The sequence below is a fragment of the Canis lupus genome, chromosome 21, assembly GCF_048164855.1.
Source record: "Canis lupus baileyi chromosome 21, mCanLup2.hap1, whole genome shotgun sequence".
Classification (NCBI taxonomy): domain Eukaryota; kingdom Metazoa; phylum Chordata; class Mammalia; order Carnivora; family Canidae; genus Canis; species Canis lupus.
Genome location: NC_132858.1, coordinates 46,477,611 through 46,549,699, shown reverse-complemented (window position 1 = coordinate 46,549,699; position 72,089 = coordinate 46,477,611). Strand labels below are relative to the sequence as shown.

The following is a 72,089-nucleotide window of genomic DNA, read 5'->3' as shown; positions in this document are numbered from 1 at the left end:
TGGTATTCAAAACATCAAAGATGATCATCTCAAGTGTTTGAATTCAGGAGGACTCTCACACTCCATAATTGAAAACTTCTCACCATGAGCCTCTAGTATCTTTGTAAACAGGTGAAAAATAATGAAGAGCAATTATTAGAAAAAGAAATGACTCCAAGAAAGGAGAAATAATTTAATGTTAAATTAAGTTTGGAGAGTCAAGTATCTCAGTGAAAGTGCCCCCTATGCAAGTGAAAATGCAGAAACAGAAAAATGGGGAGGCATGCAGCCCATTAACTAGTTTCAGTTTTCAGTTTCTCTCACTACCCTTTTCGTTTCCATCTTATAAATTCCAGTTTTTAGACAAGCAAAGGGGGAAAAAAAAAGAGAGTGAGAGAGAGAGAGAGACGGGATTGGGGGGGCAAGCCAAGAAACAGACTCTTTACTATGGAGAACAAACATGGTTACCAGAGGAGATGGGGGGGGGGGTTAAATAGGTGATGAGGAATAAGGAGTGCACTTGTTATGAAGAGTACCCCGTGTTGTAGGGAAGTGTTGACTCACTCTATTGTACACCTGAAACTAATATTACACTGCATGTTAACTGGAATTTAAATAAAAAATAAATAATTTCCAGTTTTTAACCTAGATTTTATCCTTTATTCTACATTCATTTTGTTTTCCAAATATATTAAGAAAACTAAATTATCTCCTAATTTAGATGTGTGGAAATTCAAGGAACAAAAATCACTGCAAACAAGTAATACTTCTGATTCTAGCTTGATCTTTTTGCTTCTAACATCCACTTTAAAGATTATAAAGATCTACCTATGAAACAAAGCCAACCAAAACCAAAAATAACAATAAAAATTTAATAAAAATAAATAAAAAATAAAAAAATAAAAAACAATAAAAATAAAAATTATTCATAGAAAAAGTACAGAATAAGAGATTTAAATGATCTAAAATATGAGTATCAAGCAATATTAATTTTCAACAGATTTTTTAGAAAGCTACAATTTTTCAAAGTTAGGAAATAAAGCTTAGCATACAGAAAATTGTTCAGAAAATTTTCACCAAGAAAAACAGATCATTTATCTTGATTAGTACAACAGAGTGCAAATCTAAATATTAGGTCTGAATTTATTCACGCAAAAAGTGACACCCAAAATCCTCAACTCATTCCAGTAAAAGCAGCAGCTAGAAAAAGGTTCTTAAATTCTCTCCTTAAAAAAGAATTATCTCACCATCCTAGAGTATATGTGAACCAAAATACGAAATAAGTTTAGAGATACAACTGTAATCTGTGCAAAAACTGGTATGCATTAATCTGTGGAGAAATATGCTATTTAAATTATTTCGACTACTGGGGCGCCTGGGTGGCTCAGCCCATTAAGCATCTGCCTTTGGCTCAGGTCACCATCCTGGGATCAAGCCTCACATCAGGCTCCCTCTCAGCAGGGAGTCTGCTTCAACCTCCCCCTCTGCCACTCCCCCTGCTTGTGCACTCTCTCAAATAAAGAAATAAAATCCTTAAAAAAAAAAATAATTTGACTATTAATAAATGTTTCATAATTTGTCCTCCAGGATCTTACAATGTAGTAGAGAAAACACAAACATAGCCAGCCAAATAATCAGAATATTAAATAAAAAATTTTAAAGTTGTATATCAAAGACAAAGCAAAGAGCCATAGGAATATAAGAATTAACTTTTTCTACATGAATGGGGCAAGATCTCTCAAGATGGCTGAATTGGAGCTGGGTTTTGAATGCAAAGCCGGAAGCAGAGAAGAGGAAAATAAAAGGGCATTTCAAAGTAAAAGAACAGGAAGAGTAAAAATATAGAGAAATAAAAGTGCCTCTGAAAATAGAATTGATAGAATGGGGCCAGATCATAAAAGGCATTACCTGACCATGCACTGAAAAGTCTGGACTTCCATTCTATACAACGGAAGTGACAAAATCTGACCAACACTTTAAGAAAACTCTCCTGATAAAAAATAAGTTGGGAAGAAAGGAATGGAAGAACAAGGGAAGAAGAGAATGGCAACAAGAAGTCTGATTAAAAACAAAGACCTGAACTGAAGTGCTGAAAACGCAAACGGGATAAATACCAGTGAGACTTATGACTTCACCTGGAGCACCTGGGTGGCTCAGCAGTTGAGCATCTGCCCTCAGCTCAGGTCGCAATCCCAGGGTCCTGGGATCGAATCCCATATCAGGCTCCCTGAAGGGAGCCTGCTTCTCCCTCTGCCTGTCTCTGCCTCTCTGTGTCTCTCATGAATAAATAAAATATTAAAAAAAAAAAAAAAGACTTCACCTAAATCTACATTCCTTTTGAGTGTTTTCTACATTTATTCTAGTATCCTATATATCTGACACTTTTTTTTTGTCTCTAACACTTTTTAAAAGCATTTTAAGCATTACACTCACCTATGGATACTCATGCTTTATTTCTCTTAAGTACAAATCAAATCAGTAGCGTTTTATGAATTAATAGGAGCTTTATTATTCTGAAATGTCTTCATTTTATACATTTCTGAACACAGGTTCTAGGACAATACACTAAATAAATCATGACAGAAGTAACCTATATCATATACAAGTGAATACTAATAACATTTCACTTATTTACACCTACTGGTCCAACTGTCTTTAGACCCCCCAGGATCTCCATACGATTCCATAATATAGGCTTCTGCTGCTTGTCAGTGGAACAGAATTTCCACAAGTTCAGAGACAAAACCAATTAATGGGATATGTAATAATTTACTGTACTGGTTGTAACTGATCTGACTTGAGTAACTTCAGATGAAGATACTGCACTGCAAAAAAACTGTCAATAACTAAGTGTAAATAAAGTCTTCAAGGAATGTTTTTAGGCTCATATTCATAAAAGCTACAAGTTAATAAAGACAAAATGAGCCAAAAGAATCTTTAGAAGGACTAGTTTTTTACAACCCTCAAAATGCTGCAAAGATGGCCAGGAAAGGGGAACCTAGGTGGATCAGTTGGTTGAGTGTCCTCAGGTCACGATCCTGGGATCCTGAGATCAAGTCCCACATCAGGCTCCCTACAGGGAGCCTACCTACTTCTCCCTCTGCTGATGTCTCTGCCCTCCTCCCTCTCTCATGAATAAATAAAATCTTTAAAAAAAAAAAAAAAAAAAAGCCAGAAAAAAAAAAAATCAGTATATAAATACCCAAATAGGAGATGAATTTTAGCAAAACAGATCACTCCATGAGGGTGTTAGCTCCCTTGAATGCCAGCCAGGACAGTATCAATACCTAATACGAACAGCATGTTACTTCAGTCAGCCCAAGGTTTGAATCCAAGCTGACCTTGGAACAAATCACTTAACTTTTTAGAGCTTCAGTTTCCCAATCTTTTCCCAACAGAAACGTAGGGGGTGAATGTATGCTAAGTATTTACCAACGCATGGCGCATAGTAAAACCCATATGTCAGTACCATTGCCTCCCTTGAGAAACAGCTCTCTCTTCAGTATACTCTCACATTACAGGGTCAGTAAGCAAAATTCTGTGACTTCCCACACCTGAGTAGACAAATAGTAAAAAAAATAAATAAATAAATAAGGTAAGCTGGTTATACAAGAAGAAATGTACAGCTAAGGAAGGACTGATGAAAAGAAAAGCATCAACAGAGGACTGAAGATTCAGATGAAGGCCTAGAGGACACTGTGAATTAAAAGCCAACAGAATGGGGATCCCTGGGTAGCGCAGCGGTTTGGCGCCTGCCTTTGGCCCAGGGCGCGATCCCGGAGACCCGGGATCGAATCCCACATCGGGCTCCCGGTGCATGGAGCCTGCTTCTCCCTCTGCCTGTGTCTCTGCCCCTCTCTCTCTCTCTCTCTCTCTCTCTCTCTGTGACTATCATAAATAAATAAAAATTTAAAAAAATATTAAAAAAAAAAAAAAGCCAACAGAATGGAGAGGATTTATTCTAGGAACTAACACCAAGAAAAATCTTCATACCATGGCTTGAATACTACTTTCAATGTGCATGTATTCCCTTAAAATATCTACACTGACAATTCATTAATACATAAGGTCCATCTGGCCTGGTAAAAGATCTTACTACTATTTCTTATAGCCTAACACATGGTCTCTATTAAATACTTATGTAATCCACAATATTTCATATACTCAGTAAACTCCATCATCATCATCCCTGCATTTACCCATTCAACAATTACTAAGCGACGACTTGTGCCAGACACTACGCTGAACACTAAGAATACAACGGTAGGTAAAACAGGATAGCTGCCTTCACAGAGCTCACAATCTAGCAGTCTATTCATTAAGTAACACAAGCCACTTAAGACATTACTAAATTCAAAAAATAAATAAAACTTTGTGTTAAACTGGACAAGTGAGTTCAATTAATTATTCCTAAACAGTAATAACACATTTGTTATATATTCAAAAATCTTAAAAGTTTCCAACCATTTCAGCTGTAAATTCTGGACCCAGTATTTTAAGCAGGACAGTTAACAAACCAGATATAATGTGAAAAATCTCAAAGCCACACCTCATTACAAATGAGGTTTTTTGTTTTTGTTTTTGTTTTTTTTGGCCCAGAGAAGAAAAGACTCAGAAGACGTGGCAAGTGTCTTTACATTTTAAAGAGGTAGCATACCAGTTTGCTCTGTATCATTCCAAAGGGTTAAACTTGAAGCAATGGGTAGAAAGTTACACGGAAGGTAGATTTCTGTTTCAATGTGAAGAGTTCTAATAATTCAAGCTATTCAATAATAATTCAGCCACATTACATTTCCATAATAATCTATAGTATTTCTATACTTTACAAAACATAAATTTTCGCTTAATCCTTGAAATAATGCAAAAAAAAACAAGTATATCCCTGTTACGGTTTAGGAAACTGAGTCTCCAAGGGAGGGTCTTGCTAAGATACCAGGCAAAGCTGGTCTAGAACTCAAGTTCCAAATTTAACGGAACAGGCTGTCTCAAAGTAATGTCTTCCCATGTCTAGACGTATTCTGGCACAGACCAAACAGACAGCTGTCAGGAATGCTGGCCAAGATATCTAAAGCCTCTTCCAAATCCAATACTTTAAAAATGCTGGTGGTCACTGTAAATGCCATGAAAAGATTCAGCAATGAATGATCCTCTAGAACGCAAGCTTCATGAGGGCAAGGTCCCCATCTTCCTTCACCAATCTATTCCAGTCCCTAGAACAGTAACTGGCACTGATCTGCTGAATAAATATTTGCAAAATACGAATAACACTAATCATGCATACCACTACTACACGATGTATTTAAAATACACAGCACTATTAAGGCCAGGACCTTGTAAAGTATCCATAAACCAAAAACCCAGATAAACACAAACTCTATTCTTAAAATTGCATCATACCCTTAAAATTGTTATCTCAAGTCCTGAAATGTAACCTAATAATTTTCAAAAAACAGTGTTGATCACAGAAAACATAAAAACAAAAACAACCCCAAAACAACAAAAATGCAAACCTTCTGGCACACCTAAAACGTTTTTTAACTAAAAGTAAAATGCAAGGTCTTACAGGACACGAAGGCTAAGTTTGGTGAAATGAGTTTTCAGTTGACAGTCTTTGCTTAAGACATCAACTAGAATTTTAAGTGTGCTTGAACACTGTAAGGATGAAGTGATTTATACAGCTGTTTTCATTTAAGGACAAACACACCCAGATCTCCACTGGAATCACATCTTGACAAATATTTACTAGGCTGACACTTCAAAGAAATGTGCTAATTTTACAGGTATATGTATCAAGATTCAACATAACTTCTACTGAGAGGTATTCGCATCCGCTTGGCATTGCTGAAAACTAAGGCCAGTAAGAAAAACACGACCAACGAAAATGACATTTTGTAGTACCCTAAAACTAGAAGGCCTGGAGTTTCCAGACAGCTGAAGGGATAGAAGAACCTGCAAAATATTCCAAAAGTTATTCTTAATTCACTTTGCTTAACAGGTACCCGCGTATCAATGCTCACACTTTTCCTAGAGAATAGAAATGTATAACAAACAAGGTGTGACAACCACATCAAAGATTTACTCCAATTTCACTGGATTAAATTACAGCTTTTAAAGATTTCTGAACAAAGATCGTGATATTTAAAGGTACAGCTAACTTTTAAAATAAAAGTAAATAGTAATTTAATACGATAGTAAACAGCGTAATACTGTAAGGATGTGCTAGACCCTTCACTTGGGTGCACCAATCAATTACACGTTATTAGCAACTGGGTGTCATCATACATAGAAACCACAGTCTCGTCATTTTTTTTCTCTTTACCACTTAAACGACCATCCCACCCAAGAATACCACAAAATGGGCATCCTCCTTATCTCGAGAATTTAGAATCCTTTAAGTTCCCACGTAAGTTCCACATCCTCGTGGAAGAGTAAACTTTACGGAAAAGCTGCCTTTTCCGTCGCTGTATTATTAATCACCTGCAGCATGTGCAATCCACTTCTAACTCTGACATCAGCGAGCGACTCTGAGTGTCCCTTACAGGACGTAGGTAGGTCCTAGCTAGGAAGTTCGCTCCTAACCCTCCAAAGATGCAACCTCTTCAGAAAGCTTTCAAGATTCTGGCAAATTCAACCACCTCTCGGTCTACCCGAAGAAACTGCTGGGAGAGCAAAGGGCGGCTGAAGAGACACCTGCTAGTGTGTTCACCAGCAAGTCTAACCCCCCTGAGCTCTCCCCCGGCGGTCGTGCGAGAACAAGTCTGCCGGACCTGTTGCTCTGCCCCCCGCCCCACGACACGGTGTCACGGGCGCGCGAAGCCGGGGGTCCGGCCGGGTCTCCTCGCGCCGGCTGCGGGCTCGGGCGGCCCCGCAGGGCCCGGTCACCGCTCCCCCTGCCCCCGCCGCCGCCGCCGCCGCCGCCGCCGCCGCCGCCGGGGGGTGGGGGGGAGGGGAGGGGAGGGGGGCTCGGGCCGGCGCGGCCGCAGGCGGGCCCACCCGGGGGCCGACTCACCTGATCACCGGGCTGTAGGGGCTCCGGGAGCGGCGCCAGCTGCTGCTGCTGTAGGGGCTGGGGGACACGTCGCCGCCCCGCTCGTACGAGCTGTGGCGGCTGTAGCTGGGGGAGCGGCGGCGGCTGTAGGGGCTCGGGGAGCGCGCCAGCCGCCGGGAGTACGGGCTGCTGCCACCTCCTGCCGGGCTGGGGGACTTGCGGCTCCTCAGGCTCTGCGACGCCCTGTGGGACACCGGGCTGTCGTCCCGACCTCCCAGCGGGCTCAGGGACCGCTGCCGCCGCCTGTAGGCCTTGGGCTCGCTCTTGTCCTCCCGGTAGGCCTTGGGCGGCTCCTTGTAGGCCGACGGCGGCTCCTTGGACGACTTAGTCCGGCTCCGGTGCGCCTTCGGGTCTCGGTCCTTGCGGCTGCTGCTGCTGCTCGACGTGGCCGAGGCGCTTTTCCGGCGGCCGCCGCTGCTGCTGCTGCTGCCGCTCTTGGCGGCCTCGGCCCGCTCCTCGCCGCTGTGGCTGTGGCGGCTGCGGGACTTGGAGGCCTCGCCGGCGCCGCGCTGCCCGTCCCGCCGCCGGTGCTCGCGGTGGCGCTCCTTGCTGCGGCCGCTGCTGCTGCGGCGGTCCCGGCGGGGCCTGCGCTCCGAGCCCTCCCCGCGCCGCTGGGTGCCAGAGGAGGAGGCCGGACTCCCGCCGCTGCCCCCCGTTCCCCCGGCAGCCGTCGCCGCCGTTGCCGCGCTGGCCCCCCCCAGCAGCAGCCCCTGCTCGGACTGGGAGCTCACATCCTCGTACTCCACCAGCGGGGTCACACCCCCGCCGCTACTAGCACCGCCACCGCCGTCCTGCTGCGGCTGGGGCAGCGAGAAGACCCGACGCTTCTCCGCCTCCTGCCCGGCGCGGGGCCCGCGGCGCCGCTTCTGCCGCCCTCCTGCGCGCCTCTTGCCTCTCGCCAGCCGCTTGACCTCCAGAGGGGGGCCCGGGCTGAAGCAAGAGGAGGAGGCCGCGGCGGCGGCGGCTGCGGCGGCGGCCGTGCCGGGAGCAGCCAGGAAGAGCAGAGGCGGCGGGGGCGGCGGCGGTTGCAGGAGCTGCGGCTGCAGGAGCGGCAACAGCAGCGGCGGCTGCTGAGGGGACAGGAATCGCCTCCGCTTGCGGCGTTCCTCCAACTTCTTCTCCGCCCAGCTCAGGCCCCCGCCTCCCCCCAGCGCCGTGTCCGAGCTGCTCGGCATCGCCTAGGGCCCGCCGCAGAGCGCGGCGCGGGTGCGGCCTCCTCCCGGGTCAGATCCTGGCCATCGCCGCCGCCGGAAACGGGAACTGCGGCGGAGGGACACCGAGCACCAGGGCCGGCCGCGAGCCGCGCCACGATAATCCGGGTCAGGACTCGGGTCCTCGGGGTCCGGGTCGCGGTCGGGAGTGCGGCGGCCTCGGGCCCGAGGGGAGCGGGAGCCCCGGCGGCCCAGCTCGCGGTCCTGCTCGCCGTCCCGGCCTCCGCCGCACACACCCCAGAGGCGCCGGGCGCTGACCTGCGGGGGAGTCCGGAGTCCTCCAAGTGCCCCCGGGGGCGGGGGAGCGGCGTCGGCCGCGCTCTCGGCTCGGGCAGCGCAACGCGGAAGTACCACCTTCGTCCCCGCTTCACTCCATCGCGCCCTGACGTGGGGCGCGAGTTCAGGGGAGGGGAGTGGGCGAGACAACAACACGCCTCCGCCGCCGCCTCCTCCGCGTCGACGTCGTCCTCCTGTGGTGGCGGCGACACCCGGCGGGCGCCTCGGAAGTGGCCTGGGCCTGACAACAACTCCCGGCCTCGGGCCTCGCGCACTCGGCCGCCCGCGGGGACGGGCGGCGGGGCGGGGCGGGGCGAGGCGGGGGCGACCGGGCTGCGGCTCCGGCTGGGGCACGAGTGTGCGGGGCTGGGCGGGGGGCTGTTTCCGGGGAGGTGCGGGCGGGGGGCGGTTTCTGCGCCTGGGGCGGCGGGCACGGGCCCTGACTTTCTTCTTCCTTCGCCGCCGCCGCCGCCGCCGCCGCCGCCGCCGCTGCCAGCAGAGGTGGCGGAGCTCCCCTTTCCTCCGCTCCCCCCCCTCCACGAGGAGGCTCCTGGTGTGCGCGGCCGGCCCGGCTCGCTCCTCCCCTTCCCTCTCCGAGCCTCGTCAGGAGGAGGGAGGGCGACGGCACTCGCTGGTTGGGCCCTAACCTCCACAACCCCTCCTTCTCGCCTCGCTCTCTCGGCCTTTCCCCTCGGCCCCGACGCACGGCCGGGGGCGCGCACGCACGTCACGCTCCGCGACCGCCGAAGGTGAGTGGCGCCGGGGCTCAGGAGGCGGGAACAAGGTTGCCGCGCGCCAGCGTGCTCGCTCCCGCCGGCGACGGGCGTGCGGGCCGGAAGTGGCGTGACGTAAGGCGGCTCCACTTCCGGTGAGGGTGGGACTAAGCGTGGAGAAGGGTTAAAGAAAGGAGAGGCGGCGTGCGCCGCCCACTGCTGTCGCCGGAGCGTCTCGCCCCGATGGCACGCCGGTCGTGCCTGTTGCGTCCGACGCGCAGTTGCGCCGCCCGCCAGTTGGAAGGTCACGGCCACAGCAGGGATCTGGGGGACCGTTAATAGCACCGTTCGGGGCCTTCTGGGCCGAGGGGTCGGCGCGTCGGGCCCCCCTCAGCCGGGCCCCGGGCGTGGGAGAGCTGCGAGCGCACAGACGGCCCCCTGCCCTGGAAGGCCGAGGCGGCGTTGGCTGACCTGTCTCTCCTACACCCGAGTTCGAGGCCCTGCCTTAACCTAAAAACACGCTTGGGAATCCACAGTCTCCAGCTTTCCTTAACTCTGAAATTTACTTCAAAAAAAAAAAAAAAAGTCTTTAATCCGAGGAATAAATGAAACGTCAAAGGGGGCCGTTGGAAATCGCAGAATTCTTACTGGCAGCTTGAAGCTTCTTGCCTGACTGGGCTCCTAGGAAACTTGGATTAATTCATTATTGGTTTTTTGGCTTTTGATATATTGCTTTAAAAAAAAAAAAAAAAAGATTTTTAATCTCTTCACCCAATGCGGGGCTCAAACTGAACTACCCTCCCCTCTCCCCCCCCCCCCCCCAGGTGGAGAGTCTAAGCCTTTGCCATCTGAGCCAGCCAGGTGGCTTTTAATGTGCTTAGAAAAGCTAAGCAATCCTTTCAGTGACCACATAGAGCAAGCCTTCTGCAAGTTTATTTTTTCAGATCATCAGTTTGGTTCTTGGTTCCTAAACACTTAGTTTCCCATCCATCATTCGTGTCCCAGTGTAAATATTTTTCATTGGCTTGACATTCCCGCCCCCCCCCCCCCCCCCCCGCCGTGTATTTCAGACTGGACTAATCTAAGCTAAAAAATCAGACTTCGGTGAAAGAATGACTACAAAGGGTGTGTGTTTGCTGAAGGGTAAAGGAGGAGGCAAAGCATTGCCCAGGAAGGTAGACCTGGGTGGGCCACACAGTGGGGCCTGCTGTGCAGCCAGCAGCGGGCAGTGGTCAGGGCATTGGGAACCTGAATGGAAAAGTAAGGGGCAGGGTGCCTACAACGGATTTCTCCCTGGTACTACTGAGTGAAGGGCTTTTTCTTTTCTTTTTTAAAAGATTTTATTTATTCATCAGAGACACAGAGACACAGGCAGAGGGAGAAGCAGGCTCCATGCAGGGAGCCCGACACGGGACTCGATCCCGGGACTCCAAAATCATGCCCTGAGCCGAAGGCAGACGCTCAACCACTGAGCCACTCACATGTCCCTGAGTGAAAGTGGCTTTTTCCAAAAAATAGGATTATCCTCTACTATCAAGGTACCTTGAAAAGCCTGGATTAACAGGAGAGCAAAATAAGAGGTTTATTTAGAAATTTCTCAAATCTACCACCAATATCATTTGAGAATGTCCTGTTCTGTATTTGTAAAAAAAAAAAAAAAAAAAAAAAAAAACTCCAAAATACAAAACAAGACCCATAATAAATGGGCAGCTTTCAGGCCAGGTTGGAAAAAGAAAAGATGTCCTAGAATATTTTTAGTAGAGTTTTGCTGCCCACAGCTTTCTGCAAAGATTCTACCTTGGGAGAATGGAAAGAAGAGGAAGAAATAAAGCATTGTGAGCTCCTCAAAGATACCTGCCTGCATACATTGAAATACTAGAGTTCAAACCAAAAAAAAAAAAAAAAAAAAATGAGAAAGATCTTTGAATTAGAAACTGTTTTTAGAAGCTTGTCTACTTGTCATAATATAAAGAGATTTGAAATTGACACTTGGGACTATATTTTAGTATCTTGCTCACTGTGTGTTATAATTTATTGCCTCCTGATTTTAAAAGAAAAAAAAGCAAATGGTAAGTTTTTTGTTTTCTTATCTAACAGTCATACCATATCAGCTGTTCTTCAGGTGTGGTTTGAGACTAAAACCTATTCAGTGACTCATGTAGTGAAAACAGTCTTCATAATAAGACATGATTTGGGGACACCTGGGTGGCTCACTCAGTTAAATATCTCCCTTTGGCTCAGGTTGTGATCCGAGGGTCCTGGGATTGAGCCCTGCATCTGGCTCCTTGCTCAGCGGGGAGCCTGCGTCTCCATCTACCTCTACCTGTCCCCTTCTGCTCATTCTCTATCTCTGGCTTTCTCTCTCAACTAAATAAATAAAAATCTTAAAAAAAAAAAAAAAAGACATGATTGGTCTTTATCACTCTTCTTGTTTGAAGAAGAGTGTACATGAATGTACAGTAGAGTTTTCCAGAGACCACATGACATCATCATTCTGATGGCTAATGGAATGTATGCTTGTGTGTTCATATATTTTCTAGAATGTTCTAAGGTATTGGGTTTCTGAAATGTGTAAACATTTGAAATATCTGCATAACTCAATGAACTAATCTTCTCCAAATGACTAATGAATGATATTCCAAAATCATGACTAAAACATTCATTAAAAATGTACGACTGACCAATGGGCTTTGATATAACAGTACAAAAAGTTCATTGATATGATTTCAGATTCCGCTTTAAACTAACCTTCACAAAATTACTATGGAGGAGCACCTGGGTGGCTCAGTGGTTGAACATCTGCCTTTGGCTCAGGGCATGATTTAGGGGTCCTGGGATGGAGTCTCACATTGGGTTCCCCACAGGGCACCTGCTTCTCCCTCTGCCTATGTCTCTGCCTCTCTCTCTGTGTCTCTCATGAATAAATAAATAAAATCTTTAAAATAATAATTTTAAAACTACTATGGAGTTTTGGTGTAGTATCAAAGAATTACCACAGATATCCAGAAAGGCTATTAAAATATTTCCTCTCTTTGCCAAGGACCTATCTTATTCATATATTTTGACCAAAATAACATACTGCAATAAGTTGCATAAAAGGGCAGAAATGAGACTTAGTTTCAGTTCTAGCAAACCAATAAAGAGATTTGAAGACACACTAATCCTCTCCTTTTTGTTGTATTTGTAAAGATAATTAAATATTCGTTGTATTAATATATGATAGGGTTATTGTTATTTCAAATGAATACTTTTTTATTGTCTCCACTTTTACTTATAATATCAATAGATATAAGTAACATAAACAGAAACTCTGTGGTCCTCAAAATTTTTTAAGAGTATAGAAGGATCTTAGGACCAAAACCCTGGAGTACACAAAATCATTAAAATTCTGTTTCTCTGCTTCATTCATGCTTCTAATGATTTCTGCAGTATCTTTCAACCCTGTTCCTCTTCTGGAGAGGTTGATGGTTTGAGTTTCAATTAGGTTTTTCTCCACCTTGAAAAAAATTAAGCTCTTCTTATGTCAATCCACTACTCTTGATCATAAGGAAGATTATCAGCATATTATTGTTAGAAGGAAAAGCTGAAACAATGGAACAAAGTAGTGGCTACATTTACCTGAGCACTTGCTATGTATCAGGCCCTGTGCTAAGTGCTTTATTTTTTCATTTAATCCTCTCATCAGTATCTGTACCATAGTTCTGGGCTTATGCCACTTGTTCAAGCATGATTATTAATATTATCCCCTTTCCAGCACATTAAAGTTTTCCAGTTTGGACATAAATTATCTTATTCTACTTGTAAAAATTATTATCCACAGTTTACAAATGAGGAAACCAAGGCATCGATAGATTGAATGTCTTGCTCAAAGTACATAACTAGTAAATATAAGGGATCTGGGATCCTAACCCAAGTCTGTCTAGCTTTGTAGTCCAGTCTTTTAAGAATTACAAGATGTTGGGGATCCCTGGGTGGCTCAGGGATTTAGTGCCTGCCTTTGGCCCAGGGCGCAATCGTGGAGTCCCGGGAACGAGTCCTGCGTCGGGCTTCCTGCATGGAGCCTGCTTATCCCTCTGCTATGTCTGCCAATCTCTCTCTCACACACTCTCTCTCTATATCATAAATAAATTTTTTTTAAATCTTTTTAAAAAAAGAAGAATTACAAGATGTTTCTGGGGCACCTGAGTTGCTCTGTTGGTTAAGTGTCTGACTTGATTTTGCCTCAAGTCATGATCTCATGGGTTGTGAGATTGGACTCCTCCCTAGGCATGGAGTCTGCTTGGGATTCTCTCTTCCTATCCCTCGACCTTCTACCTCTCTAAGAAAAAAAAAAAAAAAAAAGATTTACATGATGTTTCACAGTGATCTCAGTCCTGAGATTTATGTTGAACACAACTACAGTAATAAATTCCCCAATACAAGTATAACACAAGATTCATGATAAAATTTTAAGATCAATTTCACTAGTAAAATTCAGAAATGAAAGGTATGCCTCTCCCATGCCCATCTTTCACACAGTTCAGAACCCATACTGGCTGTCAATCCGTTGCAGAAGAGCAATGCTGCCTCTGTGTGAGTGCATGTGGGGATTTGGAGAGGGGTGTAGAATTCTTGCTGGTTCAATAAAGCTGAAGGAAGGGATCCCTGGGTGGCTCAGCGGTTTGGCACCTGCCTTTGGCCCGGGGCGCGATCCTGGAGTCCCAGGATCAAGTCCCACGTTGGGCCCCAGCATGGAGCCTGCTTCTGCCTCTCTCTCTCTCTCTCTCTCTCTCACTCTCTCTCTCTGTCTATCATGAATAAATAAATAAATCTTTAAAAAAATTTAAAAAATAAAGCTGAAGTACCTACTCATAGAACAGGAATTGTGGACTAAACTGCTAGAGGCCTTCCTATATTGGCTTCTCCCTGATTGTAAGTAACAGAACACTGGTTTTGTAGGGGGTATAAATATGCCCAGCTAAAAACTACATCCCCCAGCACTCCTTGCAGATGAAGGACACACACATATTTATGCAGTTCTGGCCAATGAAATGCAAGTGGAAATTCTTGGATGAGGCTTCTGTAAATGCTTCTTAAAATGAAGAGCAAATTTAAATGACCTGTGCCTTTTGCTCTTCACCCTTATTTTTCTTTACTACTGGAATTCAAATGCAATACTGGAGTTTGAGCAGCCGTCTTGTGACTACAAGGGAACAAGTGTGTGCTAAGGATTACTAGGTGAAGCAACGCCAGAGAGGCCTGTCTTCCTGAGGACACTGTGCATGTATCAAACCAAACCTTAGACAAAAAAGGCATAAAGGTGGTGATATGATAAAGCTACTGCTTTTTCCGATTTTATTACAGCCCCACTAAATTCCTAAATATTGCGGCATGACACCATGTTCATCCCACTTCCATGATGAATATCATTAATTAATTGGCAACAGCATTCCTTCCTGCACATTCTAAATATAACCTCAGGCTCCATCTCAAAATAAGTGCCTGAAACTCACACTAGAGTAGATCAGCCACATTGCCCAGCAGTTCCGGCTTAAGAAGGACATGGTCCAAGTGTGGTTCTGCAGCCCTCATCAGAAGGGCAAACGATTTAGCAGGAGCTATTCAGGATGAGAGGATTTTGAGGCTCCAAGTCTCCTATCAGGGCACCAGTATCCTTCTCTGTGGCACCAGGGCTTTATTTTGGTAGGCTAAGTCCCTCACTCCGCTAGGCTGTACTCCTTGATTCCTTTCCCTGAGTGTAAACCCTCTCCCTGTGTGTCTAACACTCTGGGCTCCCCCATATTCAAATTGAGGTGCCTGCCCCCTCCCGAGGACTGGGAGGAAAAGAGAGGGGAGAGCTAAGGAAAGAGAAAGCCGGGGTTTATACCAGGGCTTTTGGGAGTAAGTTCTTCATTCACTAAGAAAAAAATTGGAAACACAAAGTGTATGGGGACAGAGAATTTTGGGGAATTGGTTAGAGGGAAGGTGAAGTTCAGTGATACTCCTGAATTTAACCCATACATCACTCATCACTTTGTTCTGCGAGAGAGAGAGAGAGAGAGGTAATGTATTTCAGAATAAAAGGAAGTACAATGCAAAATTTGTGACATAATTTCAAGGTGAATTTCACTAGTAAAACTCTGAAGTGATAGATGCGCTGCTCTCATGCTCATCTTTTACATGGTTCAGAGACCCATTACCAATAGGTCAGAGAGATACTAGCAATTAAATCATTTTTTATGCCTGTCCTATAGCAACTTTTGTAATTATTTGAGGAATTGGTCTGAAAACTAGGATTCATACTTTGGCATAAAACTATGAACATTACAGTTATCTTATACCAGTTATGCCTTAGTTACATAGATGTGCTGCTCCCATGCTCATCTTTTACATGGTTATCTAGTTACATAGATAAATCAAATTTATACATTGAATTATGTCAGAATTTAAAGGGGACATAACTTACTGGATTTTTTGTTAATATTTACTCTCGTAAGAATGTAGTCTTAGGAGATATTCAGGAATATTTGGAAGTTCAAGTACAGAACAAGAATACTTTTAAGTTTCTAATTACATCAACTAAGTTAATGGAGAAAGTATAAACAAACATGAACAATTCATCTATGTTGTGTTAAAAGTTCTCGTTAATGAGGTCATTATAATCTTAAAATACACCATTGGTGATAGAGGTCAAATGAAATTATTTCTCTTTTTTTTTAAGATTTTATTTATTTGTGCATTAGAAACACAGAGAGAGAGGGGCAGAGACACAGGCAGAGGGAGAAGCAGGCTCCATCCAGGAAGCCCAATGTGGGACTCGATCCCGGGACTCTGGGATCATGCCCTGAGCCAAAGGCAGATGCTCAACCGTTGAGCCACCCAGGTGTCCCAAAATGAAATGATTTCTACCAGAACTTTTTAACTGACAACATAAATCTCATTTTGTTCTCAGAGCATTACGATAAAAGTATTAGACTCAGAATTTAAGAATTGATTTACTTTTATATTTACGGTCAGATAGTTTTCAACAGGGGTGCCAAAACAATTCAGCCTTGGGGTGGGTAAGAATAGTCTTTTCAACAAAGGGTGATAGGATAACCAAATAGCCATATACGAAGGAATATAGATATACCCCAACCTCATCCCATATAAAAAATTAACACAAAATGGATCAGAGACCTAACATAAAAGATAAAACTATAAAACTCTGAGAGGTAAGCATAGGAATAAATATTTGCAATGTGGGTTACACAAAATGTCAGATGACATACCCAAGAGCACAAATAACAACAGGAAAATAATAAAGTTGTTCTTATCAGAATTAGAAAGCTTTGTGTTTCAAATGACAACATCAACAAAGTGAAACAGCCTATAAATATTTGTAAATACATATATGTTAAGGGACTTGTATCTAGAATATATAAGGAACTCCTACAATTCAATAGTGGAATGAAAATACCCAGTTTTAAGATGGTTAAAGATCTGAATAGACTTATCTCCAAAGAGCTAAAAAGGACATGAAACATCATTACTGATTAGGGAAATTCAGATAAAATGCACAATGAGATACCACTTCAAACACCAGGATAGCTATAATCAATAGACAAGTTTTGTTGAAAAATGTGAGGAAAATAGACCTCTCCTACATTGCTGATAAGAATGTGAAAATGGTATAGCTGCTTTGGAAAACAGTTTGGCAGTTCCTCAAAACGTTAAACGTAAAATTTCAATGTAACCTAGCAATTCTACCCCTAAGTATATATGCTTGAATTGTGAGAACATATTTCCATGGAAAAACTTGTACATGAATGTTTGTAGCAGCATAATTCATAATAGCCAAAGAATAGAAAGAGCCCAAATGTCCATCAATAGATGAACAGATAAACAACATGTTACATATCCATACAAAATAGTATTTGTCAGCAATAAAAGGGAATGCATTTCTCCCACAGCGAATATCATTTTCAATGGGGAAAAACTGAAAGCTTTTCCCCTAAAGTCAGGAACATGGCAGGGATGTCCATTCTCACCACTGTTGTTCAACATGGAACTAGAAGTCCTAGTCTCAGCAATCAGACAACAAAAAGAAATAAAAGGCACCCAAATCAGCAAAGAAGAACTCAAACTCTCACTCTTTGCAGACGACATGATATTCTACATGAAAAACCTGTAAAATACCTAGGAATAAACCTAACCAAAGAAGCAAAAAATCTGTACGCAGAAAACTGCAAAACACTCATGAAAGAAATTGAGGAAGATACAAAGAAATGGAAAAATATTCCATGCTCATGGATTGGAAGAACAAATAGTATTAAAATGTCTATGCAACCTAGATCAATCTATACATTTAGTGCAATCCTATCCAATTTGTTCCCATAATTTGTATAGAACCAGAAAAAGATCCTGAATAGTCAAAGGAATGTTGAAAAAGAATACCAAAAGTGGTGGCATCACAATGCTGGACCTCAAGCTGTATTATAAAGCTGTAATCAGGGGATCCCTGGATGGCTCAGCGGTTTCGCGCCTGCCTTTGGCCCAGGGCGCGATCCTGGAGTCCCGGGATCGAGTCCCGCGACGGGTTCTCGGCATGGAGCCTGCTTCTCCCTCTGCCTGTGCCTGTGCCTCTCTCTCTCTCTCTCTCTCTCTCTCTCTCTCTCTCTCTCTATGTCTATCATAAATAAATAAAAATAAATCTTTAAAAAAAAAAGCTGTAATCATCAAATCAGTAAGGTACTGGCAAAAAAAAAAAAAAAACCCACATAGATCAATGGAACAGAATAGAGGGTCTCAGTAGCTGTCTATCTTCGGCTCAGATCATGATCCTGAGTCCTGGGATCGAGCACCACATCGGGCTCCCTGCTCAGTGGGAAGCCTGTTTCTCCCTCTCCTCCCCTCTTGCAATATCTCTATCGCTATCTCTGTCTCTCTTTCAAATAAATAAGTAAAATCTTTTTTAAAAAAATAGAACAGAATTGAAAATCCAGAAATGGACTCACAACTATACAGTCAACTGATCTTCAACAAAGCAGGAAAAAATATCCGATAGAAAAAAGACAGCCTCTTCAACAAATGATGTTGGAAAATTCGGACAGCCACATGCAGAAGAATGAAACCAGACCATTTCCTCACACCACACACAAAAATAGACTCAAACTGGAGGAAAGATCCAAATGTGAGACAGGAACCCATCAAAATCCCAGAGAAGAACACAGGCAGCAACCTCTTTGACCTCAGCCACAGTAACTTCTTCCTAGACACCCCTCCAAAGGCAAGGGAAACAAAGGCAAAAATGAATTATTGGGACTTCATCCAGATAAAAAGCTTTTGCACAGCAAAGGAAACAGTTGACAAAACCAAAAGACAATTGACAGAATGGGAGAAGATATTTGCAAATGACCTATCAGATAGAGCTAGTATCCAAAATCTATAAAGAACTTATCAAACTCAACACCCAAAGAACAAATAATCCAAGAAATGGGCAAATGAACAGACATTTCTCCAAAGACATGCAAATGCCCAACAGACATATGAAAAAGATGCAACATCATTCAGCATCAGTGAAACAGAGATACCACCTCACACCAGTCAGAATGGCTAAGATGAACAAGTCAGGAAACCACAGATGTTGGCAAGGGTGCAGAAAAAGGGGAACCCTCATACACCGTTTGTGAGAATGCAAGCTGGTGCAGCCACTCTGGAAAACAGTATGGAGGTTCCTCAAAAAGTTGAAAATAGAGCTACCCTACAGCCCAGCAATTGCACTACTGGGTATTTACCCCAAAGATACAAATGTAGTGATCTGAAGGGGCACCTGCACCTGAATGTTTCTAGCAGCAATGTCCACAATAGCCAAACTGTGGAAAGAACCCAGATGTCCATTGACAGATGAATGGGTAAAGAAGATATGTGTATGTAGAATGGACTACTACTCAGCCATCAAAAAAATGAAGTCTTGCCATTTACAAGAACATCGATGGAACTAAAGGATATTATGAGAAGCAAGGTAAGTCAATCAGTGAAAGATAATTATCATATGATCTCACTCAGACGTGGAATTTAAGAAACAAAACACAAGATCATAGGGGAAAAGAGGAAAAATAAAACAAGATAAAAATCAGAGAAGGAAACAAACCATAAGAGACTCTTAATCATAGGAAACAAACTGAGGATCGTTAGAGGGGAGGGGAGTGGGGGAACAAGGTAACTGGTGATGGACATTAAGAAGGGCATGTGATATAATGAGCACTGGGTAGTGTATAAGTCTGATGAATCACTGACCTCTACCTCTGAGCTCAATTATATAGCATATGTTAATTACTTGAATTTAAGTAATTTTTTTAAAAAAGGAATGGATTTCTGATACATGCTACAACTGCAGGAATTTCATAAACATTAAGCCCAAATAAGCCTTAGTTTCTGTCTTTTAGTTGTCACTCAAATTACAAAGTAGATATATAGATATATATATATATATTATATATATATTTTTGTATTTAAGTAATCTCTACACCCAATGTGGAGCTTGAATTTACAACCCTGAGATCAAGAGTTGCATGCTCTATGGGCTCAGCCAGTCAGGGGCCCCAAGGTAGACAGTATTATTCTCATTTAACAGTTAAGGGAAGTACAGCCAAAAAGATTAAGTTGTCTATAGCCACATAAACAATAATGGGAAACTGGAATGTTTATGGAAAATGTAGTCTTTTTTTTTTTTTAGATGTATTTACTTATTTGAGAGAGAGAGAGATGGAGCACGTGCATGGGGCGGGCAGGGGCAGAGGGAGAGGGAGCATCTCAAGCAGACTCCTCACTGTCAGGGGAGACAGAAGTGGGGCTCGATCTCACAGACCCATGAGATGCCAACCTAAGCCAAAATTAAGAGACCAAAGGTCAATCGACTGAGCCCTACAGCGAAATGTATTCTAAACACAAATAAAAACGCTCCTTAGGAAGTGTTTCTTGATGTATAGCCACATAATTCTTTCCTTTTCCTTTACCATGTACTCAGTGACCACAAATGTCATCCACCTCTTCTTCCTCCCCCCTGTTGGTGCCTGGCCTTCTTCTCAGTGACCTGATCATAGCTAAAAACTTCTAATGGAAATCAGGAGATTGAGGAGCTGGAAAGAATCTTTAAAGTTGAACTCAATCCCACGCCTTCCCCTCACTCTATTGAGAGAAACAGATTTACACAGGGACACTCTGGGTGGCTGGGTAGTTGAGGGCCTGCCTTTGGTTCAGGTCGTGATCCCAGGGTCCTGGGATCGAGTCCCACATCGGGCTCCCCATAGGGAGCCTGTCCCTCTGCCTGTGCCTCTGCCTCTCTCTGTGTGTCTCATGAAAAATAAATAAAATCTAAAAAAGAAAAAGAAACAGATTTACACAAATGAAATGTCTTGTTTAAGATCCTACTACTACTTTGTGTAAGAAATCAGTTTGTTTGTTTGTTTGTTTGTTTTGTCTCCCATCCAGTGCTCTTTTTACATTAGACTCACAGTTTTCAAACTCACTAGTGGAACTCAGAGACATTCCAAGGGGCACATAATGCTGGGAAAGGTTTGAGAAATTAGCGTTCAGATCCTTAACTTCCATACTTCTAAAATTGATCTGCTGGAGAATGTTCTTGTGGTCAAAGGTATCTTGCAGGTTCTCTTCCTCCCACTTTCCAGAAAAAAGATAACAACACTCACTCGTTCTCTAATCTTAATGACACATTTTCCAAAAGTGTGAGAATAAAGACAAACTAAGCCACAAATCAAAGCACTAGTGTGAGGAAGGCTTTTTAAATCCAGACAATAAATAAATAAATAAATAAATAAATAAATAAATAAATAAAATTCAGACAAGCTGGGATGCCTGGGTGGCTCAGTGGTTGAGTGTCTGCTCAGGGTGTGATCCTGGGGTCCCCAGATAGATTCCCACATTGGGCTCCCCTCCAGGAGCCTGCCTTTCCCTCTACCTATGTCTCTGCCTCTCTGTGTGTGCCTCTCATGAATAAATAAATAAAATCTTTAAAAATAAATAAATAAATTCAGACAACCCGTCTCATGATAGTACATATTTCTGTGGACACAGAATTAATAGGGGGCATATGAACTAATGTCTAAAAATGATTAATCCAAACATGAAATATTTTTGCTGTTTTGATCAATTATATGTTAATGATAGTTGAAATTTAGCCTCACACTAGGAAAGAAATTTTAACATTCATAAATTTCCACTTATATACATATTTTTAGAGCAGCATGTGAGATAAGGTGACCAACTAAAGACTTTAAAGCAAAAATGTATGTTAGCATATTACACAAGGATAAAATTATGTGAGAAAAGTTGAATGCAAATAGAAATTCATAGAGAAAGGACCACTGTAAAATTCTGCCTATTGAAGGTTGATGTCATTTTTCTAAAAGAACAGGCGTGGGGGTGGCAACTGGCTGGCCTGCAACTCTTGATCTCAGGGTTGTAAATTCCAGCCCCACATTGGGTGTAAAGATTACTTGAAAATCTTACAAAACAAAGAAAGAAAAGAATGATAGTGGGTATCATATAGCTCCCGTTTGAGAGTCTTTTGGACACACACAAAGTGATCTAACAGTTTTATTTTTAAATATTAATATTTATAGGGGTGCCTGGGTGGCTTAGTCAGTTGAGCCTGACTCCTGGTTTCGGCTCAGGTCATGATCTCAGGGTCGTGAGATCAAGCAGCAGTTTGGACTCATGCTAGCGGGGAATCTGCTTGGGATTCTCTCTCTCCCTCTCCCTTTGCCTCTCTCCCCCCATCTCTCTCTCTTTCTTTCTTTCTCAAATAAATAAATCTTAAAAAATAAATAATTTTTATAATACAACAGAAAATTGCCTCCTTTGCAAGTATTTTAATTTATAATGAAGAGAATCTTAAATGTTAATATTAAAATGTGCAAAGGTGGGACTCCTAGGTGACTCATTGATTGAGCATCTGCCTTCAGCTCAGGGCATGATCCCGGGATCCTGAGATAGAGTCCTACACCAGGCTCCCCACAGGGAGCCTACTTCTCCCTCTGCCTATGACTCTGCTTCTCTCTCTGTGTCTCATGAAAAAATAAAATATTTAAAAATAAATAAAATGTGCAAAAGTATTTATAGGCTTTCAAAATTATTTTAGGAAGTAGCAGAAAACCTGAAGGCTACTGTTTTAGACAATCTTCTATAGAATGTTGATGACATGTAAAAATCTATTACTATTATGGAGAAATTTCTCAATAAATCTGTCTGCTAGTTTCTAACTCCGTTTTATTATTTCCACACATAAAAGAAAGCACAGTAGCATTGGTCTTAAAAGAAAAAAAAGTTTTTGAAGTCTTGAAATAACAGAGATTTTTTTTGCTCCCACCCCTAAATTTTGCAACCTTTTCTTACACAATATTCCCAGGCAACGAGGCAGCAGGTAGCTATTGTATAATGAGATTTCTGCTTAAAACTCTTCTCCTTAAGACATACCGCTTATATGAGAAGGTGCTAACACTTTCATGGGATTCATATTACTTTTCATGATCTGAGTGCCATTTACTCCATATTTATCTTTTTATTTCTGTGCAGACTCTCCGCTTCAGTCACATATGCTTCTTCTCAGCTCTCTGAAGGTCCTGTAACTCTCTCAACTCTGGGCCTTCTCATGGGCTCTCCCCTCTATTTGGCATACTCACCCCACCTCCTATCTTTTAAGTGTCTCATGTTTACATATTCAAATTTCAATTTAAATATCCCTTGAAGCTTTCTCTGACAACCCCCTGCCACTACAATAACTAAGGTTGGATTCAGTGCTCCACGTTTGGGGTACCTGAATGGCTCAGTTGGTTAAGAAATCTGCCTTTGGCTCAGGGCATGATCTCAGAGTCCTGGGACTGAGTCCCACGTCAGGCACCCACCAGGAAGCCTGCTTCTCTTTCTGATATGTCTCTGCCCCTCTCATAAAAAAATAATAAATCTTTAAATAAAAATAACTCCACTGAAAATTAACAGTTACTCTACAAATCTTAAGTAAAAAAGGAACTTATTGGAGTTATGTAAAGGGCTCATGAATTGGCAGGAAGCTGTAATACCAGGGCTTGAAAAATAGGTAAAAGACCCAGGTAAGTCCAGATAGCAAGAAAACTGGAAAATGTTAGCAGGTATAGCTGAGGCAGGACACAACTACCTTTGTTGTAGGGCACTGCTGTTTGGCGATAATCTCCCCGCTGCTATGAATTAAGTCTCATCCCTTCTTTATCTTTGCAGTCAGTTGGTCAAGATTCAAATTTCTGAAAACAAATGGTCATTGGCTAAGCATCATGTGCCCATGCAGGCTGCTAGGGGCTATGGCCCCTTCCACGACCAGAGTGGGAAGGACAGCATGCCTCCCAACAAGACAGTAGGGGACTTCCCTCAAACAGGAAGAAGGGATGGTTACGGGGCAGCCAAGAAAGTCCAGCTGTCCATTACAGCTGTCTAGAACTAAAGCAAAGTATGTGTTCCCTCCCATACAGAGCAGTTTGTTTTGGTGCCATGTGTGAATTGAGGGCCTCTAGAATAGCTTAAAAAGTGATAAAACACATGAATCAAGCATAATGTTTTCAGAGAAAAAAATCTTTATTCTGTTGTCAAATGGAAAATTCAGTAATTCAGATGTGTTTATGCTAGAAGTTTTATTGAATGAAGAGCTCATTTAAGGATAAAAAGAGAAATTACAAAATAGACATTTAAAACATCAACTGCAAAGAACTTAAAATACTTTGGGTGGCATTATACATAAGTTATTTACAGCTACCTTCTCAGTTGTAGCACACAGTTCTACCTTTCTGGGGAAATAGGCATGAGCCCAGAAATCCAAAGGATTTTGGAAAATTGCTCAGCAAAATTAAAGATGTCTGTCTGAATTTTGAGGAAAACTTGCAGTAATTAATATTTACTGAGAACCAACCAGAATTCAGGCTCATTTAAACAAGATGAATGGCTTTTCTCAGATACAATGGAAACGAACCACTGAAGGAAAAAAAAAAAAAAACTTAGCATAAACCTGAAGAACCAGGGATGAAAAAGAAATATAAGTCCACACAAAACCCTGCACATCAGTATTTATAAGCAGCTTTATTCATAATTTCCAAAATTTGGAAGCAACTGAGACGTCCTTCAAAATGTGAATGGACAAACCAACTGTGGTACATCCATAAATAGAACATTACTCAGCAATGAAAAGAATTGAGTTATCAAGCTACAAAAGACATGAAGGAAACACAGGTGCATATAATTAAGTGAAAAAAGCCAATTTGAAAAAAGCTACCTAGGGGCACCTGAGTGGCTCAGTCAGTTAAGTGTCTACTTTCAGCTCAGGTCATGATCTCGAGGTCCTTGCATTGAGCCCCACATCAGGCTCTCTGCTCAGTGGGGAGTCTGCTTCTCCCTCTGCCTCTATATTCTCTTGCTTGTTCATAAATAAATAAATAAATAAATAAATAAATAAATAAATAAATATTTAAAAAAGAAAGAAGGAAAAGGCTACCTATTGTAGGATTCTAACTATATGGCATTCTGGGAAAGACAAAACTAGAGATAGTAAAAAGATCAGAGGTTCTTGGGGGTGGGTGGCATGTAGATGGAGCAAGGAATATTTTTAAGAAAGTGAATATTGTGTCAAACTGAAAAGGTGTCATTATACATTTGTCAAAATCTGTAGATTGCAAACTATGAACTTCAGTTAATAATGAATCCATACTGCCTCACTAATTGTAATGAACATACCACAGAAATGCAAGATGTTAATAGAAGACGGTAGGAAGTGAAGAGTATATAGGAACTCTCTGTCTTGCTCAATTTTTCTGCTCAAAAAAAAAAAAACTCTAAAAGAGTCGCATACAATTGTAACTTTGAAATACTATAAATGTCTTATTATGTTTATTACAGTATCTATCATACTAATAAAAATTAACAGGTATTTTCCTCACAAGTGGCAGGTGAAACAAGCTAAGGAATATAGATGAACATAAACATACAAGAAAGTATTTACTGGGGCACCTGGGTGGCTCAGCTGTTAAGCGTCTGCCTTCGGCTCAGGTTGTGATCCTGGAGTCCTGGGATCAAGCCCCGAGTTGGGGTCCCTGTTCAGCGTAGTGTCTGCTTCTCCCTCTCCCTTCGCCCCTCCACCCTAGTCATGCTCTCTATTGATATCTCTCAAATAAATAAATAAAATCTAAAAAAAAAAAAGGAAAGAAAGTATTTACTTATGGAGTTAGCCAGCCCCCAAGATGAACCCCAATGATCCTTGGGTCCTTTTTGTTGTGGTTTCAAGCCCCCGAATTTTGCAACATTTGTTATGCTACAAGAGATAACAAATACAATGCATTTCAAGTAGGATTAAATCAAAGGTACACATCACAGAGTAAAAATCCTAAGAACACATGAACAACTCTGGAATTGTAGGGTTTTGGAGAGGTTTCAGACTTGGGTATAGAAGTATTATAGAAGGAAAGAAAGAAGTGAGGCAGAATCAGAATGATCTCAAGGTGTATAAGGAACAGACTAGCTGTGAAAGAGAGTAGTTGCCAGCCAAGTGATTATACCTGGAGGTTGGGGAGGACAAGAGAATTCCTTTCTAGAGAATTGCCTAGAGAGAATTGGGGTTGCTAGGAAGGAGTCAGTACAGTAGAGAAAAGCTCTTCCTTCCGGCATGGGAAAAGTTTCCATCATAAAAACCAGCCTGTACTATCTGTACTCTCGAGGGAGCCCTATTAATTGAGAATCTCCTTCTTTGTGTCAAATCATCCCATCAGTCTTACTGTTGCCTCTTTAAAAAAAAAATTAAAAAACTTTATTATCAAATCAATTTAGACATGATATAGCGGCAAATGTATAAGGCATGTAACCACCACACAAAGAATATTTCATTCACAAAAACCAGAAAGTCCCTCCTGTCTCTTTGCAGTCAATCCCCATTACCACTACCACCACCCTGCTCCAGACAATGAATTTTCATTTCTAGAATTTCTGATGAATTGAATCATAAAGTATGCAGTATTGGCTTCTCTTGGAGATGTAATGTTTTAAGATTTGTCATGTTGTAGCTTCTATCAGTAACTTGTTTCCTCACATATCTACTCCTAGGCCTCATATAGAATGGCTTCACGGCCCTAAAAAATCTCCCATGATTCATCTATTTGAATCATTCCCTCTCAAGCCTCTGGCCACTCATGGATCTTTTTAACATTAATTTACCTTTTCCATAACATAATTATAAGTGTAATTATGCAGTAGTCTTTTCAGACAGGCATCTTGCACTCAATAGTATGTATTTAAGATTCATGTCTTAAATGTCTCTTTGTGCCTTGATAGCTCATTTCTTTTTATCACTGAAAAATATTCCAGTGTATGGATGTGCCACAATTTGCTTGTCTATTCACCTGTGAAAAGATATCTTTGTTGCTTCTGATTTTTAGTGATTATGAATAAAGCTGATGTTTGTGTGCAGGTTTCTATATAGACATAATTTTTCAAATCAATTGATTAAAAACTTAAGAGTACAATTGCTGGGCCATATAACAATAATATGTCTAGATTATTTTTAGCTTTAAGAAACTGTGAAAGCATTTGTACCATTTTCCATTTCCACTGGCAATGAATGAGTGTTCCTGTTCTGCACGTGCTCACCAGCAACAGGTATTATTAGTTTTTGGATTTTAGCAATTCTTTTTATTTATTTTTTAAAGATTTTTATTTATTTATTCATGAGAGACATAGAGAGGCAGAGACACAGGCCGAGAGAGAAGCAGGCTCCATGCAGGGAGCCCGATGTGGGACTTGATGCTGGGACTTGAGGATCACGCCCTGGGCCGAAGGCAGCCACCCAGGTGTCCCAGGATTTTAGCAATCTATTAACAAGCATATAGTAGTATCTCGTTTTAATTTGAAGATCCCTTATGTCAAATGCTACTGAGCATTTTTGGTATGCTTATTTGCCATCTTCTTTGATGTGTGTGGGGTTTTGTTTTGTTTTGCTTTTTAGATCAGGAGCACATTTTTATAGTTTGAGTTGTTATTGTTGATCTTTAAGCATTCTTTGTATATTTTTCATACAAGTCTTTTTATCAGATATATGTTTTCCAAATAATTTCTGCCCGTCTGAGGCTTGTCTTTTGATTATCTTCCCAGGACAGATGTTCTTAATTTTTGTAAAGTACAACTTATCAAATTCTCCTCTTATGGGTCATGCTTTTGATGTATCAAAAAATTCATCACCAAACCCAAGGTCAAATATATTTTCTCCTATGTTCCAACAGGAAATTTTATAGCTTTGCATTTTAATACTTGGTTTGTAATCCATTTTTAATTCTCATGAGAGATCTATAAAATGTTTTTAATATTGCATTTTCTTCAATTTATTACTAGTATTTAGAATTACAGCTGGTTTTGGCATATTGGCCTGCTATACTTTCAGCTTGCTCAATTCACATATTCTATTCAGTTTGTAGGTTCTTTAGGATTTTCCACAGATATGATTATGCTATCACTAATTAAGTGTTTTACTTCTTCCTTTTCCATCTACATTGGTTTTTATTGCCTTTTCTTATGTTTTTTAATAGGCTTGGACCTCTAGTTTTGAACAGAAGTGGTAAGAGCCAACTCATTACCTTGTTTCCCATCTTAGGTAAAAAAAAAAAATTCAGTCTTTCACTTAATTAATTCATTAATTTGTGATGTTAGATGTATATTTTTCACAGATATTCTTTATATTTTGTGTGAGGCTCAATTTTAATCCTGAGTTGATACATGTTTTTTGTGATTAATGAGTGCAAAGTTTCTCAATACTTTTTCTGCATTTATTGACAGAATGATGTGCTTTTTATCATTAATTTCATTAACATGGTGAAATACAGTGAGATAATCATACAGTTTTTCTTTTTTAGTCTGTTAATATGGTGAATTGTATTAGTTGCTCTTCAAATGGTAAACCAACCTTGCATTCCTTGAATAAACCCTGTTTGATCAGCATACATTATCATTTTTATGTATTATTATTTGACTTGCTAGTATTTATTTTATTTTTTATTAAAAAACATTTTTTTTTTTGCTTGCTAGTATTTTCTTAAGGATTTTTGCACCTAGGATTGCCTGGGTCATGCTCAGAGCGTGACCCTGGGGTCCTGGAGACTGAGGATTGAGTCCCCACACTGAGCTTCCCATAGGGAGCCTGCCTCTCTCTCTGCCTATGTCTCCACATCTCTCTGGGTCTCTCATGAATAAATAACTAAAATCATTAAAGAATAAAAGGATTTTTTGCACCTAAGTAAATGAGGGATATTGGTCTATAAATTTATTTTTTTAATGTCTTTTTAGGTTTTGGTATATATGCCCTACCTTCTAAAGTGAGAGGAATTAACCCTCATTCTCCATTTTGGGAACTTGTATTATTTTTTTCCTTAAATGTTTGCAAAGGATTGCAATTGCTAATTGACTAGTGAAGTCATCTGGAACTAGAGCTTTTTTATGGGAATTTTTTAAATTACAAATTCAATTTCTTTATTTGTATTTATTTATTTATTCATAAGAGACATAGAGAGGCAGAGAGACATAGGAGAGAGTCACAGGCTCCCTGTGGGGAGCATGATTCAGGACTTGATCCTAGGACTCCAGGATCATGATCTGAGCCAAAGGCAGGTGCTCAACCACTGAGCCACCCAGGCTCCCCAAAATTCTATTTCTTTAATAGTTATTCTTATGCCAATTTTGGTTATTTTGTCCTTCAAGGAATTTGGCCATTTCATCTGAGTTGTAGGATTTATTGGCATAAAGTTTTTTATAGTATCATATTATTATCTTTCAGCATGTATGGTGATCTCCCCTATTTTCATCTTGTTATTTTTAATTTATGTCTTTTTTTAAAAAAAATCTGTTTAGCTGGTAAGCTTATTATTTTTATTGATATTTTACAAAGAGCCAGCTTTGGGTTATTCATATTTGTTTATCCATTTTCTATTTCATTGACTTCTACTCTTTACTATTTCTTTCCTTCTCCTTAACTTGGATTTAATTTACTCCTTTTTTACTAACTTCTTTTTTTTTATTTTTATTTATTTGTGATAGTCACAGAGAGAGAGAGAGAGAGGCAGAGACATAGGCAGAGGAAGAAGCAGGCTCCATGCACCGGGAGCCCAACGTGGAATTCGATCCAGGGTCTCCAGGATCGCGCCCGGGGCCAAAGGCAGGCGCTAAACCGCTGCACCACCCAGGGATCCCTTTTTTTACTAACTTCTTGAGATGAAGCATAGATTCTTGATTTTAGACTTCGTTTTTAAAAATATAAGCACTTAGGGGCATCTCGGCGGCTCAGTGATTGAGCGTCTGCCTTTGGCTCAGGTTGTGATCATGAGTCCTGTATCAGGCTCCCACAAGGAGCCTACTTCTCCCTCTGCCGATGTCTCTAACTCTCTCTATGTCTCTCATGAGTAAATAAATAAAATCTTAAAATATATATATATATTATATATATATATATGCTTATATATATGTAAGCATTTAAGACTACACATTTTCTCCTAAGCTCTGCATTAGCTGCATCCCACAAATTTCATTATGTTGCAGTTTTATCAGTTCATTCAAAACATTTTAAAATTCCTTCTGTGATTTATTTTTTAATCCAGAAGTTAATGACAAAAGTGTTGATAATTCAGATAATTAGACTCTTATATATCCTTTGACTACTGGTTTCTAATTTAGTTCCATTATGGTCAGAGAACCTACTCACTATGATTTCAATATACCTGAAATGATCAAAACTTGTTTTGTGATCCTTTATATGGCCTATTTTACTGATTATTTTTAGTCTGTTGAAAAGAATGTGTATTCTGTTGTTGGGTAGAGTGTTCTATGATAAGGAAAAAGCTTTCTAAAACTGTCAATGGGTCAATGTGGCTTAGCGGTTTTGTATATACTTACTAGTTAATCTATTAATTACTGAGCTGAGTGAAACCTTTCAACTGCAATTATGGATTGTTATATTTCTCCTTTAATTCTATCAATTTGTGCTTTGTGTATTTTGAAATGCTGTTATTAGCTGCATATACATTTAGAAATTATATCATCCTGATGAATTTAACCCCCCTACCCTTTTTCATATTTTTATATGAAAATTTTTATATCATATTTATATCTGGCATATTTGTTGTTCTGATGTTTACCTTTTTCTTACTAGAGCCATTCTAGCTTTCTCATGATTATTTTTTGTATGTTTTATCTTTTTCTATCCTTTTGACCTATATGTGTCTTTATATTTAAAGCAAGTTTCTTCTATATAGCGTCTACTTTAGACTTGCTTTTTAAAAAATCCAGTTCAACAATCCTTCCTTTTTAGAGTGTTCAGTCTATTTCTATTCCATTTCTATTTCTATTTCATCACTATTCCATTTTATCTTCATTATTTACATGTTAACTATACCTCTTTTGTGTATGTGTGTGTTCTTCCTCTAGGGCTTACAATCTGCGCCTTTAACTTAGCAGAAGCTACCTTCAAATAATATTATACTACTTCAAGTTTATTGTAAGAACCACAAGGGGCAGCTGGGTGGCTCAATTGGTTAAATGTCTGCCTTCAGCTCATGTCATGATCCCTGGGTCCTGGAATCAAGTCCCATGTCTAGCTCCCTGCTCAGTGGGGAGTCTGCTTCTCCCTCTGCCCCTCCCCCTGCTTGTGCTCTCACTCTCTCTCTCTCTCTCTCAAATAAATAAATAAAATGTTTAAAAAGAAAAGTGTTCTCTTGTCACTGGTATCAGCAATTTAATTATCATGTGATTTGCGATTATTTTCTTTGTGTTTTCTGGCTCGACTCTCATTTATTTTTTTGGATCCCTGGAATTTTAATAATTTTAATCATATTTGGAAATGTTTTGACTATTACTTCAGATATTTTCTCCACATCTTTATTCTCCTCTGGGACCTCAATTGCATGTGTTTGGCTTCTTAAAATTGTCTCAAAGGTCATTGAGGCTCCATAAATTATTTTTCAGTTTTTTCCTACATATTTTTCCATACAGATGATTTCTATTGCTGTGTCTTCAAGGTCACTGATCTTTCCATCTGCAGTATTTAAACTGCTATTAAGTTCATCTAGTGAAATTTCCAATTCACATATTGTATTTTGTCTGTGGAAGTTTCCATTTAGTTCTTTTTATAGATTCCATTTTTCTTTATTTTTCTTCTCCTTTAAACATTTGAACATTTTTATAACAGCTGTTTTTAATTCCTTGCCTATTAATTCCATCACACCTGTCATTTCTGAGTCTGGAAATAGACAGCAGATCTTAGAAACTGGCTTAGGGGTACCTGGGTGGTTCAGTCAGTTAAGTGTTTTGACTCATGATTTTGGCTCAGTCATGATCTCATGAGTTGTGGGATCAAGCCTCACATCATGCTCCACATTCAGCCCAGAGTCTGCTTGTCCCTCTCCCTCTGCTCCTCCCCCTGCTCTCTCTCTCTCTTTCTGTCTCAAATAAATAATAGATGAAATCTTAAATTTTTTTTTCTTCTGGTTAAAGGTCATATTTTTACCTTCTTCACCTGTCTAGTGATTTTTGACTAGAAGCTGAACATCATGAGTATTATGATATTGAATATTAGTGTTCTGTTGTTTTCTTTTAATGAATGTTAAATTTCCTTGGAAGGCAATTTAGTTACTTGAGGATCAGCTTAATTATTTCAAGACCTCATTTAAAGCTTTGTTAAGGCAGATATAAAGTAATTTTTATTCTGGAGTGCCTGTGTGACTTGGTTGAGTGTCTGACTCTTGGTTTCAGCTAAGGTCATGCTATCGGGATTGTGGGATCAAGGATCATCTGCTTGGGGACTGTCTCCCTCTGTCCTTCCCCTCACTAGTGTTCTTTCCCAAATAAACAAGTCTTTAAAAAAACTGGCTTTTATCCTAATGCTTATTTAGTCCCTGTACAAAATATAACACTTCTTGGTTCTCTATCGAATGCATCAGGTTTTTCAGGTGTTTTCTTCACATAGTTAGGAGGCAATAAAGTGTCTCTTTGCCCCATTTGAGCTTCAAGACTTGCTTAGCTCCCAGCTCCCAGGTGGTGTTCTTTGCTTAGCACAAATGTAGTTTCACTTTACATAGGTTCAGATTACTATTCTAGCAAATAATAAGGGAATCTCCATGCAGGTTTTGGATCTCTTTCTCTGTATATTTCCTCCTTTGATATTCTGCCCCACAGAATGCAGCCATCCCACCCTCCCCAGGTCCTTATGTCTGGATCAGCAACTCAGGGGGATCATCTAGTGATGTGTGGGTTTTGCCTCCCAGGGCCAATTGTCCAAAAACTGCCTCCAGGGAGAAAGCTGTAACAATCAAAAGACACACCTTGTTGGTTTCCTTTCTTTCCATGACTGAAAATAAGTGGCTTCAAACATTTATGTCAGACATTTTGCTCAGTTTTCTGAGCAACAGAAATGTTTACAACAGGATGGCAAGCCCCATACTTGTGACCCCATCAAGAACAGAAGCTGAAGTCTGTTGCCCATTCTTAAATATGAATAGATAACTCTATTCATAGATCAACAAACGTTTGAGAAACATAGAACATAAGATAACTTTATGAGTAAAATATGAATGCTACAACATTGAATATGTATGTATATATATATAAATTATATATATGGTAATAATTTGTTAGGGCTGCTGTAACAAAGTACCACAAATTGGGGATCTAAATTTAGACAACAAATTTATTGTCTTACAGTTCTGAAGACTAGAAATTGGAGATCAAGATGTCAGCAGTGTTGGTTCCTTCTGAGGGCTGTGAAGGAGAATCTTTTCCATGCCTCTCCCCTAGATTCTGATGGTGTGCTGGCTGGCTTTGGCATTCCTTAGCTCCTGCTGTATCACCCCAATCTCTGCCTTCATCTTGACCTGGCATTCTCCCTGTGGATATGTCTGCCTCCAAATTTCCCCTTTTTAAGGACATCAGTCATATTGGATTAGGTACCCACCCTATTCAGTATGATCTCATCTTACCTAATTCTATTTCCAATCACCCTATCTCCAAATAAGGTCACATTCTTATTTACTGGGGATTAGAACCCCAGCATATGAATTGGCAGGGGGGCAAGCACAATTCAACTCATAACAGTAATTAAGGTGCTTCTGACAAATTCTGTGAAATGGAAAGGGAATAGAAGAGAAAGAGGAAAGTGGGAGAAACCTAGTATGTTGGTCTTACAAAACAAGAAGGGAGCTGTGAGATAGTGACAAAAACTTATGAACCATGAAATAGGAGTTTTGGTATATAATTTAAAAGTCATAGGCAGCCCGGGTGGCTCAGTTTAGCACCGCCTTCAGCCCAGGGCCTGATCCTGGAGACCCGGGATCGAGTCCTGCGTCGGGCTCCCTGCATGGAGCCTGCTTCTCCCTCTGCCTTTGTCTCTGCCTCTCTCTCTCTCTCTCTCTCTGTGTGTGTCTCTCATGAATAAATAAAATCTTAAAAAAATAAATAAACAAAGACATTAAAAAATAAAAGTCATAAAGGCAGGATGCCTGGGTGGCTCAGTGGTTGAGCATCTGCCTTTGGCTCAGGTTGTGATCCTGGGGTCCTGGGTCCCACATCAGGCTCCCTACAGGGAGCCTGTTTCTCCCTCTGCCTATGTCTCTGCCTCTCTGTGTGTCTCATGAATAAATAAATAAATAAAATCTTTTAAAAATAATAAAATTAAAAGTCATAAAGGGGGGTGCCTGACTGGCTCAGCTGGTTGAGCATGCAACTCTTGATCTCAGGATCACGAGTTCAAGCCCCCCGTTCGTCATGGAGCCTACCTAAAAATAGATAGATAGATAGATAGATAGATAGATAGATAGATGATAGATAGATAGATAGATAGATAGATAGATAGATAGATAGAAGCTGTAAAGATAAGCAGTTGCAGTTAGTCAGCAGATGTTTACAGGAGCAAAGCAGGTAACATAAATGAGAGCCAGGGCTCAGGTATTGGTGTAAGGATTTATGTCATAGATGTGACGAGAGTTTTGGCATACTAGTGCATGCTTGCCCCACCTGGAGAGTTCAGCCACTGGACCAGCCTTGGTCAGTTCTTAGGACAGGGGGATATATGCCATGTACTGGGCTCGTGCCCCATCCCCCAAATTTGTGTCCTCTGGAACCTGAGAATGTGATCTTACTTGGAAATAGTGTCTTTGCAGATGTGATTAGTCAAGGTGAGGATCAGAGTGGGTCCTAAATCCAATGGCTGGTATTGTCACAAGAATGGGAGATTTGGACAAAGAGACTCAGACACAGAGAGAGGACAGCCACATGAAGACAGAGGCAGAAATTTGAGTGATAGGCCTACAAACCAAGGAATCCCAAGGTTTGCTGGCATTTCCAGAAGCTCTGGAAGAGTCAAAGAAGGATTCCTTCCTAGGGCTTTCAGAGAGATTATGGCCCATGCCAACACCTTGATTCCAGACTTCTCACTTCCAGAACAGTGCGAAAATAAATTTCTGTTGTTTTAGGTCACCTAGTTTGTGATACTCTTTTGCAGCTGCCCTAGGAAACTAAAACATACCCCATCTGACTTTTTGTGAGAAGCTAAACATTTGGATTTTTTTTAATGTTAAATCTTCACAATTTTTCAATGCTGTGTTCTTTCTTTCTTCGCTTTTAGCTAATGGGAATCCAAACAAAACACATCAATGGTCAGATCAAGCCTCCAGGCCACCCATTTGTACCTCTGCAATAAAGAAACTAAACACAGTAAAGGGATATGACTAACAAGCATGAGAAGGGAGGTAAATGAACTGAGATGTAGCATAAAAGAGCTGAATCTTCATCTATCATAGCAGGAAATAATTGGAAAATGTCTAAAGTTGATAAATCAGGAAATGGTAAGAACACGATTCAAAGTAGTGGCTTCTGGAAAATGTACAGGAGTTTGGGCAGGTAACTTTTACTTTTCGTTATAAGTTCTTTTATATTCTTTGATTTTAAAAGGTTGATATTAGGAAGTTGGTCTAGAAGTGAGGGAATAAATTGTTCTGCCAGGAATAATAGAAGATGCCACTGGCTGAGAGATGTTTGGAGCTGTAACTAAATGCACCACCTCTCTCTGGAGAAAAATAGGTTCTAGTACTTTCGAAAGAATGGACAGAGTGTGTAGGTTTCCACACTTTTCTGGTTCCCAGAATATCTTTATGAAGATCACGAGCATCCTTCATCCCAAGCATGCTTTGAACTATGGAAATGAAACCACTGAGTAATGTAATCTGTTACATTTTACAATATTGGGAAACTAAATAATTAAAAATATATTCTGATTTTATTTTTAAAAACACTTATCTATTTATTTTATTTTATTTTTATCTATTTATTTTAGAGAGAGAGTGAGTGAGTTGGGTGAGCGGCAGAGGGAGAAGGAGAGAGAGAATCCACAAGCAAACTCCCCACTGAGTGCAGAGCCTGAGTAAGCTCAGATCCAGATCCACAGGGCTCCATCCCAGGACCCTGAGATCACAGACCTGAGTGGAAACCAAGAATCAGCTGCTCTACTGACTGAGCCACCCAGGCACCCCATTCTGATTTCATTTTTGAAATCACCTCTGAAAAACCTTGGAAGAACCATCTGTGTTTCATGTAAGTGTTTGTGCCCTTCAAGGAGGGAATATAGATCCCTAATTATACAACCATTCGTGACATCTGACATGACTAATGATTTTAAATGATAAGCCATAGAGATTGCACAAGGGGAAAATCATCTCCAGAACTACACCCAGCTTACCTTGAAATTCTTGTTTCTATGAAAACCTACCAACACATCAGCAGTGTATATTTATATGAAGTTTGCAAATTGAATTTATATATTCAGGTAGTTATTTGAGATCACTGGGTTGCTTCTCAGAACAACATTAAGAAATTAAAATTATATTAAACTTGAGAAACAGGTTTATTATGTCACTTTCTTCCCTCTGAAATACTGCAGGAAAAGTGGGCCAATAGCCACAATATGTCCATCTGTTCACACTAGACCCGAAGGTCCTTACTCAAAGGCAAATCTGCTTAAGGCCTTCCCCCAACCTAAATCCTTCACTGAATCTCCACCGCCTTCATGACTGTTAAGGTCTTTCATGATCTGACCTCTGCTCATCTTCCTGGCCTCATCCCTTAGCTCTCCAACCGCCCTGATGTGGAGGTTGCTAGTCCTTGGATCTGAACTCCTGGGCATACATAGTTCCTTCTTTCTCAGTCCTTTTTCCTATGGCTAACTCCTACTTATTCATGAAAGTTCAAGTTAGATCTATCCCTCCTCCAAGAAGAGGTCTTCTTCATCGCGTCACAGCTGGGTTGTATGCTATCCTGGATATTTCCACAGGATCTTATTGGATAATTCATCACAGCTTGACATGCTCACTCATTCTCTCCTGGCCCCAATTTTACTGGTGGACTTGTAACTTTATGACCATAAAAGTTGGGTTTAATGAGGAAGTTTCTTCTTTTGTTTCTAAATAACGGCTTCAGTTCTTAGTTCATGTGTAAAAAAGACAAATCTCAAGCCAGAGGAATAACCCAGTCCCTGCCTGTTCTGCCTAATCCGACCCCTAGATCCCTTCACTTCCAATTGTCCTCTTCCCACTCCCCACAGGGGGTATCCTAGTTTAATACCAGAATTATACAAATTCAAAGGGAAAAAAATAATAGACAAGAAAGAAAAAGAAAGAGCATTGTTTTTTCATAGTATAATGAATGCATTCATAATCAACTCTCCTGACTTTTCTTTTGAATGATTTGAATATAAGTTTCCTAGAGGTTTGAATCATGTCCTGTTGTATAGCATATTTGCATTAAATAGGAGAAAAATCACTAAATATTTATTGCTGATGACAATCTTGCAAATGACCTGATTTCCATCAATCTCTGGACTTATTAGCAGAAACATTGCATGAGGTTTTTTTTCTTGTACAAAATTCTAATTGAGAAAGACAGGATTCATGAAAGGTAAACAGTTTGCCCCATTTTACAAAAAAAAAAAAAAAGTATAAAACAGATGATAAGAATGTATCAACTTAGAGCCAGACGGAAGCAGAAATTCTGCAGGAATTTTTTTCCTGATGACTTTTTGATATTTGCTCCAAAAATAATCCAGATGTATGAAGGTCTTTGATTTCAACAAAATTTTCCAAAAACAAAAGAAAACTCAAACTGCCCATATTTCAGCAAAAGCAGAACTAGCCTAAATCCGAGAAAAGTTTTTGGTCCTATGTCATTGACTTTCCTCAAAAGTACTTCCCAAAATCTCCTGCTCTAGTCTCTTTTCCTGCTGATATTCACATCAGAGTCCGAAGAGAAATTTTTATATCATCGGTAAAACTTAACTGTCATTTTTGCATGTTTGTTAATCCAATAGTGCTGTGAACAGCTACAGTGCAGAAGCATCCTTCTAAGGACATTCACAGACAATAGCTCATTCATTTTTCAGAACACTTCTGGGAGGTAGGTGTTATTTTTATTATTATTGTTATTGTTATTATTATGATTATGATTAGCATCCCTGCTTCACAAATGTAGAAATGTAAGATCAGAGAAATTATGTCATTTTCTCAACATCACACATCCAGCAAAGAGCAGAGCCTTAAGTGACATTTGTAAACACTGGATAAAAGAGAGATGAAATGAGAATTCGTTGAAAGAGGACAAATAGTTTTGAAGCATTTTTTTTTCACAGCTGTTTGTGAAATGACAGTGGGTTAATGCCTCACAAGATAATGTGAAGTCAAAGTGTACATGTTTTCGTCCCCTGACCACTGAGCAGGAAAGGCCAGAACAGGTTTTTAATTACTTTGGAAAGCCCAGGACAGTTTTTTTTTTTTTTTTCCATCAGGCCTTTTTTTAATACCTGCATTGATGACAAAGATTTGTTGACTCCTCCTGTATCCCTGGAAGACCCCATTCTCGACCCAAAGCTGACTTGTTTTTTTCTCTGACAGCACACTTTCCATTTCTTCTGGTGGAAGGTTGATTTGAAATCTGTTTACAAAGCATTCTAGCACCCCCCAATACCCCCAATATAGTGGAGTTGAGACTCTTCTTCATTGTCACTAAAAAAGCCATTGCACCTTTTGCCTCTGTCACTTTCTGGCCTCAGGCTAAGGATGTAAGTGGGAGATGCAGAGTCCCTATTTGTCTCTCTCAGGATGGGGAGTCCCTAGGTGTCTAGGACACCTGACTCAGTCTCATATCTGCATGACCTTCTCATCCCTTCCAGCAATAGCTTCTCAGAGCAAGAACATGAGCTAACAGGCACCAATTTCTGTTTCCCTGGCCTTATGAACTCCATACAATGCACAGGAAAAGTCTTCCATTATGAAAGGGCCCATCTCTGCTGTGTGCTTCAGGGAACGGGCAGGGTTCTTTAAGGGCTCCGACTAGCTCCATCACATTAACGTCACTCCCGTATCACTTTTCTCAGAGAATTTGAAGGCTGGAAAGCAGTAACCCTGTTTTTAAGAGAGTCTTGACTTCCCTCTGTGTTTACATAAAGTGCAAAAAATGAAACAGTTCACAGCTCACGGTCATTGTTGGGTTTTACCCATAACAGCCTGGAGGATTTGTGCACAATTAATCTCCCCTCTGGTTTTCTTTGCCTTGGAACTAAGATCTGCAAGAGGTTTGCTGTGGTGGGAGCTGTGTGGCTGAGGCTCTAACAGTCTGAGAGGGCAGCTGGATCCAAGGGATTAGAGGTCATGATAGCTGAGCCTGTCACTTGGCAGGAGGAAACCCGAAGGTAGGTCTTGACAAGTCAGAGTGTGTGTGATCTCTCTGATAACTGTTCCCCTGCTGCGCTCGCCTGACCAATGAGACCGGTTCCCCTGAAAATTGTTTGGAACATCGAGTCTTATATTTAATGTTTCAACAGATGACTGCAATTCAATAGAAATAAATTAATTCAAAACAGACACTTTTTGGAGTACATCTAAAACTATACTTGTAAGCTGCTTTCAAGATATGTTCTACGTTATTCACATCAATTAAGAAATTTTAGGATTACATGTTGTCTGACACCCATTTTACCCTTTATAATAGCTGCACCCATGTATCACTTTGAATTCATTTTCATGCTTGAATCTTTCTCTCTCTTGGAGTTTTGAAATCCAGTCCTTTGATGAAATCTCGAGAAAGAAGCATCATACGGTGGCAAGAATGAGAGGCTGAGTCAGATCTACTCTGGTTCTGCCGCCAATAAGTATTTTCATTTAATCTCTCTTAGCCTCAATTTTCATTTCTGTGAAATGACAAGAATGATAGCTTCCTCACCTATTGTTACAAAGTTCTTATAATAATACTGAGTGATTCACATAAATAATATGAGTCAGCATGTGAGGTAGGTACTGTTGCCCATTGTGTAGAAGAGGGATCTAAGGTCTGAAATGCCAGATGACATCCCCAATGTCACTTATAATAATATACTGAATGGAGTTTATGCACCACCTCAGACCTCAGGTCAGGCTCCCTCTGAACCCACACCCCAATCTTGGTCTCTTGTTCAGTGAGCTTGCCTAATCTAATATCCCAGCTGACTCAGACTCCCCCAGGGTGAGAGCCTGGCTTTACCCTGACCTCCCTCCTACCCCCTCATGAACCAGCAGCAGCTTCAGCACCCAGGTCCAGGCTGACCCACTGACTCACTCCCCTCACTACTCCCAGATTAGATGAAGCCCTGCACCATTTTCCTGGCACAACTCATAGCAGGTGATTAATGCCATGTGAAGGGCACTGGACAGCAGAAGGGAGGAAATGGCAAGGAGTCAGGAGATGAGTGCATCTCCCTTCTTCCCCGTGATGGGCTATACCCACATTGGACAGTGCCACATGGCACCTTCAGAGACTTCCTCTGTGGCCAGGCCACCAGTGTGTTTGCTTGTGAAGCTGTGACCAGCTCAGTAATTCACCACATCTTGTTTGCTTCTCCTCCTCCCTTTTTCCTTTCCATCATTTTTGATGGAAAGCAGTCGATATGATCATACTCTAGACCCGTGCCATCTGATTCAGTAGCCACTGGCTTCGTGTGGCTATTTAAATGTGAATCAATTAAAATTGAATAAAATTTGAGATTCAGGGTCTCTATCACACTAGTCACATTTCAGGTGCTGGACAGCTCAGCCAAAGAATAATTCCAACATTGCAGAAAGTTCTGTGGAACTATAACCAATATTTCACACAGAATTTCTTTCTTTCTTTTTTGAAATTTTATTTATTTATTTGACTTCCAGAGAGAGAGAGCACAAGCAGGGGGAAGGGCAGTGGGACGGGGAGAAGCAGGCTCCAAGCTGAGCAGGGAGCCCAATGCAGGGCTTGATCCCACAACCCCGGATCATGACCTGAGCCGAAGGCAGATGTTCAACCAGCTGAGCCATCCAGGGCCCCCTCACACAGAATTTCTATTTTGAGCAGCTCCCTTCTCCAACAGGCACCTTCTATCTTCCCAACCAGCTCTAGTAACCTCACTTAATTACTCTGTAACCTCATTTGGACCATAGGTATAGGCCCTGAGTTCTCTCACTGCCTTCCTCCTCTTTGCATGTCCTCATCAACCCCCCTGCCCTGCTTAAGTGATACGTTACTTAATTCTGAATTCTCTCCTCCCTTTACTATATTCACCTGATGCAGGATATCTTTCATTTGCCCCTCTAGATGCAGATGTAGATGGTCTACAGTCTTCAATGAATTCATTGTTCTCTGGATTCCGTTGGGGCTCAGCCCATGGCAAACCCAGAAGGAAACCAAAGGGAGGAAGGGAAGCAGGTGAGGCTACTTACTCCTCTAGCTCCTCTAAGAAGTCACCATGGGCTGCATCCCTCATTGGAAAGACTCAGTTCAGGAAAGTCCGTCAACTCTTCTCTGTTTATTTATTTTTATTTATTTATTTTTATGATAGTCACAGAGAGAGAGAGAGAGAGAGAGAGAGAGGCAGAGACATAGGCAGAGGGAGAAGCAGGCCCCATGCACCGGGAGCCCGACGTGGGATTCGATCCCGGGTCTCCAGGATCACGCCCTGGGCCAAAGGCAGGCGCCAAACCGCTGCGCCACCCAGGGATCCCCAACTCTTCTCTGTTTAACAAACAAACAGAAAACTCCTGGATTACTATTGGGCCCTGGCAATCACCTATGACCTGAACTACCCACCATGAACTGGGTGTTATATATTCCATCAAGACATGCACAGCAGATTTCTTATAAAATAAAAATGGTAGGCTCAGTCTCATAAGCAGGTCTGGAAGCATAAGCAAGTGGCACAGACTCAAATGCTACTGCTCCAACTGCTCTGTTGCCTCTTTCTCAGTCTACGCCAGGGCCCTGTGAGGAGTTCCCCATAGCCAGTTAATAGAGGAAAAAACATAAGCTAGATTTATCACTGCATCTACCTGTTGCACCATCACCAGCTGGAAGTGGGTGGCTTCTACACTAACCCTCCGCCAAAGGGTGGCCCAGAAAGACAATGGTAAAGGAGAATCCCTATGCGCAGAACTCTAGATACTGCATCTCATTGTCCATTTCATGTGGGAGAAGAGATAGCCCGACGTACAGAACTGTACAGTGATACAGGGGCAGTGGCTCTATGGGTCAGAGACCTGGAAAGATTAATGTTGGAACATTGGTGGCATGATTTCAGTGCTTTTGCCAGTTCCACCAGTTTTTGGATTCTTGGAACACCTTATCCACCACCATCAAATCTCACACAGCATTGCCCAAGACTAGGCAGTGTATTTTATGGCAAAAGAAGTGGAACAATGGGCTCAGTGTCCCTGAATTTCATTGATCTTACCACATGCCCCATTACCTGAAAGTAGCTGGTTTGACACAACAGTGAGAGGGCCTGCTGAAGGCTTAGTCCTGACACCAGCTGGAGACATCACCCTTGAAGTTGCTCTGCTGACCTGTAAATTAAGGTACACTTTCAGCCAGTGACCTATGTATGGTGTCTTCTTTTTTTTTTTTTTTTTTTTTTTAATTTATGATAGTCACAGAGAGAGAGAGAGAGAGAGAGAGGCAGAGACACAGGCAGAGGGAGAAGCAGAGGGAGAAGCAGGCTCCATGCACCGGGAGCCTGATGTGGGATTCGATCCCGGGTCTCCAGGATCGCGCCCTGGGCCAAAGGCAGGCGCCAAACCGCTGTGCCACCCAGGGATCCCTGTATGGTGTCTTCTTTTTCCTAACCAGGATGCACAGGCCTCAGAACCAAAGGTTGGAGCTGGAAGTGGTCTCTTACTATTACATGATACACTTGAAGAATATTTGCTTTTTGTCCCTGTGACCTTGGCCTCTGTGGATTTGAAGATCCTAGTGCCCAAGGGAACAAAGCGAAGAATGGGGCTATTGTGCTGACTGAGGTCATTGATCCCCATTACCAGGGAGAAATTGTGTTGCTGCTACAAGAGGATGGCAGAGAGCTGTGTGAAGAGCACAGAGGATTTGCTGGATGCCTCCTACTACTACTCAATTGTCCAATCATTCTTGTCAATGGGGAGTGGTAGCCACAGAATAAAATAAGACCACTAAGGATGCAAATCCCATAAGAATAAAGGTTTGAGTCCCTCCTACCAGGAAAAGAACTCCATCCAGCTGAGATGCTCCCAGAGGATAAGAGAAACACGAAGTGAATGTGGAAGAAAACAGATATGATCACCACCTACTTAGACCTCATGTGCAGTCACAGAAGCAGAGAGGGTAATAGGTATGTTTCATATCAATTACTTACTTTTCCATTAATTACTTACTTTTCCCTTATCCTAGCCCTCTGATATGAAGAACACCAGTGTTAACTAATATTTCAGGTTTCAGGTGGAACCATGACTGACCAGACGTTTTCCTGTAATGTGGACTCTAAATGTCTCCTGTAACAGGGAGACAAGTTTTCACCTGCATTAAGAGCAAAAGATGAGGGGCGCCTGGGTGGCTCAGTTAAGCATCTGCCTTTGGCTCATGTCATGTTCCCAGGGTCCTGGGATTGAGCCCCACGTCGGGTTCCCTGCTCAGTGGGGAGCCTGCTTCTCCCTATCCCTCTGCCTGCTGTGCCCCCTGCTTGTACTCATGCTTTCTCTCTCTGTCAAAAACAAAACAAAACAAAACAAAACAAAAACAAAACAAAAAAACAAAAACAAACAAAAAAACAGCAAAAGTTGATGCTGAAGGGGAAAGGGGCTGGACCCTGCTGAGTATCTTCTGTTCACCTCTCCAGATCCAATCTCCATTCTCCTCTTCCCCACTCTGTGCTCTGAGAGGATAGCCTTCCTGGGAAATGTGGAAGTCTCCCTTGCCTTCTGCTTCTGAATAGGTTCAAATTATGGGGACACCTACAAGGAGACTAGAGGGAGGGAGAAGAGGGAGGTTGGAATGTTGATTTCCAGGCACCCTCTCTGAGGAGGTTGCTGCCTGGTGGCTGTTTTAGTTAGCTATCAAAAAACTAACTGACTGGGACACCTGCGTGGCTCAGTTGGTTGCCTTCAGTTCTGGTCATGATCCCAGGGTTGGGCTTCCTGCTCAGGGGAAGTCTGTTTCTTGCTCTCCCTCTGCCTCTCCTCTTGCTCGTGCTCTCTCTGTCAAATAAATAACTAAAATCTTTTATTAAAAAAAAGAAACCTGACTGACATAGCAGTGCGTGGGTGCCCCAGTGGATTAAGCATCTGACTCTTGGTTTCAGCTCAGGTCATGATCTCCGGGTCATAAGATCAAGCCCCAAATTGGGCTCTGCACTCAGCAGGGAGTCTGCTTGAGACTTTCTCCCTCTGCCCCTCTCCCCACTTGTGTTTTCTCTCTGTGTCAAATAAATAAATAAATCCTTTAAAAAAAAAAAAAAACCGGGATCCCTGGGTGGCGCAGCGGTTTGGCGCCTGCCTTTGGCCCGGGGCGCAATCCTGGAGACCCGGGATCGAATCCCACGTCGGGCTCCCGGTGCATGGAGCCTGCTTCTCCTTCTGCCTGTGTCTCTGCCTCTCTCTCTCTCTGTGTGTGACTATCATAAAAAATAAATAAATAAATAAATAAATAAATAAATAAATAAATAAATAAATAAAATCTTTAAAAAAAAAAAAAACCCACAAATGACTTAGAATCACCACCATTTTATTGTTTCCCATGATTCTGTGAGTTGACCAAAGTTCCACTGAATGATTTTTCCACTGGTCTCACAAGGAATCTCTCACAAAGCTGCAGTCACATGGTGTCTCACCAGACCGAGAGCAAGGATATGTCTGGTGGGGACAGCAAGAAGCCTGGGCCCAGACAGGGTTTTGGGAAGGTGAAACTTCTCTCTCTTCCCAAGTGTCAAGAGCCTCACCCTTTCCATATGGTTCACTACAAGCTCATTCCCTGTGGTATCTCCTGCAGAGGACCTGGTGACTCAAGGGCTCCCCAGATTGCAAAGGCAGAAGCTGACAGACCTTCTTAAGGTTCAAGACCTGGAATTGGCACAGGGTCATGTCCACCATCTTTTAAAAAGTCCCTTTATTAAACCAATCTAAAAAGATCCCAAATTGCATATGCCATCTCCTTCCTTTTGGGACCCAGGGTAGTTCCCACTTTATATGACTCTGCACTCTCTCCATGTCTGCACCCGGTAGAACTGAATTGCTTTGGTGAAAATCAATGGACTATACATATATGGATCAATTTCTGAAGTCTCCATCTGTTCCCATGGTCTATAAGTCCACCCCTACACCAATACTACATTGTCTTCTTTTTGAAGCTTTGTACTAAGTACTGAAGTCAGCTAATGTAAGTCCTCCAATTTTGTTCTCTTTCAAATTTGTTTTGGATATTCTATATTGTATGCATTTTTTGGGTAAATTTTAGAATCATCGTGGCACTTTCTATAGAAAAGCTTATTGGGATTTTCGTCAGGATTGCATTGAATCTATAGATCAATTTGGCAAGAATTAACATTTAACAAAATTGAGTTTTACAATTCATGAATATGGTATATAATTTTTTAATAAGTTGCATACTCCATAAGGCTTTACCCCTAAATTCTTCAATGTGTATTTCCCAAGAATATGAGTATTGTCATATATTTCCATAGTACCGCCATCAGCTTCAGCAAATTTAACATAGATACTTTTACCTTATCTGTTGTCTATATTTCAATTTTTCCAATTGACCCAATAATGTCCTTTATAGCATTATTTCCTCTAGTACTGAATCTAGACCAGGATCACATGTTGTATTAGTTGTCGTGTGTCTTTAGTTTCCTTTCACCTGGAACTGCCTTTGTCTTTCATGAAGTTGATAATTTTAAAGAATACATCCTTTTTTTTTCCCTTTCATAGTCCCTCTTTTTAAAGAATGCTATTTAAGTGTGAAACAACAGTATTGCTGAATTCCCACATTTAGTTTTTAAAAAGTGGATGTAATTAAAGGCAATTTTTGTAATAATTTTTACTTCTCAGAGCAGAGAAGCCCACTTTAACAAATAAATTACTGGGATGCCTTTTGTGTAACAGAGTTGTTTCCTTTACTTATACATGGAACAGGATAAGCATTGCTGGACTGATTACACAGACTTACACATTTTACACAGAAATATATGTATCACAGTGATAGAACTGACTGAAAGGATTTCTTACTTGGTTCTCCTCTCCTTTCCAGGCATAAGAAGAAACTGTACTTCCTAACTATGAGGCTAGAGGTGTGTTCAGTTCTTGCCAATGAAATGTGAATATAAGGTGGTTTGTGCTGCTTCTAGATGAAGGTGTTTAAGGGCTAGTATGCTGTCTCCATGTGTTCTTTTCCCCATCATGGTGACCTTAGAAGCCCCCGATTGAGAAGGGAGCATTGCTACTTAGAAGAAGCCTGGATTTTTGACTCCTAGGTGAAGGACAGCTTTGGCTCACCTACTGGTGAGAAATAAACTTTTTAATGTGTGCTAAGTGACTGAGATTTCAAGATTTGTTACTGCATGCTATTTTGACTAATACAATCATGTACCAGTTGATTTGTGTTGGGAAAGAGAACTAAAGAGTAGCTGATTTCTAAAATGTCTTTTTCAAATCACATCACCCCCGTGTCGGACAGTTGATGAAAAGTTGATCTTCAACCATCAAAAACATCCTAGGGCTATAAGGAAAGTAATAAATGGTTAAGAACAAGACATCTTCCCTGTTTTGGAGATATATCATGTGGATGTTTAAGTTGCAAGTGTCAAAGTCTAAATTGAATTGAATTAAGAATTAGAAAGTGCATTATCTTACATTAGTAAAAGTCTCTACTAAGGTAAGGAGTGCTTCAGGATTGATCAGTTCAACAGCTCAGTGTGCAGTCAAGGATCTGGATTCTTTCCATCATTCTCTTCTAAAGTCCTTGGTGTTGTCTTCATCCTCATGCTCTTAATAAAACAGGAGCAGCAAGTCCTCTGTCCACACTCTCACAAGGAATTGTCAAGCAGAATAGGGATGGCTTCTCTTCTAGCTGCCTCTCAGGATTAAGGGCAGTTTTTCCAGAAGCATCCTCATAGACCTCCCCTCATGTCTCATTGGCCAGAACTGAGTCTCAGGCTCATTCATAACTAATCATTGATAAGGCACAGCAGGATTATCTGTGGAAGAATCAGGTCTGTTCTTAGAATTGGGAGTATTGTGACCACAGGAGGGGGGTTTCCTTGTAAATAAAGTCTGGGTGCTGTTAGGAAGAAGGAAGAACGATGATTAACCCTGATTCACCTGTTCAATAATACCTTCATTCCAGGCTTTATTCCATCTTTCTGTATTGGCTTCATTTCCAGGCTTGTGGCAAGATACCTCAAGTGTTTCCATATGTCAAATTCTGAAATGACTATGTCCAGATGATAAAGGGAGGAAATGCCCGTTCTCATGGGTGGAGGAAAATTTTTCAGAGCTGTCTTCCTTCCAGCAGGATGCTCCTCACATCTCACTAGCCCAGTTTGGGTCACAAGCCATTCATGAACCAAACACTAGCAAGGAGTATAGAATTTGCACAATTCGCTGATGCTAATTACCTGGGGTCAAGCGGATATTTGAAAGCCAACCTTATAAGTGGGAAGCTAAAGCCAAAATGAGGTGTACAGTTTGTGTAGAAGATGAAGGAGGAGGAATAGAAGCAACACACGGTGAAGGCCAAGGTTCCTGAGATAGTCTGGGAATATAAGAAGAATGTCGTTAGCCTCTACACTCTCTCAAGTTTGCAGAGGACTCCAGTCATAACCCTACAGGGAATCAGGGGAAGACCATAATTTATCACAACTATGCCCCTAACAAAGTCACCTAGAGCAAGGCTGTCATACATTCATTCATTTTTTCACTCAACATTTATTGAGCACTGAGATAAATGCTAAGGATAAAAAATAATGATTTGTGGTCCCTTCCCTCAAGGATCACATATTCTGGTTGGGAAGTCTTTTTTTGTGTGTTTTTTAAAAGATTTTATTTATTTATTTATTTATTTATTTATTTATTTATTTATTTATTTATGAGAGACACAGAGATAGGCAGAGACATAGGCAGAGGGAGAAGCAGGCTCCCTGCAGGGAACCCTATGTGGAACTCGATCCCAGGACCATGGCCCGAGCACGAAGAACTGAGTAGGAGTGTGAGCTGAGTCCCATGGCAGAGATAATGAGGTAAGGGGTGGAGGAATTCAGAGTTTGCCAGACAAATGAGGATAGGGAAAAACATTCTAGGCAACAGGAGCAGCATGTATGGAGACACTGGGGCCGGGAGGATATGACAGGACAGAGGAACAGGAAACTAGGCAGTGTGCCTGGTGAGTCAGAGTCGTCAGAGTTAAGATCAGTAATGCAGGCTTTGCATTGAAAGGTCTCCTAAGCATAAGACTGGCCTTGGGCAGTAAGGAGCCATGGAAGGATTTTAAGGAGGAGCAGGACCTAGTCCAGTTTGTATCTTCCAGAGATTACGCTGGCAGTAGGGGGAAGATGTTGCAGGGTTGAGGCCCAAATCCAGCACTCTTTAAGAAGGTAAATTCAGTGGGTGGTAGACTGGCATTAAACTAGGAGAGGCATCAGAGTGCCACCTCTAGCAAGGCCGGGCAAATGCTGTGTGTCAGGGGCTGCCCTCGACGGCTAGAACACATCCTGTCTCGAAGGTGGCCACAACGACTCAGCCCAAGCTATGCGTAGCTACGGACTTCGTGGTGTCAGATTTTCCAGTTAAAAATTTTTTTAAAAGCCCCAAAGCACTTACTGTGAAATCTCCCAACATTTATATGTTGGTAACTAATTCAAAATTCAAAAACCAACCCCAGCAGCAGCAGCAGTAGCAGCAGCAGGACTCTGCAGGCTAAATACATCTCCCAGCTGAATTTGAATGTTTACCAGCCTGGGGCCCTGCCTGGAACATGCAAAGGTCAAGGGCCTCTTTCAGCTCTGACCCTATAGAGTCCCTAATATCCCAGTGCTGTTTGTGCTACCCCGTTATTGGTCATTCGTGGGAAGCCATTGACGTGGATGAAAATCTTCAGTTCTGCTTTAACAAGCCTACCCAGGGATTTCCAGGGTTAGTGTTCACCCACTGATATTTTCATTCATTCATTCATTCATTCATTCATTCATTCAACGAGCATTTGTAGAGTGCCGACTATACACAAAGCACTGTTAAATGGAGGTAATATTTAGAGAAATAAAAGAGAGAAGTGGACCTGGGGGCTCATGGAGGAGAAACTGGGATTTCCTTTCAAGAAGGAGAAATGGGTGGTTTCTAATCCATTGCCTCCACCGGCAGGTCTTAGGGGAGAGCTCTGCAGCCTGGACCAGAGTCTCAGTGGTCACCCTTTTCAGGGTGAGCAAACCTGTCCATCATGGGTCCCCCGGGGTACTCAGGATCTGACTGCTTCCTCTTTCACCCGAAGAAAAGACAAATGAAAATAAAGGAAATAAAAATAAAATGTAAAAAAAAAATCAAATAAATAAAGGAAAGGAAAGGAAAGGAAAGGAAAGGAAAGGAAAGGAAAGGAAAGGAAAGGAAATCGCTGCTTAAAATTATTCCTTTGGGGCACCTGGGTGGCTCAGGGGTTGAGCATCTGCCTTTGGCTCATGTCATAATCCTGGGGTCTCAGGATCAAGTCCCCCATCGAGCTCCCCACAGGGAGCTTGCTTCTCCCTCTGCCTGTGTTTTGCCTCTCTTTGTTCTGTCATGAATAAATAAATAACATCTTTAAAAAAAAAAAAGACTGAGGTAACAGGTGACATTTGTTAAAGAGGGGTTTAAAAAAAGAAATATAAAAATGAGGGGTGTAGAAAAATGTGTACCCTATGGTAGCTTTGTGTGGAATGTGCGTAGAACTCCTCTAGAAGAAAGCCAGTGCACAGAAACTAACATTTGATCTCATTTCTAACATCAACAGAAAGGGAGCTTGAGCAGAGATTAAGTTGGAAACAAACTAAGAAAGGTAAACTACCATACACTAGAGCAAAGGAAAACAAAATGTACCATTTTAAACTAATTTTTAAACCATTTTCATGCAATGTTTTTAACAAAAATTACATAAGAATTACAAAGATTTCAAAAATGATGATACCCGATGGCATTCGTGTAATACAGAATGGTGTCAAAAGCTTTCAAGATTGTATCAGTACAAACTGATCCAAAGGAAATCATCTAGCATGTATAGAGATCTGACCATGAGGATGATTATCAGGACACAACTTTTGGAAACCGGAAAATCACTCAATAACTAGCAATAGGGAATCGGTTAAAGAAAAGGCATAAATTGTCGGTCTCTAATCATTAGGCATGACTCACTTATTCTCCTAGAAAGCTATCCCAGGGAAACATATTTCCGCTTATCTCTGAGAGAATCTTCTGATAGCTAGACTTGTGCGCTGAGCCACCTGGAGACTTCCAGCAAGGCTCGCCACCTGTCACGTGTCACCCAGCTCTGTGCGCTTTAGTTTAGGGCCAGGCAGAAAGGCAAAAACTAGAAGGAACCAGACAGATCACGTAGCTCAGGGAAGTGGTGAAGTCCCAAAAGTTAGTGACGGTGGGGAACCATCAGGGCAATACCCCAGGTTCAGATCAGTGGGGTCTGAGCCATCGCATGTACTTTTAAACTGTCTGGTAGCCAAATTCGAAAAGGACAAAAAAGTAACTGAAATTCCTTTTATTTTATTTTTTAAAGATTTTATTTATTCATGAGAGACACGGAGAGAGAGAGGCAGAGACATAGGCAGAGGGAGAAGCAGGCTCCCTGCAGGGATCCCGATGCAGGATTCGATCCCAGGACCCCAGGATCACACCCTGGGCCGAAGGCAAGCATTAAACTGCTGAGCCACTCAGGGATCCCCTGAAATTCCTTTTAATAACCTATTTAACCCAGGATATCCAGAACAACAGCACTGCAACATGCCATCAATATTTATAATCACCAACGAGACGGTTTACACTCTGCTCAGTGCCTCCAGGATCCGGTGTGTGTTTCTAACTCAAAGCAACATTCGGCACGAGATGTATTTCAAGGGCCTGGTGGCCCCATGTGGCCTTGGCTATTGGACAGCACAGCCCCCGAGGCTGAGATGTGGGCACCAGTGCTCGTGATCCGAGGGACCAGGGTTAGGGAACAGGGAGGCGATTTTGTTCTCTGCCTCATTTGTGAGCCCTGTGGGGCCAGGAAACCCTTGGGTACACAGAGGGACCTGAAGGCCGGTCCGAGGACAGACAGCCACAGAAGTCTCCGCCAGTGTCCCACGGGTAAGTGAATGAGTAAGGGACGCCTGCCCTGACCCTATGGCCAGTCGCAGGTCCCTGACCTCACTGTAGAACAGAAACGGCAGATGTTCAATGTCAAGTGTGCAAAGTCAGTGCCATACCTACCATGGACAGAAAGACAGACACAGACACAACCAGAGCCACAAAGGGCCCCAGCTGAGCAGAGCTATCAAAATGCCAGACAGTGGTTGGGTAAGTAGGTTTATGGGCCGAAACGTGGAAAGGATCCCGAGTGTAAGTACATATCAGGTTACTATGCTTCTGTAACCTCTTAATCCTCCACATTTTATTTCCACCTGAGGCGCAGAACTTCAGGTTGCTCGGCCAAGAGTCTTGCTGCCACCTCACACTCACTGGCTTGATGGGCGAAAAATAAAGTCTGGGGAAGAGCAAGATTTCCTCCGACGGGAGCCTGCGCAGCCCGGGGGGGCCTCAGATCTAAGAAGGTGCAGACCTGTTGGCAGCGGGGTGGGCAAATGGCAGGAGAAATGCACACATTTGTTGGGTGGACCGAGCACAGCAGGACAATGAGTCACAAATCTATGAAGCAATTCCTAAACCGTGGCTTGCCTGATGATCACTTAGGGATCTGGTTTAAAAATAGATAATTCTCAGGCACCCCTGGGTGGCTCAGTAGTTAAGCACCTGCCTTCCGCCCAGGGCGTGATCCTTAGGAATCAAGTCCCGCATCGGGCTCCCTGCAGGGAGCCTGCTTCTCCTACGTCTCTGTCTCTCCCTCTGTGTCTATCATGAATAAATAAATAAAATATTTTTTTAAAAAAAGAAAAATGCATAATTCTCATCTCTACCTTCAGAGATTTTTTTTTTTAAGATTTATTTATTTTACAGGTACAGAGAAAGCATGAGCAGGAGGGGCAGAGGGAGAGAGGGTCTCCTTCAGCGCGGAGTCCCACACAGGCCTGGATCTCATGACCCTGAGATGAGGACCTGAGCTGAAACCAAGAGGCCGGCACTTAACCAACCGGGCCCCCCAGCCCCGCCCCCTACTTTCAGAGGTTTTAATGCAGCAGCAAATACAGAGCTGGCCCCGGGGAGTCTGAATGTGAGCAGCAGCCAGGAGACGCTGATGCAGGTGGTCCCAGGACGAATGTCAGTACTGCCGGCAACATCTCCAGGCACAAGGACCAGGACCTGGCCCCTCACTCACAGGACGCCCGGGAAGATGTTAGGGCCCCAAAGGAGCCAGCCTGTGAGGACCTGGGATCTGAAGCATGGAGTCAGGTGAGCCCAGAGAGGGAACGCGGAGGAGGTGGTGGGGGGGGTGCTCCAGAGAGCCGCGGGGAGCCTGCGAGGCTGCTCCCAGCCGCGCCCCCTGCCCTCTGGGACCCACCACCGGCTCCAGAAGGAGGTGGCTTTCCTACGAAATGAGCAACACCCAAGACGCGGGGTTCCTCGGAGTGATCTCAGGGCTTGTGCGCCGGGCTGGCTTGTGGCCCGTGTGGCCATCGTGGAGCCTCGTGACCGCTTCTTGGGAGGATCCTAGAGTTAGGATCCTAGGGTTAGGATCCCAGGGTTAGAACCCCAGGGTCAGGATCGTAGGGTTAGAACCCCAAGGTCAGGATCCCAGGGTAGGATCCCAAGGTCTGGATCTCAGGGTTAGGATTCCAAGGTTGGGATCCCAGGGTTAAGATCCTAGGGTTAGGATCCCAGGGTTAGAACCCCAAGGTTAGGATCCCAGGGTTAGAAACCCAGGGTTAGAACCTCAGGGTTAGGATCCTAGGGTTAGAACCCCAAGGTTAGAACCCCAGGGTTAGGATCACAGGGTTGGGATCCTAGGGTTAGGATCCCAGGGTTAGAACCCCAAAGTTAGGATCCCAGGGTTAGGATCCCAAGGTTGGGATCCCAGGGTTAAGATCCTAGGGTTAGGATCCCAGGGTTAGAACCCCAAGGTTAGGATCCCAGGGTTAGAAACCCAGGGTTAGAACCTCAGGGTTAGGATCCCAGGGTTGGGATCCTAGGGTTAGGATCCCAGGGTTAGAACCCCAAGTTTAGAACCCCAGGGTTAGGATCCCAGGGTTAGAATCCTACGGTTAGGATCCTAGGGTTAGGATCCCAGGGTTAGAATCCCAGGGTTAGGATCCCAGGGTTAGAATCCTAGGGTTAGGATCCCAGGGTTAGGATCCCAGGGTTAGCTGCACAATGAGCGACCCAGAAACCCAGTGCCAGCGCTCCGCAGGCCGAAGCCGGATTTGGGGTGCGGGAGGCTGAGACCGAGGCGCTGCCAGGCGCGATGCCCTCCCCGGGGTGCGTCACCGGAGGGCGCCAGAGCATCCTTCTCCGAAAGGAATTTCCGTCCACGGAAACCCCGTTAGGCTTCGATTCCATCAACTACCTGCCCAAAGCCACCGTCTCCCCCGAAATGAGACAGAAGAGGGCGGACAGGTGGCCGCGTAAGGAGTCTCCCGAGGGGCCGCGAAGTCGTCGACGTCATCCGCTTTGTTAGACACGCACCTGCCTCCCCGCGCGCTCTCCCGGCCTCTACCAGCGCGCGGGATGGAGGCTCCAGGGGACGCCGGCCTCCCGGCCCGGCTCCTGCAGCCCCTGCGGACGCCCCGGCCTCGGACAGCTTCTCCTCCAGTGTTCCCGGTTCGAACAGGGGAAACTGAGGCTCGAGGGGGCACCGGGACCTGCGCAGAGTCGCCCTACAGCTCAGTCTTGCGGCCCAGGGGATACTTTCCTTTTAACCCATGAGCTGACCCCGGAGTCCCCCCGTAGGAAGGGCTCTCGGTCCACTGATGCAAGGGTAAGAGAGGGTCTGCGGCCCAGGAAACGGGGCTCAACGTGCAAAAAGCGAGCCTGATCTGGGAGGGGCGGGAGGGGGGCGGCTGGGAGCAGGAGACTCCGGCAACATCCCCGTGTGGTGCTGCCATCTTCTGTTCAGCTGGGAAATTAAACCCAAACTGGCGTCAAGCCGGCTTTTCCAACAAAACGGATTTTTGTAAAAGAACTGGCTACATTTCTTCTGTGATACTTTTCCCCTAATGCATTTGTTTGGTATTTGCAAGCTGCATGATCATCGCTAGAGAAATACGAGAAGACAGGAAGAGGCCTGAGAATTTGACAACCATCCACTAAGAAGTTAAATTAAAAACTTCAGTTTCAAACAAACAAACTCCAGTTTCTTCTAGACTCAGCTGGTTCACGTGTGAAAGGTCTGTGGCTCTGGCATATTTTATAATGGGCATTTGCAGCATGATCGCTGACTCACGAATTAAAATGATAGAGAACATTTGAGTGTGTACTGTATGCTGTATCTATATTTTATGTGGATAAAGGATTTTTGTGGATGAAATACGTCATGGACACATACCGTGTCCATACTTCATGTGGATTCGTTTATTTAATCCTCACCATAACCCCCTCCCCCAAAGCACATGCCATTATTATCCTCATTTTACATAGAAGGAAACCGAGGCATAGGATGTTGAATATCCCAAGGTCGCACACAGATGCTGAGCTGAGCGCCCACCCTGCTGGGTCTGACCTGGAAGCCCATGATCTTTTTTTATTTTTTATTTTTATTTATTATTTTTTTATTTTTTTAAAGATTCTATTTATTTATTCATGATAATCACAGAGAGAGAGAGAGAGAGGGGCAGAGACATAGGCAGAGGGAGAAGCAGGCTCCACACAGGGAGCCCGATGTGGGATACGATTCCGGGTCTCCAGGATCCTGCCCTGGGCCAAAGGCAGGCACTAAACCCCTGCGCCACCCAGGGATCCACTATTATTATTATTTTTTTTAAATTTGGAAGGCTATGATCTTAACCAAAAAGCCAGTGGTTCTCAAAGTGCAGCCCCTGGACCAGCAGCACCATCGCTACCTGGAAACTATATAGCACTGCAAGGGCTCAGACCCCACCCCAGACTTTTCTAATGGGGGGTCAGGGGTAGAGGGCAACCACCAGAGTTTTAACCAGCCTTCCAGGTGACTCTGCCACAGGCCAAAGCTTGTCAACCACTGATCTAGGCAATACCATCTCCAAACACTAGAATATTTTTAAAAAGCAACTCTGGGCCTTGACCTACCCTGGAATTCAGAATGTAGACATCATTACACTGTCTTTTATGTGACTTCCCGTAATTATGGCCTATTCAAAAGACACTATCCAGGAATTAAGTAAAAAAATTGTTTTTGAACATAATGCTCATATAATTAAGACCCTAAAAAATATTAGCTGCACTTCCCAACCTCCTCAAGAGCCGTGGTGACTAGATGGGATTTTCTGTTGATCATAACTGAGTTTTGACTTTCCTCTTCTCTGGGCAGAAGAGGCCCAAGGACAGGAGTTGCAGGTGGTTCTGAAGCGAAGCAAAGGACCCACCCAGGCATTCAGACCAGAGGCTGGCAGCAGGGAATAATCCCACCTTCGCTCTACAACAAAACACAGAGTGAATATTAAAGAGGCAATTCTGTAGGCACTTTTCCCCAACTCGGCTTTTTCTGACAGCCCTGGGCCTTGCCTGCCCTGCTGCCTTATCTGCGGGCTGCCGTGGTGTGGGCAGCCCCTGGGCTCACTGCCCTTCCAGCCCCCATGGGGCTTACTTCCATAGTGGAGGGCTTCACTGTTCCTCTAGGACACCCACTTCCTTCCGTGGGGTGGGGGGGGCTTTTGGAAAGAAACAAGTGGGTTGGTTCCAGCTTTATGGTTGTCAGTTTGTCTGTCCTTGCTCTACCCCACTTCACAAACATCTTCATCTCTACCTCTAGAGCACCTGCCTTGCGGACTTCAGGCCCCAGGACCAGCCTAACTAGCTTCCACCAAAAATATTGAGTGCCTGGAATAAGTACCCCTATTGCAGATCACTCCCAGTGGTGGTGGGATTTGTCGCGTTGGACCCCGATTAATAGACCAGAACACAAAGAGGAGACCCCATCTGAGGCCAGACGATGGACAAGCTGGGAGGGGTTCAGGAATTGGGCCTGGCGGAGGAAAAAAATATATATATCCTGGAGACTCCAGGTGTCCCGGCCAGCTGAGTGAACCAGGGGATTGGTAGGATGACTCAGTTTTCAGGGGAAAAAAAGATCAATCAAAATGTGGTAATCCTGACTTCTTGTGCACAGGGTCACAGGAAAACCAATGTGGTGGTTTGATGAGAGAATGTTAGTGGGGCCGGCCTGGTCTGAGTGCAGCCCAACCACTCACCTGCTGAGGGACCCTGATTAATTTACTGAACCTTCTTTGCATTTGTAAAATGAAGAGGTTAATAGCACCGGCCTCATAGGTCGCTGGGAGGTTTACGTGAGTTAATATGTGTAAAGCCCCTAGAATAATCTGCAGCACACAGAAAGCACGATCTAAATTTCTTCTACTGATTTGTCGGGTATATTCATCATTACAGGTAACTGGGGTTTCACCTGGGCCCCTCTCCCTCTTTCCCAGTCCGCCTCCCCTCCCCGCGTGCCCTTGGCCCTGGTGCAAGCAGTCTCCTCCCTCACTTATAACCCCGCCCTCAGCCCTTGGGCAGTTTACCAACCCCTGCCTGGATCTTCTCCACCCTCCTTTTCAGAGAAACCAATCATCCACATCCAACAGCCAGCAGCAGATCATCCTGCGAAGCCTGAGCGGCTGTCGTGGGGGACGTGGGGAGGCAGCCAGTGGAGCCTTTTCCTGCCCTTCCGCTAGCTCGTGGGGCCCGGGCTGGGTACCACGCCATCCGGTGGGCACAGTGCATATAACGCTTCCTTCAGTCTTTCCACCCTGTTGGGTGATACCCCGGTGGTTTCATAGCAGAAGTAGCTGAGGCCAAGAGAGATTAGGAATCTCGAGCACCAAGATCATACAGCCAGAGTCATGGGGTCAAGGGCAGGAAAGCAGGCCGGGGAGTGGGGGGTGGGGCGCATGGTTCCTAGCCAGAGCTTTTGCTTTCCACTACAGCACCTGCCCTTCAACTCCTTAGTCATTGTTTGGAAATCTTTATCTTTTTTTTCCTAAAGGTTTTATTCATTTATTCATGAGAGACACACAGAGAGAGGCAGAGACACAGGCAAAGGGAAAAGCAGGCTCCTCGCAGGGATCCCGATGTGGGACTCGATCCGGGGACCCCGGGGTCACGCCCTGAGCCAAAGGCAGACGCTCACCCACTTAGCCACTGTTAGGACATCTCGAAAGGCATATGCACAGCTCTAGGGACGGGAGAGAAGGGGAGAGATGAGGCTTAGTCCTAGAAGGACCTCGGATGAGTTCCTCCCCGGCTGCTTGAAGCTCGGCCACCATCATGAATGACACAGTAACTATCCAGACCAGGAAGTTCATGACCAACCCACTACTTCAGCAGAAACAGATGGTTATTGATGTTCTTCATCCCAGGAAGGCAACAGTACCTAAGACACAAATTCGGGAAAAACTAGCCAAAATGTACAAGACCACACCAGATGTCATATTTGTATTTGGATTCAGAACCCATTTTGGTGGTGGCAAGACAACTGGCTTTGGCATGATTTATGATTCCTTGGATTATGCAAAGAAAAAATGAACCCAAACATAGACTTGCAAGACATGGCCTGTATGAGAAGAAAAAGACTTCAAGAAAACAGCCACAAAGAGCACAAAAACAGAATGAAGAAAGTCAGGGGGACTGCAAAAGCCAATGTTGGTGCTGGCAAAAAAGAAGTGAGCTGGAGATTGGACAACAGAGGAAGTAAAGATTCTGCAGTGGCTTTATCTGTGGTGATTGTGCAGATTTTTCATGAGAGGCTTAATAAACTAAGAACGTTAATGTGAAAAAAAAAATAGAAGGACCTCGGATGAGAGAACAGAAAGCTCAAGAGGTGTCCAGAGGAGCATGCCCATTAGCTGTCCTGCTTCCATTGCTTCCTGTCCCCTCACCCCCAGTTTTGGCCTTGGTCAAGAGCCACCAAGCTCAAACCGCGCAAAAACAATTGTCCAACACAACAGGGAGGGCAGGTGGCTCATCGCAAACCCCTAGAAGGGGTACGGTCATCATCTTCATTTCACATGTGAGCCAACTGAGGCAGAGTGGGTCAGTAAGGCCTGACTCGGCCTCCCCATTTCCCAACCGGGTGTCCCCTCTAGATTACAGGTCTTGGAACTCTCTAAAGAATTTTCTTAGGGGATCCCTGGGTGGCGCAGCGGTTTGGCGCCTGCCTTTGGCCCAGGGCGCGATCCTGGAGACCCGGGATCGAATCCCACATCGGGCTCCCGGCATGGAGCCTGCTTCTCCCTCTGCCTGTGTCTCTGCCTCTCTCTCTCTCTCTCTCTCTCTCTCTCTCTCTGTGACTATCATAAATAAATAAAAATTTAAAAAAAAAATTTTCTTAGCCAATGAGGAGGAACTACAGAAACCGCACAGAAAATACTTGAGTATTCTGAGGGACCGTTTTCTCAATCATCCCGGGATGCGACATAACTGATCCTGGGCTGGATCCTTAGCAGCAAAAGTCATTCTTGCTTTTTTGGTACATACACAGAAACACAAAGAACAACGTACAGAACAGCGACACTAGCTGAAACCCTGTTTGCACACCACCCACCTGCAACAATTAGCCACAGTTTGTAGTTTTGTTTCATCTCTTCCCTGAGACCCCTGTGAAATTTCACCTGTAAATACTTGAGTACACATCTGTCACTGGAAAGGATCTTTTAAAACGTCGTTGCTCTGCCATTATTGCATCTAATGAACGTAATAATAAATTAGTAGCATCTAAACAAATAAACTGATATTCATAATAAATTAATAACAGGAAATATTCCGACCATATTTAAATTTCCTTGGTTATCTCAAAAATGGCTTTTTATAAGTTTATGTGGCTAGCTTAGCCACAAGTACAGGCAAAAGATTTGGTTTTGATGAACATGTCTGTCCTCCCCGCCTTCCTTCCTTCCTTCATGCAACAAATACCAATTGACTGCCTACCATGTGCCAGGTGCTACTCAGGGCTGTTAAAAGCCGCAGGTCCTGTCCTCAAGGACTGATGGGTCACCTGCCCCCTTCGCTGCCCCCTCTTGCACTCCCACCCCCAGATCCCACCTAAGAACTTTTTTTAGGAGTTGAGCCCAAAGCAGAAACTCCAGTTACCAGATTGTTGAATCTCAGGATCTTTGGATAACTTCTAGTACAATGTTTCTCAAAGCACTTTCTCCAGCTATATTCATTCTTGGGTTATGAATATAGTGAATATATTCACTATTAAGAATATAGCTATAGGGGAACCTGAGTGGCTCAGTCGGTTAAGCATCTGCCTTTAGCTCAGGTCATAATCCCAGGTTCTGGGATCCAGCCCCAGTAGGGCTCCCTGCTCAGCAGGGAGTCTGCTTCTCCCTCTGCTCCTTCCCCTGCTCATATTCTCTCTCAAATAAATAAATAAAATCTGTAAAAAAGGAAGATAGCTATATAGAATGAAGCTAAGAATGTTCAGGCTGGGAGCACACTACCTCAAGAAATCAAAGGCGATCTATGAAACTTTCAGTTATGTATTATTACTAAAATATATGTTTTGGGGAGATCCCTGAGTGGCTCAGCGGTTTAGCACCTGCCTTTGGCCCAGGGCATGATCCTGGAGTCCGGGATCGAGTCCCACATCGAGTTCCCTGCATGGAGCCTGCTTCTCCCTTTGCCTGTGTCTCTGTCTCTCTCTGTCTCTGTCTCTCTCTCTCTCTCTGTGTTTCTCATGAAAAAATAAATAAAATATAAAAAAAAATATATGTTTTGTCTTTATCGCCAATAAAATGATTCCACTAAGAGAAAATCACAAATGCAGGGGGATTGTTTCAGTTTGACATTAGGGCCAACATTTCTTAAAATGAGGTCTATAGATCCAGGGGCGAGGGGTGCATATTTGGGGAAGACCATGTATTCTCCAGTTTGAGAAACCAACACAAAAATGGGTCCCAAAGCTGGATTTATGTTAGTCTTCTGAGGATTTCTGTAAAAATACACATGCTAGGCTCTATCCCAGACCTACTAAATCAGAATTTCTACAAGTGAGGCCAAGGAATCTGAATTTTAAGATGCCCTCCCTGCGATCTGATAATTGGCTATTTTGAGAACCGATGATCAAGGACTCTCTTTCCTTCTCCCCATCAATTAATGCTTAAATCCATTCTACAATTTCTTGAGAAATACTCATCTTGTGTTAGCTTGACTCCCCCAGTGAGGGACAGATTATTTCCTTCTGAGTCAACCCATTTGGGTTTTTTTTTAAAGATTTTTATTTATTTATTTATTTACTTTTTTTTTTTAATTTGTATTTATTTATGATAGTCACAGAGAGAGAGAGAGAGAGGCAGAGACACAGGCAGAGGGAGAAGCAGGCTCCATGCACCGGGAGCCTGACGTGGGATTCGATCCCGGGTCTCCAGGATTGCGCCCTGGGCCAAAGGCAGGCGCCAAACCGCTGCGCCACCCAGGGGTCCCTATTCACTTTTTAAAGGTTTATAATTATTTATTCATGAGAGACACAAAGAGAGAGAGGCACAGATGCAGGCAGAGAGAGAAACAGGCTCCTTGCAGGGAGCCTGACGTGGGACTCAATCCCGGGACTCCAGGATCATACCTTGGGCTGAAGGCAGGCACTTAACCGCTGAGCCACCCAGGCGTCCCAACCCATTCTGTTGTAGTCACTATTGTTGTTGATAATTTTTTTATATTGAGCTGAACTCCCTTCCCTCAAGTTTTACTGAAGGATCAGCCTGGTGATACAGAGAACACATTTAGATCGGAACTTGTGAAATTATTATTAAACAATAATATGTGCATAATAACCTTCTTAAGACCTCCTATCTCCTAAAAGGCTGGTAATTCTTCAAAAAGAGATTTTTTTGACATAAAATCCCAGACTCAACATACTATGTCCTATATATAGATACTGGGACTGATTCTTATAGGCTTTATTTAATCATAATGACTCATAAACTGTGATCTGGCTGGACTACTAGGAAGTATCCATTATTTTCTTTAAGAAATTTTGGGGGAAAAATCTGTAAAAATATATGTACAAGGATTGGGTTTGAGGAATGGAATTTGTTAAGGAAGGAAGCTTTTATATTTTTCCTCATGATGAGTCTTTCTGTTTGTTTGTTTGGATACCATTAGTTGATTCTAAAGGACAGCCATGGGCACCTGGGTGGCTCAGTGGTTGAGCAGCTGCCTTTGGCTCAGGTCATGATCCCAGGTCCTGGGACTGAGTCCCACACCAGGCTCCCCACGGGGAGCCTGCTTCTCCCTCTGCCTATGTCTCTGTGTCTCTCATGACTAAATGAATATAATCTTTTAAAAATAAAAATACAAAATAAAGGAGAGCCATGAGAATTATTTACATGATGAAAGATTTCACGACTCCCCTGGAATGGGCAGCTTCACTTGATGCCATTTCGATGATTTATTTCAGTCTCCATACTTTCCAAGAATGTCACCATCTCTAAATAAGAAATAATCCTTGTCATCTAGAATTACTTTGGTGCCTCCATATTCTGGGAAAAGAACTTTATCTCCAACTTTCATGCTTTCTGGTTAAATCTCTCTACCCTTCCCTTTAGAGCCCAACCCAGTGGCTACTACTGTTGATTGTGATGCTTTCCTTGAGATTTTCCCGGAAGTATAATGCCTCCTTTTGGTTACAGCTTTGGCTGCACTCCTTTCAACTCAAACCTGGTCAAAGAGGGAAAAAGGAACTTTCTGTCCTGCCATGACTCCAGCCTCTGCAGTTTGTACTCTGCTCTGGAGCTGCCAGGTCAAGGAGACCCATAGTCTGACCCTCGGACCATGTGAATATGGGGGGAAAAAAGTCTCATGATGAGTCTTGTGCTTTTATCTTTAAATTCTTGAAATTTTTCCAGTATTGTTTTCTTCCTACTGTCCCTCATCCTTCCCTCACTTCCTTCCTGCTTCTCTGGTGCTTGTCAACATGTGTTTAGTCTTTTTCCTATGGACCAAGGAAAGGCTGGAGGAGGAGAGCCAGTTTGGATTTGCTACAGCAATCTAGGACCCAATCGACAGAGGATAGGGTAGGGGCAATGGGGATGGCGGTGAGGAGAACAGACAGAAAAGAGAGTCATGGAGGGACACATGCCAGGACAGAATCACCAAGTGGATACAGGGGCTCAGGAGGTGGAGGAGGGAAGATTCACTCAAAGATTTGGAGGCAAGCGGGGAGCAATTGGCAGAAATGGTAAGATCTAAAGGAGCAGCCCCAGAGGAGATAATAAAGTTGGACATACTGGCTTCGAGAACTGGTAGAGACTGTTTAATAGGCTCTTGTAATGTAGTGCTGGAATTTAGGACCAAGGTTAGGACAGGGGAAAAAGCCGTAAGTAAGCCCAGGTACCAAACCTCAAAGACTGAAATTGAAGGCATCAGTGACAAGGTCGGAGACAGAGGTAATCTTTCTTAGAACTTCTAGAACAAGAAGAGAGAGCCCATGCCTAGTGATCCCTGTTCAGTAATCCTTTGCTTATAATCTTATAACACCAATGTCTCAGGGTCAAATGCCCTTCTAGTTAAAGTTTTCCTGATTTTTTTTTTTTTGCTACATTTTCTACATGGGTTTTTATCTTAGATTTTTAGAAGAAATTTTACTTTCCCTCAGGATTGATAAAGTTTTACTTTCTTTAGGTGATTTTTTTTTTTTTACCATAGCCATTTTCTGTCCGAACTATGCTAAGTTGTTTAGTTTGTCCTACAGCAACTTCTTTGTTTCTATAACTCTTGTTTAAAAATATCATGGTAAAGTGTACATACCATAAAATTTACCATCTTTTTTTTTAAAAGAAAGATTTTATTTATTTATTCATGAGAGACACAGAGAGAGGCAGAGACACAGGCAGAGGGAGAAGCAGGCTCCCTGCGGGGAGCCCAAGGTGGGACTCGATCCCAGGACCCCAGGATCATGCCCTGAGCCTAAGGCGGATGCTTAACCACTGGGCCACCCAGATGACCCTAGAATTTACCATCTTAATCATTTAAAAATGTACATTTCAGTGGCCTTAGGTTCATCCATATTATTTGTGCAGCTGCCACCACCATCCATCCTTAGAACTGCTTTCATCTTGCAAAACTGAAACCTATTCCTCTTAAACACTCCATATTATCCCCTCCCACAGCCCCTGGCAAACCACCATTCTACTTTCTATGAACTTGACTACTTTAGGCACCTCATTTAAGTGGACTCACAAGGTATTTGTCCTCATGTGACCGACTCATTTCACTCAACACAATGTCCTCAAGGTTTATCCATGTTGTAGCATGTGTCAGACTTTCCTTCTTTTTTTTTTTTTTTTTCTTAAGGTTGAGTAACATTTCGTTGTAGGGATATGACACACTGTGTTTGTTCATTTAGGGGTCAATGGATACTTGTGCTCTTTCCACTTTTTGGCCATTGTAAACAATGTTGCTACCGACATGGGTGTATAAATCCCTCTTCAAGATGCTGGGGTATATACTCTTCAATTACTCAATACTTCTTTAGTTATTTGGGGTAGATACTGGATCATATGGTAAATCTAGGTGCTCCTTGCAGGGGGTGGGGGTTGGGTGGGCGCACTGCTGTACTATTCTCTGTAGTGGCTGAACCACTCTCACCAACATTGCACAAGAATTCCAATTTCTTCACATCCTCACTGACACTTGTTATTTTGTTTGTTTACTTTTTAAATAGTAGCCATCCTAATACGCGTGAGGTGACATCTCATTGTGGTTTTGATGTGCACTTCCCTAATGATTCTTGATGTTGAGCATCTTTTCATATATCTATTGGCCGTTCTTCCTTAGAGAAATTTCCAGTTAAGTCCTTAGCTCATTTTTATTTATTTACATGTTTTTAAAGATTTTGTTTATTTATTTGAGAGAGACAGAGAGTGAGCACAAGTAGGGGGAGCAGGAGAGGGAGAAGCAGGCTCCCTACTGAGCAGGGAGCCTGACTTGGGGCTCCATCCCAGGACCCCAGGATCAGGACCTGAGCCAAAGGCAGATGCAGGGCAACCCCGGTGGCACAGCGGTTTAGCGCCCCCTGCAGCCCAGGGCGTGATCCTGGAAACCCGGGATCGAGTCCCACGTTGGACTCCCTGCATGTAGCCTGCTTCTCCCTCTGCCTGTGTCTCTGCCTCTCTCTCTCTGTGTCTCTATGAATAAATAAATAAAAACAAACAAACAAACAAACAAAAACAAAGGCAGATGCATAACTGACTGAGCCACCCAGGAGCCCCTTAGCTCATTTTTGAATCAAATTATTTGCTTTTCTGTTGCTAAGTTGTCCATGTAATTCTTGATGGTTGTGTTTCTCTGGTAATTTCTGTCCCTCTCTTCCTTCTTTTTAGTTTTTCATACTCGGCAGGGTGAGGTTCCTTTGAACTCTGTTGTGTAGTTTCAGTGTTTATTTAGGCATGAAAACAACTTAAACAATAAAAATAGAGGAAAACAAAAGAAATGCAGTAGCTTCTAACTGGAATCTGGTGAATTATTACATATTTCACAAGCAAGTCTTATGAAAAGGAATCATTTGACTCATGTAAGCTGAAAAGTATAGGGGAAGATCTAACTAATTTAAAGCTTAGGGCAGGGTTCCAGCAAAGTCACCCGGATCCACCTCCTGGCTCTCCTTCCTCTGGGTCTATTCCATTCTGAGACAGCCTTTCTCAGTGTGGTTTTAACACGGTTGCCAATGGCAACTCTCTTCTTTTTCCTCCTCCTCTTCCACCACTTCCTCCTCCCCCTCCCGGGCTTTTTCTTCAGTATACTTTATTTTGAACTAATTACAGGTTTACAGAAGGTTTATGAGAATAGTAAAGAATCCCTTTCTATCTTCTGCAAAGGAAAACTCACTTCCTGTGTCTCATCAGAGATAGTATCAGATCCCACATGTCAGGGCTCAGTAGGCGAGATTGTGTCTCTGTTTCCAGGTATCAACCACAATCCACCTGTTTATGACCAACCAGCTATAAATCAAAGGTTCCCATGATCCCCTTCTTGAGATTTTTTTTATTTTTATTTATTTATGATAGTCACAGAGAGAGAGAGAGGCAGAGACACAGGCGGAGGGAGAAGCAGGCTCCATGCACCGGGAGCCTGATGTGGGATTCAATCCCGGGTCTCCAGGATCGCGCCCTGGGCCAAAGGCAGGTGCCAAACCGCTGCGCCACCCAGGGATCTCTCTTCTTGAGCTTAATGACCTTGTTGGAGTCACTCTCTCAGAACTCAGAGAAACATTTGCCTCTATTTACTAGTTTAGGATAAAGGATATTATAGAGGATTTAAGCAAATAGTTGGATGAAGAGGTATGTAGGATGAGGTCTGGAGGGGTCCCAAGGATAAGTGCTTCTGTCCCTGTGGAACTAGAACAGTTCCCACTATGTGGATGCTTTCACCAATGCTGAAGCTCATCAAACCTTGTTGTTCAAGAGGTTGTGTTTTTTTTAAAGATTTTATTTATTTATCATGAGATATACACACAGAGAGGCAGAGACATAGGCAGAGGGAGAAGCAGGCTCCATGCGGGGGAGCCCGATGTGGGACTCGATCCCAGGACCTTGGGATCACGCCTTGAGCCTAAGGCAGATGCTCAACCACTGAGCCACCCAGGTGCCTGGACAATTTTTATAGAGCTTAATCTTCCACCCCTTCACCTTTCCAGAGGTTGGTGGGTGTGGCTGAAATTTCCAACCCTCTAATTACATGATCTTTCTGGTGACTAGCTCCATCCTGAGGCTAACCATGGGGCCCAACATATGTCATCTCATTAGCATAAACTCGTATGCTCCACGGGGGGCCTGTCACAAGTGACAAAATGCCAAGAGTTTTAGTAACTCTGTTCCAGAAACCACAGGCAAAGACCACATATATCTCTTCTTATACCACACCCTTTAACCAGGGTCCTCTGCTGCTAACTTTTTATCCCATTTGCTTTACCCTGTTCTTCAGTATATTATCTCTGTGTATGACTATATGTGTATAATGTAATTTTTCCTGAACCAGGCGCAAAGGAGTTACAGATGTGATGACCCTTTATGTCAATATACTTTAGTGCATATTACCTAAAAATAAGGATATCGACCACAATACAGTTATCAAAATACAGGTATTAATGTTGATGTGGGGCACCTGGGTGGCTCAGTTGGTTAAGCATCTGCCTTCAGCTCAGGTCATGATCCCAGAGTCCTGGGATCAAGTCCCATATCAGGCTCCCTGCTCCGCAGGAAAATAAATAAATTTCTCACTGTCAAATAAATAATAATAAAGTCTTAAAAAGAAAATAAAGTTGATACAGTACCAGCTTATCCACACACCTTATTCCAATTTTTGCTAATTGTCCCCGGTAACGTCTTTTATGGGAAAAGAAAACCACAGATGATAAAATTGCATTCTGTTGTCAGCCTCTCCAGATGTTGCTGAATTCACCTCTGTGAGGCTGTAACATTTTGCATTCCCACCAGCAACGCATGGTAGCAGTAGCTCTGTCCCTATGCACATCTTCTGAGAGAGTCCAGTAAGGTCCAGGTCACTGGCCAATTTTTTTTGAATTGAGTCTTTTATGCCCTTTTGGTCCAATTTGGGCCACGTGTTCTTTCCTGAACCAATTACTGTTGTCAGGGGAAATAGAAGGTGCTGGTTCTCTTAGCCTGGGGCGCACACCTTGTCCTGGGAGCCCACAGCTGGATTCAGGTTCACAGGCAGCACTGGGTTCAGACTCGGGAGAGGGCTGGTTTTCCACAGCAGAATTAGAATACTGTTTCTACAGATTTGAACAGGAAGAAAGCACCAGAAACAAACAAGGAATACCCGATGCATGCTCCTCTTGATGGGTGCCCGACATTCACAGGTACCAAAACAGCAAATGCCTACTGTGTGTAGCAAAAGTGAGAGAGACTAAAACCAGAACATAGGTAGGCCCCCACCTAATTTTTCATTTTCATGCAGTAAATATTTTACGATCTCTTCTTTTATTCATAGCACCACTTATTCTGAGAGATATTTTGGTCTGTCTAATTTTATTTTTCAATTGAACTCTCAGCTCTAGGTAGCAGCAGGAAGTTGCATACTTATCCTACTTTTGCAAAGTATGTACTAAAAAATAAGTCTGTCCTCAAAATAATTTCACTAAATGTTACTCAAGTAGATAAATGGAAGTTCAATTTTTGCTCTGGTTGTTCCAACCTATGGGAGATTGTAATCTGTCTAAAAGAACTTGGGTACTATTTTCCTCCCAATTTCTCCAACAAACAAACTTTCATTGTTAGTATGTTTATTTTTCTGCCTTTTCAAATGACAGAGAATTTTCATCTTGCACAGAAACTAAAGGGTTTCTTGGTGCAGGGTCATGATTTGTGGCCGGTTCACATTTCTTCTCATTCTTGTTTTTCTGTGGATTGTAAAGCTTCTAAATGATCAATTGCCATCATGAGAGCCCTCAGATGGGTTGTGTTCCCCTGGGGCAGTCTCTTCAAGCCCAGAGGCATTAACCCTCCCAGATATATCTGTGCCAGGACAAACTGATCTCTTGTTTTACATTCAAAGAGTATTTTGGGAAAATATTTTCTGAACCTAAGTGCTTAGTGTACTTTGAAGAACATACATTTTATTCTTATAGTCATCAAATCTCAAAAAGTCCTACCATTCCTTGATGTAGGAATGTACTCGTTTTTATTTTCCACTCAATGGAGCCCAGAAGTACCTTTAAAACAAAGAATCCAATTTAAACCAGCCTCTCTCACTTCTTAATCAACAATTAGACAAATATGAAACAGAGGAAACCCAATGATGGTCTGCCTGCATCTTTTCCTTCAAGTGGATCTGAAGGAGAAAAATGCAGGGGAGTGTTTTGAGGAGGTGCTGGAGGACGTAGGAAAGGGACATGAATGAGCCCTTGGAGATGGAAACAGGACACTTGGGTCATAAGGTGGCTGTGTAGCCATGGCCAAGCCACATATATTTTCTGGAGGTTAGAGGATGATACATATAAAAAAAAAAACCCACAAAAAAACAAGAACTTCAGAATTTAATACCAAAGCCATAATTTGCCCAAAAGTGACAAGGTGTATCTTCCTGAAAAAAACCACTATAACTTTGTGATCTCATAATTCAGATTGCCCAGATAGATGTTACTTGTATAATTTTCCCTAACATAATGATAAAATCTGTCCTTTCAGAGGGATACTTTTATTCTATTTGAGAGTGGAAGGGTGATTCCGGTGACCATGCTCTCTTCACCCAACACAAGGTCAACTTGAGGCCATTTCTTAATATGGAAGATAAGCCCTAGGGAAAGAAAGGAAAGGCAGATAGATGATCTATTCCTTTAAAAACAACTGATCTGACTTCAGATTGAAGGGGCATGGGAAGATCAGTTGAGGCTCTTGAGTGATGCTGGAAATTTCTTATCCCAAATTAAACAGCAATTATGTCTTGGAACCCATTTTGGGGGCCTATATTCTATTTTCTGTAAAATTGGATTAAAATGAGGAAGAATTTTGAAATAAAAGAGAACCAGAATGGGACAAAATAGTCCCAAAAACCTCTTTAAAATAAAACAAGTGGTTAAAATCAATTTCTAGGATGCCAACTGGCAACTCTGGATATTCTCTTTACATGCCAGAGGAATTGTTTTGATAAACATCCACCATGTCTGAAGGCTTTGTCTCCAGGTCTTAATTGAAAAATTATCCCACAATGTATGTTCTTTATTTTTTAAGGCAAACTGTATCTCAACTTTTCTCTCTGTTACCATCACTGAGTCTAGACACTTAAAAATAATAATAATAAAAAGAAATGACACTTAACTGACCCCTGTCCCTCCAAAAATAAAATAATTTAATCACCAGGAAATGCCCTGGGAGGGATTCTTATTAGACAATATTTATTCATTTATTTAAATGTTGATGAAGAGCATCTGGGCAGGTGGTAATGAACCAAAACAAAGGCTCTGATCTCATGAAGCTGGATTCTAACGAGGAGACACCTACAATAAACAAATAAATATATAACATCAGCTGAAGATGAGTGCTACCAAGAAAAAGAAAACATCATATATGGTTGCGAAAAGCAGGTGTGGGAGGGGGAATGACATGTGTTTTATTTAAGTAGGGTGGTCCAGGAAGAGGTGGCATTTGAGCAGAGAGCTGAATGAAGCGAGGGAGGGAAAAGTGAGGTTATTTAGAGTAAGAGTCTGCAATTTTTGTCCGTGAGGGGACAGACAGTAACCTGTTTTTGGCTTTGCAGGCCATCCGGTCTCCACTGCAACTGTCTGACTTCACCCTTGGCACTAGAAAGCAGCCAACGGACAACGTGAATGAGCGGGTGAGGCCATGCTCCACTAAGCCCGTAGTTATGGATGGCAAAATGTAAATTTCATGTATTTTTCATGTGTCACAAAATATTAGTTTTCTTTCTTTCTAACCATTTAAATATATATATATATATATATATATATATATATATATATATATATATATATATATATATAAACCATTGTTGGTTCAGAGGCCATACAAAAATAAGCCATGGGCTATGTTTGCTGACCTCTGATCTGTGATCACAGATAAACACATTCCAGAAGAGGGAAGAATCAGGCCTTGAAGCAGGAGCATGCACAACCTGATTGAAAGCAAAGCAAAGTGCCATCCAGAGGCATCAATTAGTAGTCATCATGGGAGAGAGCCCCCTACACTCATTCCTATTTTTACCTGGATATATCAAGCTTCTAACTGTTAACTGTCTTTAGGATGAAGATTTGTTCTGTTGGTCTCCCTTCAGAAGAGAGAGCTCATGTTTCAGAGGGGTGGATGGATCTGGGGAAATTTCTCAGAGGAAGTAGGTTTTTTTGTTTTTTTCTTTTAAATATTTTTTTAAAATTATTTGACACAAAGAGAGAGAGCACAAGCAAGGGGAGTGGCAGACAGAGGGAGAGGGAGAAGCAGGCTCCCCGCTGAGCAGGCACCCGATGTAGGGGTCGATCCTAGGACTCCAGGACCATGATCTGAGCCGAAGGCAGAAGCTTAATGGACTTAGCCACCCAGGTGCCCCAAGGAAGTAGGTTTTGCACTGCCTTGACTTTGAAAAATGAGTAATGTTTTAACAGAGAAGCCTGGACAAGGAGAGAGAAAGAATATTCTAGGTAGAGAAACAACCTGAATAAAGACCTGAAAGTAGAAGTAGTGTGTTGTGGTTTACAAGTCCTGTCTCAAGTATTCTTTGTGTGTGTGTGTGTGTGTGTGTGCTGCATATCCCTCTACCTTGAAATGCAAGCCTCCATACAGTGGCTCTCAAATTCTGGCCTGCATCTGAATCACCTGGAGGGCTTATGAAAACCCACTGCTGGTCCCTACCTGTGGGTCTCTGATTCAGCAGGTCTGGAGAGGAGCCCGAACATGAGCATTCCTGGTGAGTTTACAGTGATGCTGATGCTGCTGGTCCTAGGACCCCAGTTGGAAAACCACTGCCCTGCAGGGTCGTCTGCTACAGGGAAAGGGTGGGGTCTGGCAATTGTCTATTGCGTGGCTTTCACAATGGGGCAGTGTCTGGGCAGCTATGGATCCCAAGCCCATCATGGACTTCCTGAGGCGTGCATCCTGTTCTGCTCCTGACTTCTTTCCTGCGACTATCCAGAGGGTTTAAAATTTGTACGTGTGTTTCATGTGGTGCTTCTGCTTCCAGACTCTGTGTGTGTGTGTGTAATATATATATATATTATCATCTGTAGAGACATGTTTTTTACTACCAACAACAGACAAAGCAATAACATGGAGTAGCACACAATACACTGAACATTTGGAGACTCTTAGGGTGTCTCCAGAGACAAAGGAAACTGGAGACATTTTGGAATTGACTAACACAGGGAGTTTGTGTATCTTTCTCACCAATTAAAGGCCAAGATGAAAATGAAATTCTCCAGCATCTAAGAATATAATTAAACTTCTTATTATGCATACTATTGATTCTTCTGTCATCACCATTCTTTAAGACTGACAGGTAGCAAAACTAAGCAACACATTATTTCTTTGAATGCATTCACTTGCACCAAATTTCCAATGATTTGCAAAAAAATCAAGAAGGTGGGCAATTGGAAGATCGATACACTCCAAAAGAAAGATGTTTTTTTAAAATGGAAAATGCCAAAAATAAAAATTTTCTTTTGTGTTCCAAAATTAAACAAATTTTGGGAAGTGAAGTGAAATACCCACACGTATTTGGAAGTGGCACTTCAAAAATTATCAAGTTAAGGGGCACCTGGGTGGCTCAGTCAGTTGAGTGACTCCTGATTTTGGCTCAGGTCGTGATCGCAGCGTCATAGGATTGAGCCCCATGTCGGGTTCTGTGCTCTGTATAGTCTGCTTGAGACTCTCTCTTCTCTCCCTCTGCCCCTCCCCTTTTACCCCCTCTATCTTTAAAATAAATAAATATATTTTTTAAAGAAATAATCAATTTAAAGTCTAATTAAGAATATGGAACAAAAACTCAAAGTTTGAATGACCAGTTTCTGCTAAGGAATAAAGTCTTATTTACAGATTCCATGTCCTTCCCTGCTGAGGCTTGTGTTTCACGATCCAGTCACATACCCCCAGCTGTGGCTTACTGGGCATTTAATCCAAAGGTGACCCAACTCAGGCAGGCCACCAACCTTGATGTTGGAGAGACTGGGGTTGGCTAGCTGTGAGAGCCAAGTAAGGGCCCACTGTGGACCAGAGCCAAAGTGAGGGTATGAAGAAACCCAGTGGTAAAAAGAGGAGGACAGAGTGGACAGACTCACAGGGAAGAAGTAGAGAGGCCATTAGTGAGAGCTCATGTGGCCTCTATTGGAGAAAGGGACAGACTTGCTCTGGATGGTTCTCTAGTCCCAGGACATGTGTATCCTTAGAGTCAGCTACCTTTTCCTTGAGATAACCAACTCAAGTGGATTTCTTTAAAGGGATGTAATGCAAACAGCAGCTGTGTTTCTAATTACTACTATTATTTCTAACTAGGAAAGGACAGTTTTGTTATTTTAAAAAGTTTTAGCACATCTACTGGAAAAAATGGTTTTAGAAGTAGGCATGAATCTAGATTTTGTGTGGTCTGAAGCTTGTACAGATTAGGTGGCTATTTTTAAGAAAAATAATTCCAGATGACTCATACAAAATAGGTACAGAGCCCTAGAAGAGGAGACCCATGTAGGTGAGGAGACTTAAAGCCTGAGCTTCATTAACTTTACAGTAACTTC

At 42.7% G+C, this 72,089-nt stretch overlaps 1 protein-coding gene, 1 long non-coding RNA gene and 2 pseudogenes across 7 annotated transcripts in view; 2 read left to right on the top strand and 2 right to left on the bottom strand.

Annotated features, from left to right (window-relative positions):
* The window catches only part of CDK13 (cyclin dependent kinase 13), a 121,145-nt gene extending 112,669 nt beyond the window's left edge, over window positions 1-8,476 (bottom strand). For 2 of the 4 annotated variants that reach the window (XM_072791641.1, XM_072791640.1), the window contains exon 1: window positions 6,989-8,475. In XM_072791641.1, the coding sequence (XP_072647742.1) occupies window positions 6,989-8,202 (1,214 nt within the window). In that variant the 5' untranslated portion in view covers window positions 8,203-8,475. Of the gene's footprint in view, window positions 1-6,988 lie in introns of all 4 variants that reach the window. The other 2 variants (XM_072791639.1, XM_072791642.1) reach the window with 2 other exon arrangements.
* A 32,342-nt stretch (window positions 8,477-40,818) lies between these two features.
* On the top strand, window positions 40,819-54,172 carry LOC140613148 (uncharacterized). 3 transcript variants are annotated; one of them, XR_012014283.1, is made up of 6 exons: window positions 40,819-40,994; window positions 42,602-42,924; window positions 44,810-44,963; window positions 45,834-51,366; window positions 51,770-53,684; window positions 53,947-54,172. It is a non-coding gene; the product is annotated as an uncharacterized lncRNA (long non-coding RNA). The 3 variants fall into 3 exon arrangements; XR_012014282.1 differs by having other exon boundaries at window positions 42,411-42,924; XR_012014284.1 differs by lacking the exon at window positions 42,602-42,924.
* A 2,991-nt stretch (window positions 54,173-57,163) lies between these two features.
* LOC140613534 (small ribosomal subunit protein eS24 pseudogene) lies at window positions 57,164-57,672 on the top strand (annotated as a pseudogene).
* Window positions 57,673-61,291: 3,619 nt separating this feature from the next.
* On the bottom strand, window positions 61,292-61,594 carry LOC140613533 (10 kDa heat shock protein, mitochondrial pseudogene; annotated as a pseudogene).
* Window positions 61,595-72,089: the final 10,495 nt, after the last annotated feature.